The sequence below is a fragment of the Podarcis raffonei genome, chromosome 3 (assembly GCF_027172205.1).
Source record: "Podarcis raffonei isolate rPodRaf1 chromosome 3, rPodRaf1.pri, whole genome shotgun sequence".
Lineage (NCBI taxonomy): Eukaryota > Metazoa > Chordata > Lepidosauria > Squamata > Lacertidae > Podarcis > Podarcis raffonei.
In genome coordinates this window covers 96,207,632-96,279,720 of record NC_070604.1, presented here as the reverse complement: position 1 = coordinate 96,279,720, position 72,089 = coordinate 96,207,632, and the positions used below count along the sequence as shown (strand labels likewise).

General features: G+C 42.9%; 1 long non-coding RNA gene across 1 annotated transcript; it reads right to left on the bottom strand.

Annotated features, from left to right (window-relative positions):
• Nucleotides 1-30,058: 30,058 nt before the first annotated feature.
• LOC128411648 (uncharacterized) lies at nt 30,059-62,729 on the bottom strand. Its single transcript, XR_008329866.1, has 2 exons — nt 62,686-62,729; nt 30,059-30,284 (listed from the first exon to the last, which is right to left on the bottom strand). It is a non-coding gene; the product is annotated as an uncharacterized LOC128411648 (long non-coding RNA).
• Nucleotides 62,730-72,089: the final 9,360 nt, after the last annotated feature.

Here is a 72,089-nt window from a genome sequence, read left to right as displayed (position 1 = left end):
TCCAGGTATTTTGGACCACAGCTGCAGCTAGCATAGCTGGAACACTTTCCCAGGATCCCTGCATGGTGCCACCCTCCTCACTCCCTTCAAATTTCCCTTCAAAAACCTTTGCATCAACCCCTTTACTTCCATGCTCTAAATACAGTGGTACCTCGGGTTAAGAACTTAATTCGTTCTGGAGGTCTGTTCTTAACCTGAAACTGTTCTTAACCGGAAGCACCACTTTAGCTAATGGGGCCTCCTGCTGCCGCTGCGCCACTGCTGCACGATTTCTGTTCTCATCCTGAAGCAAAGTTCTTAACCTGAGGTAATATATGAAGCGTAATGCAACCTGAAGCGTATGTAACCCGAGGTACCACTGTAGCAACATTTGGCTTGACACAGCACACTGTACATCCTGTTCCTGTTTTTGCTGCCTTCCCTTGGGAAAGTGAAATTGGTAAACGTTTGGGATTTTAGAAGTCAGGTTCAAATCCTAAAGGCTTGCCAGTGTTTGAAATTTGTGTGGAATTTGTGTTCCTTCCAAATGTACTAAACGTAGCTTAGGAATCACACAGCAGTGAAACTCCAAGAGCACCACAATCTTGAAACTTTGTGAGGCACTTTTGATGTGCTGGCCAACACCCAAAACTCTGATGCAGGACACCCACTCCACATATGTACTGGTGATCTCAGTGTGATAGATTGCAGTGGCCATGTGGCAAATTGCATTTATCATGCAATTTTGGCTGTCTCCTTTGCCCTCTGCCCACTAATTTATCACCACTGGGAGTACTTCTAAGATTCACAACATCTGAGCACCATCAATGAAACACCATTACCTTTAAATCCAACTGCCAGCGTACATAAAGCAGTTTTTGCTAATTGTAGCAAACCCTGGAGACACCACCACCCATTTCTTAATACGCTCCATGCGATTTTTAATTGCACATATTGCCAAAACATTAAAGCAACATAACGACTGGTTTTTTAAAACTGATCTGATTGCACGAGAATAATCAGCTGAGATTTCTCCATTCAGTGTATGCTGACAAATGATAAAAATGTATATTGACAAATAAACACTGAGATGTATCAATTCAAACTGTAAGAAAATATGAAGTATTCAAATGGTAATTCAAACAGATGCATGGATTAGCAGTTGAAATAGAGTTACAGCCCAGGCCTATGTGTGTTTACTCAGAAGAAAGCCTCATATTTATTATTCTGTTGGATTTCATCCAAAGTTTAAGATTGTAGCCTTTGGACAATAACGAGGCCTAAATGGGGCGCAGTCCAACATTTCCCCAACAAAAAATTATGTGCATTGTTGTTAGTTAAGGATTGCTGGGAATCATAACTTTATGAGGCATGAACCACAATACCTAGAATTATTATTATTATTGGAGGGGGTGTGCTTTTAAAGGTAGTGTGCATGGAACCACATAAACTGAATCAGAGCATTGGTCAACCTGAAATCTACATACAGTATTGAGATCCTGAAGCAAGCCTTCACAGATTAGCTAACAGAGCTACCCATATGCTGAAACAAACCACTTTCTGCTACACTTCCCATTGTCTGATATTGTTGCCACTTAGAGCAATTTGGAAGCATCTGAGATCCCTCCACTGTGCCCAGTGGCTCCTCTCCAGAGAAAGACATGTTATGAGTGCACTGTGCATACAGAATATATAGCACATGCCTGATGATCGGGTGTGGTGCATTTGTTTTATTCAACATATCCAAATATTTAGTAGTCATTGCCATCTATGGAAAATATTTAGCGTCTAGTATAAGCATTTGTGGGATGGCAGAAAGTGAGGAGGAATTAAAGAACCTTTTATTGAGGGTGAAAGAGGAGAGCGCAAAATATGGTCTGAAGCTCAACATAAAAAAAACGAAGATCATGGCCACTGGTCCCATCACCTCCTGGCAAATAGAAGGGGAAGAAATGGAGGCAGTAAGAGATTTTACTTTCTTGGGCTCCATGATCACTGCAGATGGTGACAGCAGTCACGAAATTAAAAGACGCCTGCTTCTTGGGAGAAAAGCAATGACAAACCTAGACAGCATCTTAAAAAGTAGAGACATCACCTTGCCAACAAAGGTCCGTATAGTAAAAGCTATGGTTTTCCCAGTAGTGATGTATGGAAGTGTGAGCTGGACCATAAAGAAGGCTGATCACCGAAGAATTGATGCTTTTGAATTATGGTGCTGGAGGAGACTCTTGAGAGTCCCATGGACTGCAAGAAGATCAAACGCATCCATTCTTAAGGAAATCAGCCCTGAGTGCTCACTGGAAGGACAGATCGTGAAGCTGAGGCTCCAATACTTTGGCCACCTCATGAGAAGAGAAGACTCCCTGGAAAAGACCATGATGTTGGGAAAGATTGAGGGCACATGGAGAAGGGGATGACAGAGGATGAGATGGTTGGATGGTGTTCTCGAAGCTACCTGCATGAGTTGGACCAAACTGCTGGAGGCAGTGCAAGACAGGAGTGCCTGGCGTGCTCTGGTACATGGGGTCACGAAGAGTCGGACACGACTAAACGACTAAACAACAACATTAGTCCATCTAATGGTTGGATGGTGTTCTTGAAGCTACCAGCATGAGTTTGATCAAACTGCGGGAGGCAGTGGAGGACAGAAGTGCCTGGCGTGCACTGGCTGGCAGCAGCTCTCCAGGATTTGAGGCACCTCTCTTGCAGTCCTGCCTGGAGATTCTGGGGGTTGAATGCGAGACCTTGGGCATGCAAGGCAGATGCTCCACCACTGAGCTACAGATGGGATCCTAACCCTTTTACACCATTCTTGGAAAGAGAGCTGCGGTCATGGAAAGAGTTCTTCAGTAAGATGAAGGCAGGACCCCTTCCAAAAGTACAACCCCCATGAGCCGGCAAGCTTTCCATTTACTAAACAAAAAGTTACTGTCTGAAGCACAGTCAGTGAATGAGCAGGAACACTAAGGGCCGATGCAGTTCCCAGCCTACTGTTTCACACACTGCAGTTGCTGAGGCGTATTTTGGATTATCATTAACCAACTACAGGACAACTGTGCTGTCTAGCTTTGTTGTTGTTTAGTCATTTAGTCGTGTCCGACTCTTCTTGACCCCATGGACCAGAGCACGCCAGGCACTCCTGTCTTCCACTGCCTCCCGCAGTTTGGTCAAACTCATGCTGGTGGCTTCAAGAACACTATCCAACCATTTCGTCCTCTGTCGTCCCCTTCTCCTTGTGCCCTCCATCTTTCCCAGCATCAGGGTCTTTTCCAGGGAGTCTTCTCTTCTCATGAGGTGGCCAAAGTATAGGAGCCTCAGCTTTCACAATATCTTTAAGCATGCACACAGGCACATACCCTCCTGGCTTTTAAATCGGTGGAAGGCAAACAACTGCAGCGTAAATGTATGCAACATTAGAAAGTATTGCAGAGCCCTTAGAGGTGAATCCTAGTGTATGTCGTGAGGGTAGGATTGGGGCAGTGATCTTTGGAATGAGAACCAGAGCGTTCCAAACATGCCCCTGTTTTCAGCTGTGTAATGTTGGAAGGCAAGTACATGGCCCCCAGGGTCTGTGAGAAATTTTAATCATCCTTTGGCAAAGGCAGAATAGCGCTGCGCAGCAGGAAATATTGTTTTCTGTTCATTTGGTTGGCAATCCTGTTCTCTCCCCCCCCCCCCATCGTTTTCTTCTTCTCCTCACAGTGCCGACATCTAAAGAAAGTTACAGCGCTGTAAACTGGGCCAAAAGACCTCTGAGCATTCAGCGAGGCTGGGAGGATTAGAACACAAATGTCTCACTGAGAGGAGATTGGATAGCAAAACAGTCCAGTTTGTCTGGGAGGCCAAGGGAAATAATACAAATTAGACAAGTAATCAATAGCATTCAGACTTCTAAGTGAATGCCACAGAACAGAAACCTCAAGTTCGTTTAAATTGTGTCTCTGGAAAGTTTCCCTCTGCTGCAAACTATAATAACACTTGTTACAGTTTTGTTAAGTGATATTCCCATTTTGATGGAGATTGTTTATCCAAACAAGGGAGAGAAAGCAGCTGTGTTAATTCTTCTTCCAAGCAGGCTTTTTATGCATGAAGTAGCTTATTATGAAAGAATTGAGAAATTTCAAGATTCAATATTTCATTGTGAGACTGATTAATTACACTTCATTAAACTAAAGATTAAAAGGAGTAAAAGGCATATAGCTGTAGCTAAACAGCAAATGAAGGATGGATAGGATAATCATTAATTGTTTAGTGGAATTGTTTAGGGTCATCTGGCGGAATATAACAAGAGCTAATGTAATGAAAAGCAACAAAGGGGAATTTAGGCCAAATGTGTTAGACAAAATTTCCTAAAGGACAAGGTCTCCTGCTGTTCCAGAGAAGTCTCCGTGGAAGGGTGTCTTTTGAATTTTTTTTTAATGTTAGATTAGGCCAGGGAAGGGAAATTTGCTCAGCACCGAGGTTCCCCCTGTTATAATTTCGTAGTCAAGAGCACCTTGGGTAATGGGTCTTTAGACAAGCCGCACACACAGATCCTGTGTCTTTGTATGGAAGAGAACACGGCAACACATATTGAAACACTCTCAGCACTACCTTGAAAGTTAAAGTAAAATAATTCAATTTTTTAAAAGAACTAACTAATGAATTTGAATTCCTAGAGCCAAACTAGCCATTAGAAACCATGCTTATGTTTGGTTCTTTAAAAATGCACGGCAGGCAAGGTTGAGTGGTCCAACCATAGTGTGTGGAGGGGGGAAGTTTAAACCTTTTTTTCCTAGCATGTTTCAAACTAAAATTGTCTCCTTTTAGCCCAAGAAGCGAACCCTCCAATGGGAGCTTCCCTTCCTGGGTGACCCCTGCTTTTTTATATTTGGTTTGGCCATTTTGGGATCTAACATGTTTGCTGGAGACTCAGGTGACCTCCATGGCTAAGCATGCCTAATTTGGGTAATGGCTGCTTCACCAGTTACTGCTCCTTTTGGACAGAGATGACTTCTTTCATATTGAATTATTGCATATCTGAAGCCAGGGTTTCCATCTCTTGAAATAAGAAATTATGTATCCAGGCAAGGCCTGGGGATGAAGCCAGAGAACAGACTCCAGCAGTGTGTGTTGGAGGTAAGCAGCCTAGCAATTCTGGGAGCTTCTAGGGCAGGTGCAGCCAATGCAGTACCATCTACATGTTGTTGGACTACAACTCCCATCATCCCTTTCCATTGTTCACACTGGCTGGGACTGATGGGACTTGTAATTCAGCAAGTATCTGGTGGGCAACCATGTCGGCTACTCTTTGTTTTAGGGTACAACCCAATGCATTTGGGGTGATGGGGGAGTCCAGTTTAAAAGCTGCCTGTTCAGTTGCTTTCAGAACTGCTATTCTAGTTGCTTTCACCTGCACTTGCTGGGGACTGAACAATGGAATTTCTGCATGCATGTAATCTTACAGAGGAACATAGGAAGCTGCCTTATAGGCATGGCCAGACTTGGCCCTCCAGCTGTTTTGGGACTACAACTCCCATCATCCCTAGCTAACAGGGCCAGTGGTCAGGGATGATGGGAATTGTAGTCCCAAAACAGCTGGAGGGCCAAGTTTGGCCATGCCTGACATTGGTCCAACTAGCTCAGTGTTACCTTATACTGATTGGCAGCAACACTCCAGGGTTTCAGACAGGACTTTTCCAGCACTATTTGGGGATTGAACCTGGAATCTTCTGCATGCAAATTAGATACTTAGCTATAGTCTAAGGTTACCAGACATCCCCATTTCCTGGGGACAGTCCCCGGATTTACAAATCAGTCCCCTGACAAAATCCTATCATTCCTACTGAAGTTGAAAAGTGTCCCCGGATTCATTGAAAAAATTTGGAACCTTACTATAGTCCTTCCATTGAGATGTTGTTCCCCCACCCCATATCTCTGCACATGTATTTGCAACCATGAGATCTAAAGGTTTATCAGCTGCAAGGAATTTCAGGATTTTAACAATATCATTTTCTTTTAGTACGATGTTTTGTGACCCCTGCTTTAAAGGAATGCAGCACGTATTAGAAATGAAACTTGTTAACATACTCTCATCAGCCATGCTCTTACTATGGCATGGAGGAATAAAGCCTACAACTAGAAATTATAATAATAAATTGATAGGATCTTGCCCCTTCAATGTTTACTTTGATTCCTGTGCAAATTTGCCGGTATGAAAAAATTAGATCTTTATGGGTTTTTTTAAAAAAACAAAAAAACAGGGGGGAAAGCACATTGAGACTTTTTTTTGAATTAAAATATTTCTTCTGATGAAAGGGATTAGTTGAAGTTTGCTCACTTGGTGTAATTAGTGCATATGGTCCAGCTGTGAAGAAGTAGCTGAGGACTTCTAACTTATTATTAATTAGGCTCATTAAAATGCAAGTAAGAGAACGATGCCTAGGTAAACAATACCTTATGTCATAAAGTCATTACTTGACAAAAGCTAGTCTTGCTAACAGAAGCTATTCCTGATATTTTGTAGGATTTTTTTTTGTGTTAATTATTATTTTTTAAAAAAATAATAATGGAAAAGGCTCTGTGGGTGCTAGTTAGCTACTCCTGACTGACATCAAGGACAGGCAGCACAAAGCTTGAAAGAGCCAGCACTATGGTGCTGATATTTCTTTTCAAATCATTTCATAATATGTCTGGGTGAGGTCAGAGGTTGACAGGCAAATGACAGGCCTTCTTCAATTGCTGTGGTGTCACAGCGGGTGTGTGTCAAGGAAATTTTTCCTGGGCCCCTCTGTGACTTTTTTTTTTAATGTTCACATTTCTTTCCCTTGTCTTGTGTAAAATGGACCAGGATTGGCAGATTTGTAATTAAAACCTCAACAGGGGAAGTTTAGAGACCAAACCTAGGTTAGCAAATAGCAGGAAGCGCTGTTCATAATTATAAGGGCCTTACACACTGAACAGATAATGGAACGCTTTATGAATAGGCGCTGATTTCAGAAGAGGACTCTGCGATAACAAGGACTTTTCATTGTTAATGAGTGATGCCCAGTTTCCTATAAGTCGAACAGATCCTAAATTACAACATCACAAATGAAGCGTTCTAATCAAGTCCTATAATCCCAACAAATAAGACAGTCCACTGTAGGATCCCTCTCCCCCCCGTATTTTTTTTATAAGTGTTGTCCTTTCTTTAAAGTCTATGCACGCTCACTTATAAATCACTCTAGTGATGCAGCCTCCAGTATAAATGGATCAAAAGATGCTATTGACAGATGCTGAAATGAGTGTCTACCTTTAACACAGGGTCAATTGATAAGTGTCTGACCTAGACTTTTGACTGACATGAAGTGCTGCCAAGCAGGTCTCTTTGTTGCGACTGATAGTTAAACAGAGGTGCCATTGCTTTTTTAAAAAAACAAAAACAAAAAACCCACTCAGTTGTATGTTTTGAAACAATAATTTGAGGTGGAAGAGGGGGGCAAAAAGGCAACGTAAGAAACGTTGAGCTAAGAAATAGTACGGTTTGGGGATTTGCAAAATGAGCGTTGGATTCAATAAAGCTTTCCCAGTGTCAGTTTATCTCTATCATTCCTTTTAATCATCCATCTGAAAGTGGATATAGGAAATTCTTTATCATTGATGTTTAAAACTCCTATGGGAAATGAGCAATGGACTGAAGAGCTACTACCAGAGCCACAAACAGCTACACTGTTGAAAAAGGCAATTTCATTGGAAGTATCTAGAGCCCAGAACTGGGTATTAACCAACATGCAGAGGTGGCCTCCATGGGCATCTGTGAGGGGCGGGGAGGGGGGAGGAGGCAGTGTTCCAGATGCTTTGCAAACACTATCTTGGTAGCCAAGATAATCCCACAAATTAACTGGTAATTGTTGTAGCAATGAGTTCATATACAGTGGTACCTCGGGTTAAGAACTTAATTCGTTCCGGAGGTCCATTCTTAACCTGAAACTGTTCTTAACCTGAGGTACCACTTTAGCTAATGGGGCCTCCCGCTGCCGCTGCGCCACTGGTGCACGATTTCTGTTCTCATCCTGAAGCAAAGAGAGCCAGTGTGGTGGTGTGGTTAAGAGCGGTGGACTCGTAATCTGGTGAACCGGGTTCGCTTCCCCACTCCTCCACATGCAGCTGCTGGGTGACCTTGGGCTAGTCACGCTTCTCTGAAGTCTCTCAGCCTCACTCACCTCACAGAGTGTTTGTTGTGGGGGAGGAAGGGAAAGGAGATTATTAGCTGCTTTGAGACTCCTTAGGGTAGTGATAAAGCGGGATATCAAACCCAAACTCCTCTTCTTCTTCTTAACCTGAGGTACTATTTCTGGGTTAGCGGAGTCTGTAACCTGAAGCATCTGTAACCTGAAGCATCTGTAACCCAAGATATCACTGTATGTTATATTCACACACTTTGATATAAGCTAATCGGCTTGCTTTGTTGTTATCCTTATATGTATGTGTTCTTGGGGTGCTGGGCTCTGAGCCCAGAGAAAAGAAACTATAAGTTTTGGGTGTTTGCCACCTATGCCCTCATCTGGTCAGGTGAATTGGTGTATACTGCTTTGTGTATAAAGAATGTATAAACATTTGCTTGGAGGCAGACAAGCTATCACTCTGCTGCAGTATCCGTTCCGCATCTGTAAAGCCTGGGCTGGGAGACAGGGCAGGCTGCTTTGCTGTTAGTCTACACCTTCTCTGGAAAAGCACTGATGTTTTTGACATGCTTCTTTGGTATCCCTGCATCCAACCACTCCCACAAGCCCTTCTTTGGGTCTGCAGTTCAGAACAGGGGGGCAGTTGTCCCTCCTGGGTGAACCATAATCCCAACTTTTTATTTGTTTCTAAGAGTACATTTCTAGCATTTGTAGAACCCAATCTATGAGGTAAAATGTACAAGTACTATTTTTCTGATTTGTTCTGTGAGAAATTCGCCTTCTTCCGCCTTTCTGTGGTTTTGGCCAATGAATGAAATCATAGCAATGACTGACATTCAGGAAAGCCAATTAGACAATGTTAAGACTAGAGTGAAACACACATTATCCCTACTTTTTTTTTTTAAGAGAAAAGCTTTTTCTGCTGGTCTTCCCTGGTGGAGAAGTGACTGCTGTCCCACAGAAAACAACTTAGGTATCTAGGAGGATAATGTGCTCCAGAGCTCAGGAAGATCAAGGTTCCCCTGGTACAGGAAGCACTTTTATACTCTTCCCTCCCTGGAAGAAGTTAATGGCCAGACCGTGTTGGCAGAGTCAGCCTATCATTGAGAAGCCAGCTTCTGCAGTTTGGTGGTTCACCCTTCCAGGGGAGCAACACATGGATCCAGCAGCTCCTGATGGATCTCTCACACTGCAGGCAGAGGTTCAAGCAGACATCATAAACCTCCACACTCCTGCTATAGGTTTTTTGCATATGCTGACAGTGGAAGCATCCATGAACTTTGCAGCACCCGCATGTCAAGTTGTGACATGCATTATACCTGTGGTGCTGAGGAGATCTTGTTGGCAGCCTGACTCAACAGCCTCATTCATTTTATATGGACAAAGCCCCTATTTTCAAGCCCCAGTGTCCTCAACGGAGCACAAAAGAAATTTGTATTTAAAGCACAGCTTCTATGATCACTGATAATGAAAACCCACCAAGGCAACCACAAAAGATGAATAAAATAAGTAAAACAGCTACAGATTATTTTTTTTAAAAGTCATTTAGCCATCCCAAAGGCTTCATCAGGCAAACTGTAGACAGGGCTATAGCATTGGCTTGATAGGTACAGTTCAGTCTGAATCCAATGGAAAACCCCACTAGCAAGTTTTGCTGCTCAAGGCCAGCTGTCCATTAACAACAACAACAATAACAACTAGTTGCTTGTTACCAAGGTTTCCAAGCGAGGAACATTTTAAAACATAAATACTGTACCATTACAATTCATCTAAAACATTAACCTCCTCACACAAACACCAGCAATTCATATGCACACAGATACATGGGGAGGAGGGAGTTAAGACAGAAGCCCAACTACCATAATAGCCAGAGGAAGCTTTGGCAGCACAGCGATGGCAGAATATAATCAGCTCTGTCCATCAAAAGCCCTGGGGAAATGGCAAGGTAAGTCTACATGGAGTGGAAAGGACATCAGTGAAAGTGTGAGGCAGGCCTCGCTTGGGACGGCATTGTACACATGGAGAGGTACAACTGAAAATGCCCTTTCCATATGTAGGAAAGGAGTAACAGTTCCTGTGCATTAACTGTACTCCTGTAAAGCTCCCATTTCTTTCAGTGGCCCTTGTGTAGAACACCTCCAGTTGGATGCTGCCCCAAGTCTCTTAGCTGAAGCGGTTTGCAGAGTGCCGCCACAAAAGCAAAGGGAAGAAAAACCCCCAGCTGTTATTTCAGGTTAAAATAGTTTGCGGTGGAAAATTTGGATTTACGAGACATAAATCGTACGAATTTATCAGCAGAAAGAGAAAGCGAAGCATGTGTTTATCCCTCCACACCGAGGAAATAAAATATACAGCACAGCAATCGGAGATCTGTGTTGCTGCATAACAAATTCGTTAATGTCTTCTCCCTTGACTAGGAGTAAAAATGGTGAACATTATGTACCACAGGAGGGAGATACTGGAATCTGGCTAGGAAACCTCATTAGAGACTAATGTAGCAGTTGGTCACCTACAAATTATGGTAAATTGCTGTGTAGAATTATGAGACTGGGGTTATCAGCTGGTGCTTGAGTATTACCTACCAGTAGTCAAAGGGCTCATGCATTCTGTCTTTTCGACTGCCATGGGCTTCGGGTTTCAAATAACAACCACCCAAACCTGACTTCTAATAGCATTGTCTTTGTGCGGACCTATAAAAGTTCCTTGTTTTTCCACTAGCGTGTGTTTACACTGCTGTTAAACTTCTTGGCAGTTAAAAGGTTCTTGCATCTCACTCCTCACAGTACAGAAATCCTATGTATGCTACCTTAGATGCTTAATACCACGGGCAGCTTCCAAACGCCTCAGTGACCTTCCCCTTCCCCTCCCTTCCCATCACATGCTGACACATCCAGCCTAAATTTGTGTCTTGCATCACCTCAGGATACTCATGGCTAATTTCATTATTTTGGAGAGAAAATGCAAATGAGGCCAGACAGCTGGTGCTTTCCTTGTGGCTAGGAGTGATGGAGAGGCCTGAGGCCTACCTCATCAGAGGCTCTAATACCCTTTTGCTTAGACAGGCCCTGGTGAGAAGAGAGGAGGGAGGCTGCTTGAGCAGCAGGAACAGATGGCAAGGAAGGGGAGAAGATGGGGGAAGGAAGGCGAGCAGTAGCTATTCGGAGGAAGTTGTAGTGTCAGTTATCTGGGCAGACTGATACGGCATATTGCAAGAAGGGGGGAAAGAACGGCATCTTTCGGATTCCTGGGCTTTTCAGGTTCATAACCTGACGAAGAATTTATAGTCAGGAACTTGTTTAAAAATGCATACAGTTCTGAAATGCAGTTTATTTGACGCAGCCAGTGCTAGTCAGAATCAATAAAGGCGCACCCAGCACAACTTAGCTGTCTGTTAGCTCAAGTACATTGAATGGCTATCCCCCTTTTTATAAAGATGCTGCTTTTCAAGAAACATAAAAGGACTGTTCATTTTTTATATATAAGATGCTTTTTTAAAGGTTACCTTTGCTGATTATATATATATAGAGAGAGAGAGCTCACACACACACACACACACACAGCTTTTTTCTGTGGTTTGCAGAGGCAAAGCTCAGCTACAGATCTCCATATACCCAGAGAAAACTAACATGTGAAGGGATAAACGTCTCGCCATCACCAGTCAGAACCAGCCATGCTGCAATTCATTTTAGTACATGGATCTAATTACAGGTGTGACCTGTGTGCTATTTCTTTGTATGTCAGGTATCATCTGGAAGGCGTACCATGAACTTCCATAGCTGCAAAGCTGAAAAGAGGATTGTGCATCGCATCAGCCTTGTGAAGCTTCCTGTCAAGGAAACTATAAAAGAGGCTTTACAAGGAATGAAGTCTGAGGATATATTCTGCTGCAGCTATCTAAAAGTGCAGCTCAAGTCCGTTTCAACATAACAAGGGCAGCACTTAGGCCCAGACTAAAGTGACCAGGTCTCCTTACTTTACAGATGTTCAACGACCTGTTAGAGAAGACTTCTCATACCCTACTTTACAGAGGATATTGATGGACCCCGGTTTCCATCATCCCTGACTGTTGGCCTGTGGCTGAAGGGAGTTGGGGCCCAAGAATATCTGACTCCTCCCTCAGCAGCCATCTAGCACAGGCTATTCCAGAGAGGGAGACGGCACTGCATGGCTTCTCCATTGACTCTGCAGAAAGGCTGAAATAATAATAATAATTATTATTATAAGGCAGTATCTTTTGACTCCTCTCCAAATCATTCTAATCCAGCCAATCATTACAAGAATTTTGCAACTAAAATCTAGTGCCTGAGCTTGCTTCCCCGCTCCTCCATTTTCCTTTTGTTTTAAGGCTTCTAGGACTCAGCTAGATTGGTAAAGAAAAAGGTTTATATGCATTGTATATGCAATATAACGCTGTGCCACCATATGGCGCTGTGGAGTCTTGTCTTTCCCAACTGGATTTCCCTGTATGAGTTTACAACAAGTTTAACTGAAACACTTCTTTGATGTGTCTAGATCCAGCCCTAGACTGTAAGTCTGAGGGCAGGGGTTGTTTTATCAGTACTATTTTTAAGCCACATGTTTTTTTGATGAATAGTGGGATACAAAAGTGTTGAATGAATGAACATCTGGAGGGCTGCAGGTTCCATACCCCTGCTATAAATACTTGTATCCAAACCACTTGCCCAATGAACATTCGTGCAGTAAGACTTTCCTTCTCCTCCACCACCACGCTTTATCTCCTGGTTGCCTTGAAAGCGTCTCCTGAGAATTAGAGGACCCCCATGAAAGGCCTGGGATGTGCCATGGGGAGCTACAGTGGGAGGAAGGAGTTGCCTAAAATTGGGTGCCGCCGTCTTGTGCAAGTGGGGAGTTGAACCACCTGACTGCAAGTCATTTGTGAGCCATTTTTAGGGGTGCAGGGGAGTAATGAGCTCTGCTTCAGACTTTGGAGAGCCCTGGAAGTCAGAGTAAACAGTACTGGTCTTGTTAGACAAAATGAATATGAGACAGCCTCTTACATCCTTGCATTTACAGTGATACCTCGGGTTAAGTACTTAATTCGTTCCGGAGGTCCGTTCTTAACCTGAAACTGTTCTTAACCTGAAGCACCACTTTAGCTAATGGGGCCTCCCGCTGCCGCCGCACCACCGGAACACGATTTCTGTTCTCATCCTGAAGCAAAGTTCTTAACCCGAGGTACTATTTCTGGGTTAGTGGAGTCTGTAACTGGAAGCGTCTGTAACCTGAAGCGTATGTAACCCGAGGTACCACTGTATACAGTAGGCACCTGCTTTTGTATGTGTGTGTCCAATAGCCAGTGAACACTTGGCTTTCTATCAACAGGCAACCAAAGATAGCCGGGCAAAGTTCTGTTGTATTCCTTTGAGGTGCCTTATGCCTTAGTGCCACAGAGTTAAGGTCATGGATGCCACGCACTTGATCTATCTGGGCTCTGAGGCCCATCTATTTTCTAAAATATGAATAGCAAATGTCTGCCAAACTAGAGAACACAACATGCTCTCAGTGATTGCCCTTTGAACAGAGGCATTTGCTACATATTTAGAAGTGGAGAGGAGCTGACAGTGGCTCCTGGGGAGGTCATTAGTTTACCAAGCCTGACCTTTGCTCTCCACAGCATTTGCTACAGGCCTGATCCTGACCCCAATGAAAGCAGAAAGATCATACACACACCCTACTTATTTAACCAAACGAGACATTCTGTGTGAAAACTGCAATGCAATGAACAAGGAGAGGATGAGGCCTGAACAAGGAGAGGACAAGAGATGGGGAATCAACATGAAGCACAAGGCACTCTGTGAGCATTTGAAAGTCAGAATTACGTAAGAAGGTTGCCAGTAAAGATACAGGAGACTTATTTTAGTCTGAACTTGTATGTAGCCTTCCACTTTTTAACCCGATTCTACAAATAGTTTTCTGAGCTAGGGGCTGAGCCTTATTTATTTAATTAAAATGTTTTAGAACTTACATTTCCATGAAGCATACCCAAGAGGGCACCCTGTGTATTTACCATTACAATTCCCTTAAATAAAACGTTTAAGTCAATGTATTTTCAGTGCATATGTTGCTCCTAAAGCAAAAACTATGTGTGGTACATGACACCCATGATCAAGGATCTCACGGAATTAAAAATAAAACAAAACCAGTAGCAGCCATATGGGCCACATGAATCTGATAGGGTGATCATTCATGCATCTCCCCAAAAGAGGAAATGTGCCATCCAAAAGAAGCCCAAAGAGGACACAGGTGTGCATAAATGTTGAAGCCGCTAATTTACATGCAGATTTAGAAATAATTGACACAATTAACATGTAGTCCACCTCATCATAGTGGCAGAGACTGTGACCAGGTGACTGTTGTGCTTGCTCAGTTTGCTGTCCAGGTGATAAGTGCTGATGGGCAAATTCATGTCTGCTGCTTGATCTTCTTCTTTAAGTGGGACTTGGACCCAACAACCCTTCAGACTAGAGGGCTGCTCCAAATAAAGGACCATTCTCAAGTGCTTCAAATAAAGTACAGTGGTACCTCGGGTTAAGTACTTAATTCGTTCCGGAGGTCCGTACTTAACCTGAAACTTTTCTTAACCTGAAGCACCACTTTAGCTAATGGGGCCTCCTGCTGCCGCCGCGCCGCTGGAGCATGATTTCTGTTCTTATCCTGAAGCAAAGTTCTTAACCCGAGGTACTATTTCTGAGTTAGCAGAGTCTGTAACCTGAAGCATATGTAGCCTGAAGTGTATGTAACCCGAGGTACCACTGTACATAGGAACACAGGAAGCCAAGCCATCGGTCCATCAAGTTCAGTACTGCCTACCCTGACTGGCAGTGGCTTTCCATGATTTCAGGCAGGGTACTCTACCAGCTCTACCTACAGATGTCGTGGACTGAACCCGAGACCTTCTGTATGCAAAGCAGAGGTTGAACCCTGGTGCTGAAGCTCTTCCCCATAGTCACTATAGAAACTGCTCAGGACTGCATTTGCTGGAGGAAGATCTAATGCAGCCACTCTTTCTATGCTATTTTCCCCCGTTTTAAAAGACCTGGAAGTTGAAAGGACTATCCACACATTAGTACTCCTAACGCCCTTCACATTTCTCTTTGCTCCAAACCTTGCCCAGTTCCTAAATCGTAAGGAAGGGTAAACAACGCTTTGCTATTTGCTGTTTTCCCCCCTTTGTTCTTTGCTCTTCAGCAAGTGCGACCTTGCCCCGCTCCCTGTTATACACTAATCTGTTGATACAAGAATACCTGAGGATGCCAGGATAGAAAGGCACAGTGCAGGTAAACAATATATTAAAGCAAAATGTCAACCAGACGCCTCCTGCTCTGTAAGGAAGATTTCCCTCCCCCTCTTCAAATGTGGAAGATGGTAGTTGGAGACAAAAGTGTGGTCCTTCTAGAATCTGCCGCTTCAAACAAGTTCATGGTGAGAACTAAGGTAATTGATCTACCTTTGATCAACTAATCTTTGAGTTATATTGAACTCCCAGTAAACCTATTGACATTTTTGGCCATGACTAACTTAGGTCCATTAATTTCAGTGGGTCTACTCCGAATAAGAGTTAATGGAGTACAGCCCTTTGCTTTCCACAGCACCTGCTACAGCAGCCTTCCTCAACCTGGTGCCCTCCAGGTGTTTTGGACTGCTACAGCCATCAGCCCAGACTGGCATGCCCAATGGCCAGGAATGATGGAGTTTTAGGGTACCAGGTTGGCAAATGCTGTGCTACAGAATCAATCCTAATCCAAATATACTTTATCAGGTAAGGCATGGTCTTGGCCTGAAGAGCTCGTTGCCTAATGTTGGCAATAGAATTAAACAAAAAGGTTCATCTAAGGGAGCTCCATTGATCTAGCCAAGATGGTCAAGGTATATAGATGCAGTACAGCTCTCGTGATAAAGGCTGCTAGTAATCTCACTTCTCCGAGTGCCAGTCCTGACATAACCACAATGGGACATTTACAGACCAGAAAGAGGTATCAGTAGGCTTGGGGAAACCCCTAGGTTTGCAGAACAAACAAACAAACAAACAAACAAGCAAACAAAGAAACAAACAAGAAAGAAAGAAAGAAAGAAAGAAAGAAAGAAAGAAATCCTAAGGGAGGACACCTCCCCCTGCAATGAAAACTAAGCCAGGCTTTGCCAGCTATGTTGCTGCATTAATCAACAATTTTCTGATTTATTTGTATCTTCCTATGCAGAGGAACACCTAGATGTTGAATCCAGATTTTCTCAAGCTAAGTGTGGTTTCCTTATATAACCACGCAAAATGATCTTGAACATATGGGGGCATTTAAAGGACAATATAAAGTACCCTCAAGAAAAGCAGTTTGTGTGGAGGGGAGGGAGAATGCCAATCTTAGATTTTGCAGAAATGCAATTTATTTGGAAATTCAACATTTATGAAGAAAAGCAATCTTTCTTTCTTTCTTTCTTTCTTTCTTTCTTTCTTTCTTTCTTTCTTTCTTTCTTTCTGCACAAGAATTACAAATGATAGAGTGAGCACAAGGGGAGATGTCTTATTAAGCAGGTGTTCTGGCTGCAGACATGTGATAAATTGCACTGTTACAGTTTAGGTGGTACGTTTATTTATCATGTAGCTTGCAAACTATCATGTGGGTATTCCTTTCACATATCTGCTGTACAAATGTAGTGTTAATGTATCTACACTGTAAACAAAGAAGGATCTTTTCTGTGTGTGGGCCCAGAAAGGCAGTGCAAGGCCTTTTCGAAGAATCATAATTTTGGAAAGGCACAGTCCACGGAAAAGTACTCTACTGTGCATTCCAACAGGGTGTGTGCAGGAAAACCTTCCAGACAGCTGTATTTTAAAGGGCCTTGCATTCAAATTCCATATGGAATGCAGGACTACTCAGACACCCAACCTCAGAGTTTAATCTAGGGATGATAGCCAATGTTTAGTCAAGCTTGGAGTAGACCCACTGAAATTAGCCCAAAGTCCATTGGACAATTAGCCCTAAGTCCATTGATTTTACTGGGTCTACTTGGATACCACACTATGTATTTAAATAGGGCCAACTTACTAGGACTTCTATGAAGTTCTGCCCTCAGACATCAGACTACAAATTCCTCTATATTTTTCTGACATGTCTGTAGAATACCTGGGTGGGATCCAATACCATGGCTGGACTTTTTGCTTGTTTTGTTCCATTTCCATAAAAATAATCACAGCTCTTCTATAGGGCTTCAGAGAGTGTTCCTTTACAGCTGCCTTTGAGAGCGGATTCATGCCATTTCAAAAGGAGATCGTTTCCATTGTACAGGGGGCTTTTCATAATCCTTATGTCATTGATACAATTGACTGTGTGTCACACATTCTCATCGTTTCTATGTTACAGCTAAGAAACTTCAGCTCAGAAATAACAATCTGTCCATGTTAACACAGTTGCCCCAGCTGAGCTGTGGCTTAATTAATAATATGACAATATTTATTAAGCATTAAGCTCCTGTAATATATGGCCCAGCCCCAAAACATGCAAACTAATCCATGTGCAAATGTGAATGCCTAAACTCTGGTGAACATTGGGGATCCCAGATCTATTTTAACAATGTCCAAAATAAAAATAAAAATCAAGCAGTCCTGTGTTGGGTGCTGACCCTTATCTTAATGTCAGCATATGATATTGTGCCTAACATACTTAGAATATTGCTTATGTTGTTGTTTAGTTGTTTAGTCGTGTCCGACTCTTCGTGACCCCATGGACCAGAGCACGCCAGGCACTTATGGACAGGCACAAATATTTTTACCTGATTGAAAAACCCATTGGAATGCAACATTTGAAGCCAAACCATTTCTTTTAGGGATAAAGCTTGGCAAATTATAACATTTCTTAATACATATTTTCAGGGGTAGCATATGTGGGCAGTATAACCTGATAAAATTGTCTTGGCGATTAAATTCCAGTGCTGTTTCCCACTAAATTGGAGGTTGCATATATTCTTCATTATTTTTACCCTCTTTGGTGACCACTGGTACACCACAGCATTGCTTGATATCTCATTCAGATCGCACAAGCAGACGGATCCTGTTTAGCACACAGCTTTTTTGCTCTCTCTCTCTTTTTCTTTTTTCTTTTTTTCTTTTAAAGAGGCCTCTCATTTGACCATGAACTTTAGACAGTCTAGTTAGCGTTACTGTCAAGCATCCCGCGGTCTTTTTGAAAAGCAGGACTTGTCCGTGCTGCCCTCTGGCCAACTTCAGTGGGACTAAAGCACTGTCGAGAGCCATCAAACTGCCTGACAGCTTGTCACCAGTGTGGCTCCATTAATTTACACACATTTTCCACTGTTTGGCATTTACTATGATAACTCTTTTCTTTCCAACCGGCTCCCCGTTTGCATTTAACACTTGGGTTAATTTTCATCAGAGTTTAAATTTAGCCATCAGTTATTTCAGGGGAGCTGTCAGCTAACATATGGAGGAAGGGGGAAAAAATCCTTCTGAATTCATAATAAAGTTGAATCTGTTGAATGTGAAACAAAACAAAACAAAACAAAAAGCCACCGCAATATACCGCAAGGCCCCATTGGGGCAAGCAGGGTCAAGAAAGAATAGCAGAGTGGATTAGTTGTTCTATTCGCCAGAGTGGCATCTGAGCACCTCAGGAGCGTCTTGATATATCAAAAAATGATGGAAAGACACAGTTCAATTTGTCCCCCTTTTATAAAGGATAATTAACCTGTCAGTCTTGCTACTTTAACAACTTCATTAAATTGGAGCTGATATGGGTGCAGGGAACCCATGCTGGTTTTTCGAAAAGAACACAGAGCACTTGAAATAATTCAGAAGGGTGTCCGGGTGGCAAATCCAAGATCAGGATTATTTGGGGCTTGCTAAAAATAAAATAAAATATTTTTTTAAAGCAATTGGAACATGCTCTTTTAAATTATGTAACCCAGCTGACTTTTATATGACCCTTGAGCGGTAATTTACTTAACTATGAAAGGTGTGCAGGGGGGGTGAGGGGGGTGGAGGGTAGCAGACCATCGAGGAAATAAAGCAGCATAGTTGAAAGATTGAGGTGATAAGGTTGCAAATGCTGTTGAACTGTTAAACAAGCAGCATGATGCCTTCTAGAGGTGAACTACCTTTTCCAAGGAGCATGCCGTGAAGGGGGGGGGGGGAACTAATCAGAACCGAATGCAACATTAAGATTTATGCACTGCCCTGTCTGCACAATGATGCAGATACTCAAGCAGCAGCTTTTGGCAGGATGGAGATGTTGGGAGAAGGATATAGGACATACTTTGCAGGTCCCATGTTCAGTCCATAGCATCTCTTTAAAAAAGCACCAGACAGTAGGTGATGTGAAAGGCCTCTGCCACAGACCCTGGAGTCTTGCAGCCGCTCAATGCTGGGCTAGGTGGGTAAATAGCCTGACTTTTCATAAGGCTGCTTTTAGGTCCGTATTGAAAAGTTCAAGTGAAACCTACTGCTTTCTGTGCTCAGATATGCAGTCCGCCTTTCCAACTTGTGAATATGTTGCATATGACCGGGGGACGGGGGGACGGGGAGAGATGTGGAGGCTTCACTTCAGCAACTACAAAGGACTGTGCAAAATCTACCCTGGATAGCTCAGTTGGGTTAGCGTGTGGTGTAGCATTGCAAGGATCCTCAAAGTCCCTTCCAACTCTACAATTTGATGGTTCTATGCAATGGGAAGGGACGCGGGTGGCGCTGTGGGTTAAACCACAAAGCCTAGGACTTGCCGATCAGAAGGTTGGTGGTTTGAATCCCCGCGACAGAGTGAGCTCCCGTTGCTCAGTCCCTGCTCCTGCCCACCTAGCAGTTCGAAAGCATGTCAAAGTGCAAGTAGATAAATAGATACCGCTCCAGCAGGAAGGTAAACGGCGTTTCCGTGCGCTGCTCTGGTTTGCCAGAGGCAGCTTAGTCATGCTGGCCACATGACCCGGCTCCCTCGGCCAGTAAAGCGAGATGAGTGCCGCAACCCCAGAGTCGTCCGCGACTGGACCTAATGGTCAGGGGTCCCTTTACCTTTTATGAAATGGGAAGTAGGAGACAATGTGCTTCTTGCTCCCCCATAATGCACAAAGTTCTTCTGTAAAAGCAAACACAAAAGCTACCCAAATTCCTGGGACTTGGGTCTTTCAAATTTCAGCGGCACCCTGTGTGAGTCCAAAATGTGGTGCCTTCTGTTCTTCTCAGTTCACTACATAATAGTTGTGAGGTCTCCCAGGCTCAGCACCCAGTGTGGCAGAACTGGTCACGCTGCCCTAAAATCCGCCTCCGAGTTCTTTATGATAAAGACATCTGTGCATAAAAGGAATGTGTGCATGAATGGGCTACCTGCACTGGAAGAAATGGGGGGTGGGGGAATCCCTTGCAAATGAAGATCTCTGTATGACAGCACAGACAAGAACACCTACAAAGGATCTCCCGGTGCACAAGAGAAAAGAGGCAAATCTTGATATCTGCCTTAAGCATGCCAAGACTGGCACAGATCTCCCTGTTTGTATTTAATCAGACCAACAAGCTGGGACGCACTCAAGATCCATTGGGTTAAACTTTCTTTCTAGGAGCTAGGGGCACTGTACACAGAGTTTTCCTCTTTTATCTTCACAGCAGCCCTGTGAGGTAGGTCAGGCAGACACATTATGAATGATTAATGACTTTGCAGTTGGCTTTGTTTATTTATTACAACAACAACAACAACAACAACAACTTATTATTTATACTCCGCCCATCTGGCTGGGTTTTCCCAGCCACTCTGGGCAGCTTCCAAATTCCAAATAATTACATGCTGCTTTCATTCAGTGAAAACCAAAGTGGTTAAGAGCAATCGAGACAGCAACAATGTAATCATAACAACTTCCAGGAAAATTTTCAATAAATATTAGCAGACACCACCATCTGAAGATACTGAAGAAATAGTTAAAGGCTGGGGAACGCCTGAGCAAAGATTTACAGCTGACCAAAGATTTATACTTGTCTCCCCAATTGCTAAGCTGTAGTCTGTGTTCTAAATGCAGAAAAAGAGCAAACTTCTGTACCTTAATTTTTTTAATTAAAAAGAAGTCCACATGTGGCAGCTTCATTTATCAGACAAGAATTCATTTACCAGGTGATGCAATAAACAATATGACAGAGTTTGCCTGATTCCCATTTTTGAGATCTGTCTGCTTGCATTTGTAAATACAGATTAAAATCTTGATTATCTTTCATGCAGGGCTATTGTGTGAGAAGAAATACAATTCAAAATGGCAACTGCTCTTGCCAGTGGTGGTTTCCCAGCTTGAGCACTGCCTCAAAAATTTGGGCAGTAGATGTGGAATGTCAGTGTTTCACCATCTCACTGATGTCTAACTTCTTTATAGAGTTTGTCATGCTTGTTAGCTGTTTTCTTCTTCTTTTCAGGCTCGAGGGCCATTGCCAGTTGTGGATTTGTGCTTTGCATTAAACTCTCAAGCAAGCCGAACCACAGTTTGAAGCACGATGAGCATAAACAGAAATGACTTCTGAGCAACTTGGGTAAAAGGTTTGATTGTTATAATGGCTACCACCACCATCATATGTATATCTGCTTAGATGGAAGTCCTGTTCAGTTCAAGAGGCTTACTCCCAGGTAAGCTGGTTCAGGAGTACAGCCTCAATAAAGTAAGGATCTTCAACTGGCAGCCCCTGGGCCAAATTCAGCACATTAAGGGGGCATCAACCGGCCCTGGTTCTAGAAGCAAAGAGTGGGGGGAGGATGTAAAGGAACAACAATAGGAAGCAGCATTGTATCGAGTCAGAACGTTGGTCCATCTAGCTCAGTATTGTCTTCACTGACTGGCAGCAGCTCTCTGGCATTTCAGGCTGGGGCTGTTCCAAGTCTCCAGCATCTTCAGGTAATGGGAAATCCCAAGTGATATGTCAGTTGGTAGCTTAGCCAGTAGAGCACGATACTTTTAATCTCAGGGTCATATGTTCAAGCCCTAGGTTGGGCAAAAAAATGCTTACATTGCAAGGAATTGGCTAGATGGCCCTAGCGGTCCTTTCCAACTCTACAAATCTAGGAATCAAATCTTCTGCAGGTTTGGTGTCCTTTTTTGTATGAAAGAAGCTGAAGACTTATGGTTCTTTTAACTGATTATTATCAATATACAGATGGAGGGGCTGTGCAGCAAGTAGGAACAAAAACAAGGCAATGCTCACTCCAAAACAACATCAGTGCTCTAAAGCCTTGAGATTTTTCTTTCAAAACATGGCTCATACTAAATCACAAAAAAATGTTTAGCAATTAAAAAAATCAATAATAATGAATTAGATCACTATATTTGCACGAGTCAGTCATTGCACAATCCCTATTGGAGGATTTGTAGCACAGCATTGTTGCTGGCATCTGTCTGTCTCAAGAGACAATGGAGTGCACTTCCGTGGGTGAAGCTGAACTGCTGTGTTAGCAGCACCAAAGTGACCTCCCCAGGGTCAACCTGGGCAGTGTGTATGGAGGTCCTGGGCTGTCCAGACCACAAGACCCCCTCCCGGCTTCGCTGGTGTGGTTCAAAGGAAAGCAGAGCAATATGTTTGGCACCAGCTTGTCTGCAGGAATTGCTGGAAGCAGGTGTACAAGGCGCCCATCTTAGGGACTTCACTTCAGATTTATATAGAGTTTACTCCTTAGCCTTTTCTTCTGAAGACATCCTGCAAGGCAGAGGAGGTTTAGGATAGGTGTTTACTTCTCCTAGATGGGCTACTTTCCCAGCATCACATCCCTGGATTTGCATGAAGTCAGGGGAGCAAAAGAGAAGACAGGTTGCACAACTGCTCCCGTTCATTGCAACTGGTCCTTTGCAAGAGAACTTCCTAGTGGATTGTGTCTACCTGTCTGGATGCAAATTGGCAGGGACTAGATACACAGCTTGTAAAACCAGATCCATCTATTTGGAGTGGTTCAGGTGAAATCATAGCCTTTTATTGACACATTAACTCTTGAGTACAATGCAAATAAAACCTTCCGCCGGAATGATTTTACATGACAATATTTTACTGTAGGTGCTGTTTGCAGCCATGATTTATAGTATGTGTTAAAATGAAAGGGGGAAAATGCAACTATATACTTATATGGGGAGGGGGTGCTTATTCCCTAAGCAGCTGTAGAACCTCATTCAGCATCACATTTAGTAGCTGCCACACACAATGAAGAATGAGCTCATAAAAATAGATGAGGACGGGCAGATAAAACATTTTTAAAAATCAGGGAGGGCTTCTTTTCTTTTGTCTTTTTAAATGTATTGACATGTGCTTATCCTGCCAGTATAAAAAACTGAGTCAGTGGACAGCGATAACATGTATGTGCCCATAGGGCAGCTTTTGTTAACCTGATGGGAGTTGTAGTCCAAAACACGTGAAGGGCACCAGGTCACTGAAGGCTGCCATAATGTGACCAGAGGCAGAAGTGATTGCCTTCGCTCATAATGCATATGCCCACTCAACTGCTTCAATCACCAGAGCTGGCATTGTTACAGGTACCCCATAATACTGTACTTGTTTGGCGTTTGTAAGAAGTCAATATTTTAGTATGGTCACAATTACACTGTGGAACTCCTTGCCTGTTGATACCAGGCAGCTGCCTTCACTTGTATTCTTTTTGGCACCTGCTAAAAACACGTTGGTTTAGACAAGCCTACCCAGATATTGAGAATGTTGACGTTTCTTTTAAGGTTTTTGTTTATCATGGATTTTAATATTTTTTTTTGAATGTTTTAAATTGTTGTTTTTTTAACCAATAATTTTATAGTTTTATTCTTTTGTAAGTTACCTAGAGGTGGGTTTTGTTTTTGTTTTCTGCAATCAAGTAGTATGTAAAATTTTAAAGGTAAAGGGACCCCTGACCGTTAGGTCCAGTCGCAGACGACTCTGGGGTTGTGGCGCTCATCTCGCTTTACTGACCGAGGGAGCCGGCGTACAGCTTCTGGGTCATGTGGCCAGCATGACTAAGCCGCTTCTGGAGAACCAGAGCAGTGCATGGAAATGCCGTTTACTTTCTCACCGGAGCGGTACCTATTTATCTACTTGCACTTCGTGCTTTCGAACTGCTAGGTTGGCAGGAGCTGGTACAGAGCAACGGGAGCTCACCCCATTGCGGGGATTCGAACTGCCGACCTTCTGATCAGCAAGCCCTAGGCTCTGTGGTTTAACCCACAGCGCCACCTGCGTCCCAGTATATAATTTTTTATAAAATAAATAAATAAATACAAGAAGCTGGTGGCTTCCATTTCTTCAGTTTTCACATGGCACCTGCCAAAATCCCACTAGTAAATAGGCTGATGCCCCATTCTCTGTTGCATCTGGCCACTCTGCATGTGCACTTGGTAAGTGCTGAAAAGCGCTTGGAAATAAATAGGATGACCAGGTTTCCTGTATGCCTGCCCAGTCTGCTGTCAAAGTGCTAACTGCTGATGGACAACTTTTGCACATAGTCCTGTCTACATCCAAATGAGGAAGCAATAAAACCTCCAGAGAGGTATAGATGATAAGGTATGGAATCAATGGGATTTCTGTATAGCTTCCCCCTTAAGCATAAAAACTGGAGCCACAAGCGACTCATTTACCTGCTCTTGTTTCAGAATGATGTCTGGAACCACTCTGTGTATAGCTCCTGCAGCGGAAAACAAAGACCTATAATAAAAGATGTGACTGCTCTGTCCTTTCTTGAGTGCATAATCAGCATTTCTGCCAGAGTGGGAGAACAGTCACCTTCTGCGGAGTTCCCCCCGCTTTGCTGTGAGGTAGAGCAACGCCAATGCCTTGATATTAGCAGGCTGACAAATGGCTGGTATAGTGACATATCTTCCATCAGTCAATAGTGAAAATGTGTTTATAGAGTTCTATGTTTCACTCACTTCAGAGTAAATAATTGGTGTGGCCACTCTATGTCTTAATCGCTTCCATTCAGCCGCTCCAATCGTTGGCCGTGCTCCTATTTCTGTAGTTCTTTCTGGTAGCTCCATTTATTAATTGGTAAAAGCAGCAGCTACTAAGAGTCTTGTGCCACCTTGAAGGCTAACAAACATTGTGACATGAGCTTTTATGGGCCACATTTCACTTCATCCACTGTTGTTTTTGGAGCAACATGGTTCTGCCTCTGGAAACACGTTAATTGGCAGTTTCATATGGCAAAGTGCTTGTGTGGCAGTGGCTGCTTATAATTTCAGCATGTGCGACCTGTGGCCCTGTGGTAAGCTGCCCCTTGCACTAAGTAACTGTGTGTCTGCAACTGCAAGGGAAAGGGTAGCAGATTCTTGGGAAACACCAACTTCTCTGTGTAGCTGGTTCATACAGAATTATCAACTCCCCATGTGGATGCTTCACTTCAACAGTGGCTGCTAGATAAAGTTTCATGCTGATGACAGGAAGTGGAGGAAGTGGTCCTATAGCAGGTGTGGTGAACCTGTGACACTTCAGGTTGTTGGACTTGAACTCTCATCATCCCCAGGAAGATGGGGAAGGGGCTTAGCTCAGTGGCAGAACATTTGTTTTGTGGCCAAAAGGTTCAACCTTGGCATCTCTAGGTAAGGCTGTAACCTCTGTCGCAAACAGTGCAGAGCCCTTGCTAGTCAAGACATACCGGGGGTGGGGTGGGGGACTGGATCTGGCAAGAGGGCCAGACCGTTATCTCCCCCACCTGCTGTGGACCAAATCTGAATGGTGATGTCAAGGTGGGAGTCGGGTCTGCAGTACAAAATAGCTCAGGCCTAGTGATCACAGCAACTCTTCCCAATTTGTCTTGCCCCAATGAAGCACTTGCAAGGACTGATGGTCTGTACCTTCCACTGTTCTCTATGGCTCATCCTCCCTTAGGTCCTTCCCCAGCAACCTGAGGCTCATTTGTCTTGTCTCTCTTTGCTCTGCCCTCTTCTTTCCTCTTCATGTTCTGGGAGACCAGGGAGAAGGGGAGCTGATCATGGAAGAAGGGGGAGACTCTCTGGTTACTTCAGCAGCCTGCCTCATCTCTGCCTCTTGGCCCCCCTCCTCTCTGGCTTCTGTCACTGATTCTGGACTGCTCTCTGTCACAGCCTCTTCCTGCTCACTAAACCCTGTTACCTCTTCAGCTTCCGGCAACACCTCCTCCCAGTCTTCTCTGCCTTCTACTTATGACCGCTCATCATCACTCCACCACCAATCTCCTAGCTCTGGGACTTCTTTCCTTGGGGGTCCCCCAACCGGTGCCTCACACCACTTTTCTGCATCCAGCCAGTCCATGACAGGTGAGCAGCTCAAATCACCTAATATCACAACGACATCATGAAACTCTCTCTTTTTTTGCCCACATGAATTGAAAACAGATCAAGAGGACAAAGCTGCACCCTGCAATCAATTTTCACAGGACCCAACAACCACCTGATTGCAGAGCCCTTGTGCAGAGCCCACTGGAAAATGCTGCACAAGACTGGGCCATCAGCTGATGGCCAGGTCTTGTGCTTTGTAAGGAGATTCTAATAGTTTGGTGCTGCAGAGAGCTTTGCAGGAAATGCCGACCTGCTGATCTGAAGTGTGTGTAAGGCCTCTTCAGCTAAACCAGGTCTTTGCTTGCTTTGCATCTGATGTCTTATATGATGTTAGGTGCAGGGCAGGTGAGTGCTGCTTGGCCAAAATGAACTGGGGGTCAAATGAGGGTCAGCCTGGTGAGCTGAACTGATGGAAACAGTACTGAGCTAGTCTGACACAGCTTCCTGTACTCTCAGCCATAATGACCAATGGTTAAGGATAGTGGAAATTGTAATCCAGTAATATTGGGGGCGGTCACAGTTCCCTACCCTTGTCCTATAGATTACAGGGAGATGTAGAGGCAAGGAAGCAGCACTCCTGTTTCTCTGTAACATTTACTTCCATCTTCAGCCTTAACACCCTAATCCTAAGCCCACTTCACATTGCTCCCCCCTTCTCTCAAACAGATAATAAAACACATTGCAAACCGTGTGTGTGTGTGTGCATGTTTCGAGTCAACACATACTAAATGCACTGGATCTAGCCACCTTTTCCTGAATAAAAGTCCGCTACCAACTCTGTGCACATGGCAGTCTCCAAAAAAAAGGCACCTGTGGTGAAGAATGAATATTCCGACGTTTTCGAACCTTTTGGTGAAGGTGAAGGGGGCTTGTTGAGAACATTGCTGTGAGCAGATGGACCCCTGAAACCATCTGCTATCCAAGCAACTAAATGTTCAATGATGCATTACGAAATTATTTAGCTCTCAAAGAGCCTGAAAGTAGTTAGCAATGATGGCATCTGTACTGAGAGCAAACAACCTATTTATATATGATCTATCACTTCATAAACTGCTTGGAGACCATCTTTTTATTTTTTTTAAATTCTCTCCCCCCCTTCCCCACCCCCAAGATGCAGTAGTCATATTGACTCCTGATGTATAAAACTGCAGAACAATACAGACATCAGCCATTGGGTCTTTAGCATATTCAGATCTTTCCCCCTCTACAAATAAAATAAAATAAAATAAAAATCAAGAATATATTTTAATACATTGAGCATTTTCTTTCTTCAGTGTCCCTGTCGGTTTGATTACCACATTTTCTCTTGGCTGTTCCTTCGCTATAATTAGAAAAGCCGGGTGTTTTTGGAGGAGGGGGGTGAGGTGGCCCAGGTCTTTGTGCTGTGCTTGAGCTTTCTTGTTCTTTTCCTTTACTTTTTAAAAACTGTTGTTATTTTTTGCTTACAAAGTGGCTAGGTACATTGCCCCTTAATTTGCCCAGAGGCATCTATGCATATTGATTGGCATATGCAAATTTGTGTCATGGGCCTAGCAATCCTCCGGGCTATAATCGTATTAGGGTACCTTCTCCCATCCCGTTCCTCCCCCCCCCCCCAGAACCATGATCTGGGAGAGCTGTTTGTCAGTGATACGTCAATATATACTGGTTCTTAAATTCAAGCCATAACTCTTCTTTTTAATTTCCTTTTCCCTCACTGCATTTCTCTCAATCCCATCCCATCTCTCATCTTACCTCCAGCGTACTTCAAACAGAGGCCTTGATGCACGAGGAGCAAAAAATACAAAGGGAGAGACTGGGGGAAAGCCCCCACGGAAAATGCTCCCTATATATAAGACTGAAACAATACATGCAGCATGATTGAAACAAAAGGCTCCCGTGGGCAGCTGACTCATAGCGCCCATCGCTTCCCTTTCTTGAATACCTGTCAATCAATCACCAGTCAATCACAGGAAGGCCCAATCAGCCACTTAATGACAGCCAGATGGCATCTACTCCCTATGAACTGTACTCCTGAAGTCACACACTTGCTGCCGATAACTAGCAGCGTTGCCTGTCCTGCAAAGTAATGAGATGTTTTTTGTATTCAGGCTAAGTTGTAGTGCCTCGCACCTCTGACAGGACAGCCCCGCGAACAGAATACAAGGCCCTTATTGGGCTGGCATTGTTTGGCCTTTCGTGACAGAATCAATGGTGGCTTTATAAACATTGATGCCCTTCCCATCATCCACCTTGCATAGACATCAGTCAGCTTCACTGGAGAGTAAATATGACTTGTAAATAACGTGGAGATAGATAGATATATAGGCATTTGTAATTAAACTACACAGACCAGACAGAACCAGGGTACCTACACAGAGTCTGACGTGATGTCTTTCATGTTGGTTTACCAACGATTTCAACCTTGACCTGAAGGGAACACTTTTTCTTCAACTGATCGGTAATTTAGCCTCTTTGCTTAGTTCTGGGGCTCTCTTGTAGTGAATTATGTATGGTGCTTCTGTGGTGCAGGCCTCTGTCCACAGAGAACACAGCTGAGGCTGTTAAATAGCTCCTGGAGACCTTAGTTAAATACAATTCCAAACGATTCCCTTCAGCCCTTGTTTGTATCTTTCCAGCTCTGCGGGGGCTTTGGCTGTGTACACATTAGCGGCTTAAAAAGCAGTTCTTTATCTCAATTTGGATAGAAGCTGGTTTGGAGGGAAATGCATAAAAATGCAGTATTTCATAAGAAACAACAGGAGAGGTACCGGATATGGACTGTGGCTAATGTCATTTGTATCCTACTTCCCAAACCAGTGATGGGAGAGCACTGGATGCCGAGGAAATGGGAGTGCGTACACAGCCTTTTTCAAAGAAACAAACAAAAAACACTGTACTTTAAAGTCATTACTTGCCCCTTTGAACCCCGATGGTGAATTTCTGGGAAGGTCCTAAGGGGGAAGATTTCCTTTTACAAGAAGAAAATGCATAAAAGAGCCTTCCTGAGCCACAGCGCAACATCCTCCTTTTGGTAGCAATCAACTCATAGATGAGTAGGATTGAACAATGTGTGATACATCAAGCCAGCTGCAAGTCTTCAGCAGTCGAGCCTCATATGATATCTCTTCACAAGCTCAATAAACCTATTGCTTTAGCAGTCTCCCCAGGACCAGCAGATCACAAGGCTGTAGTTAACTTGGTGGGTTACAATTTTGTGCAAGACTCCTGCAGAGGAAGTCCATAGGAACCCAGAGAGCATTTTCTGTTGTTCACCCTTGGTACCTTCAGCCACCAATGGGAAAAGGAGGAGCCCAATGGCAGGCTCTGGTGCTGAGGGAAGAAGTCTTGGTGATGTTGCTCCCTCTGATGAATCCAGGGACAATGCCATTTCCCTTCAGCTTTGCCATGTCCAGTTTTGCTTTGCAGTTCACACAAGCACAGGATGTTTTCTCCCACCTGAGGCTGTCTTTTGGGGAGGGAGAGAGGGATGGTCCCTTGTCACTCAAGGGCAGGCAGGTTTGCATCCATTAAGGGTGGAATGTAAATGGAGGCAGGTCCCCTGTGTGAGAAGCGGAAGCCCTCCCTACGCTCTCAGCACTGGCTGCTGGAATGCAGGCCAGGGAATCTCATTAGGAACCTAATACAAAAAGGGCACATAGATCCTGGGTTTGCAGGGGGAGAAATCAGATTAACTTCATTACTTTATTCTGCACCTCACAGCGCTTCTGCCAGTGGACAATTACATTAGATCAGAAAGGAGATCAAAAGGCAAAATCTTCCTGGAACGCCGCTTTTCATTGTCTTATTGGTAGTGAGGTGTGGAGGTGGGGATAATTCATGCAGATGGAGGCCACATCCACCATTGCTAACAAACAGGTTTGGGATAAGCCATTATTTTAGAAAGAGGGTCTGTAAGAAAGAAAGGAAAGAACGTTACTGCTTCATCTGCTCAAACTGAGAATCTCATGGAGGTGTTAGCCTTCACAGCAATACATTCCCTCAAAATTTGGCCACATAGCTTTATTAACTCATTGTGCATTTTTGTAGGTGTGTAAATTAGCATTACCTCTCCTGGTTTTCAATGAAATAAAAAAATTATCTCCTGCCCCAAATGAAAATAGGCCTATCTTGTCAGCTGTGGTACTGGTCTTACCAAGAAGAGAAAGACACATGGCCCACAATACACAATGGTTTGTACTACAGAGTACAGCTGGAAACCCGTGACCAAATAATTGTGGGACTTAATTCTGACTAGATTACAAAAATAATCTAAATTTATAACCCATTGGCTTCGTAGACACAGTGCTCTGATGCTTCTAGCTGGGAGCCATATCATAGTCAGAGCAAATTCCAAGGCCTTACTTGGAAAATAAATACAACCCAGATGGTTAAGAAAGCCCAACAGAGACTCCATTTCCTCAGATTATTGCTGAAGAACGATGTCAATCAACATTTGATGATCTCCTTCTACAGGTCAACAATAGACAGTGTCCTTTCATACTGCATCACGGTGTGGTGCACTGGTTTGACATCAACTGATAGGAAGTGCCTACAGAGGGTGGTGAATACAGCACAAGATATTATGGGCTGTCCCGTGAATCCACTGGATGAAATAGTGGAAGAACGTTGCCTCAGGAGAGTGAGGAAAATTCTCAGGGATGATTCACACCCTGGCTGGCACTTTCTTGATCTCCTGCCCTCAGGCAGAAGATATAGAAGCATGATTAGTTGCACCAACAGGGTAAAGAACAGCTTCTATCTGTGGGCTGGTAGGCTGCTGAATGAAAAGATAACAACAGGGCAACTGACTTTCAGGTTTGGTGGGTGTGCGTCAGTAAACGAGGGGAATTAAGGCTAAGAGAGCTGAGTGGGGGGTACTCGTGTAATTTCACTGTATACAAGTGACAATAAAGTATTTTTTTAAAAAAATTAAATCCAATTCAATAAATAAATGACATTAGTATCCCATGTCTAGTATGAGAAGTGACTACTCATGGGAAAAACACGACAAGCTTTGTGTGGAAAAATGCTGCCTTGTGAGGTTGTTATTTAGTCTTTGGCTATTTGGTAAATGTATAGCCTTTCCACCACATGCTGCTCAAAGTGGCTAGCTGCAATAAAATACAAACGCAAAAAAAACCACCTCACAAAAACCCCCAAAAGAACAGATGAGGTAAAATACATTAATAAGACTATTTTTTTTAAAAAAAGCTTTCCTTTAAAAAGGAATGGCCACAATCAATGAGATTGTGACGATGACTTCATTTATGAATCTCTTCCTATGAGGCATTTCAAAACATATCATATGGGGCCAAAGTTCTATCTCAATAAAAATGCCTATGGAAGATCGCCAGGGAGAGAGAGGGTCAGGCAGCAGTTCCAAAGCCTAGCAGAAGAAGGTGCTTCAGACAGAAGAGCCTCTCTGATGGGTCTTAAAACACACTGGCCGGTTCATATGAGAGAGTAGCATATTTCAAACCTTAATTGTAATACCCAACACTTAGAATCATGCCTGAAAACTGTCAGGCAGGCAGCGAAGTCACATGCTGGCTTCAGTCAATTGTCTGGTTGCAGCATTCTGAAGCAACTGGAGTTTCTAAACACTCTTCAAAGGCAGCCCCATGCAAAGCATGTTGCAGTAGTCCAAACAAGTTATAAACTAAAGCATGTCATTGTGGCCAGATCTGGTAGGGACAGGTGTAGTTTATGTACTGTCCTTAGCTATGCAAAAACACTCCTGGCCATTGCCACACCCTGGGGTTCAAATTGCAGGCCTAAATTGAGGCATATATCCTAAACCATTTGCACCCCATCCAAAGATCTGCCTTTCTACTGAACGAGAACATGTCTATCTTGTTCATATTAATCGTCAGTTTGTTTGACTTCATTGATTGCTGTGTGGGAGCGTGGAGGGAATTTAACCAGCAAGTTCTCTTAGATAGGATGAAAACCAAACCAGCCTCAGAAACCCTTAAAAAGGAGGGAGATGAAATCGGTGAGGAGGAAGCAGAACAACAAAACAAAGACAAGACAGCTCAAGGCAGTCAATAGCACAAATAATTCAAGAAGAATAAGGAACCATTTTTTCCCTCTTCTCCACCGACACACACAAAAATCTATATTGTAAAATATTACTGACAAGAACGTCTGTTTTACAGTCTATCAAATCATTTCAAAAAGCCTTTAAAGGGCGAGATCTCTCTAGTAATTTCAAGGGACATCAATATCTGCAGATTTTATGCTGTGTCTGATAAACCCACTTGAGCTGAGAGGGATGCCTGAGTGCCAGATTCCTTCCTCTACATTCAGGGCTTTTGAACCTACTGCCTGACAGATGCATTCTTGTGGCCGAATTTAAGGCGAGTATCAGGGAAAGATCAAAGGGAGAGAAGAGTGAAAGGGGGGGGGGACAGAGATAAAAGTCGAAAGAGTGGTCCTCACCCCTCTTCCCCCAGAAGCCTATTGGGCAGGTAGGAAGTGGAATAGGGAGGTAGGGGGCTGTCAGAAATGGGGAGAGAGAGAAGGTGGCATAAGAAAGAAAGAAAGAAAGAAAGAAAGAAAGAAAGAAAGAAAGAAAGAGTCTCCATCTGTACATTTTAAGCAAAAGGATACTACTTTAAAAGTAATGGCTTCCACCAAAAAAATCCTTAGAATTTGTAATTTGTTAAAGATGTTGAGAATTTTTAGGAGACCCCTATTCCCCCTAACAGAGTTACAATTTCCAGAATGCCCTGGGAAGAAGTACTGATTGTTAAACCATCCTGGGAATTGTAACTCTGTATGGGGTCTATGCCTGTTGTCTTTGTCCATGGAGTTTTCTTGGCAGGGATACTGGAGGAGACTCTTGAGAGTCCCATGGACTGCAAGAAGATCAAACCTCTCCGTTCTTAAGGAAATCAGCCCTGAGTGCTCACTGGAAGGACACATCCTGAAGCTGAGGCTCCAATACTTTGGCCACCTCATGAGAAGACAAGACTCCCTGGAAAAGACCCTGATGTTGGGAAAGATTGAGGGCACAAGGAGAAGGGGATGACAGAGGATGAGATGGTTGGATAATGTTCTCGAAGCTACCAGCATGAGTTTGACCAAACTGCGGGAGGCAGTGGAAGACAGGAGTGCCTGGCGTGCTCTGGTCCATGGGGTCATGAAGAGTCGGACACAACTAAATGACTAAACAACAACAACAGTGGGGTCTATTAAAAGCTCTGAGCACTCCTAACAAGTTCCAGTTCTCAGGATACTTTGTGGAACGCCATAACTGTTTAAAGTGGTATAATAGAGCTTTAAATGTACAGTGCAGATGAGGCCAAAGGCAGTCTTGTGGTCACAAGGTTGTGTCCCTGGCAGATTACTCCCAAGAGAACACAGCTCCTGACATAGAAGAGGTTCCCCACCACCCCTGATCTAGAAATTCCCCTCACGTGCCCATCCTTTCCTGTTTCAGAAAAGGAGCCCATTGCAAATCCCTTCCGTTTCCTTGCCTGTTAACTTCTGAGCTGACAGAATATGAAACAGGGTTTAAAGGCGAGATGTTCTGACAAGGAGAATTCCTTGTTTAAGAGCTCTAGTCATGAGGCACCCTTAATTAAAAATTGTATTGATTTCTCTCTTCCCTCCCTACTTCCTACTCCTAATGACAGGCACTGCTCTGGAAGTCCCATTGTTAGTCCGGTTGACAGTTTAAGTAGTGAAACAAAGGGCATTTACACAGCACTTAGTGCAAAATTATTACTGATTAAAAAGTGATTTATCATGGTAATGGTATCTGCTTAGACTTTGGTGTATATAACACACACACACACACACACACACACACACACACGCACACACAAATGGAAGTGAAGAACAACAAAAGAGTGCCCCATTCACTTGATTCCGGATCCTTAGCCGGATGCAGTTGTTGATGATAGAGATTGCTCACTAGATTTCAGAACAGTCTCTGAGAGCCAAGGTGATACTGTAAGGTACATACTAGGTACTCCCCTGCAAGCATATGCAGCAGTAGCCAAGCACAGCCCTACCACTGGGCAGAGTGAGGCAAGTACCTCCAGTGGCAGAGGCTAGGGAGTGATAGCGAGGTGATGGAGGGTAGAGCTGTGTGTGTCGTGCCCCCTGCCCCCTTAAGCTAGCCTCCTCAGAACAGGTTCAACTGCTAGTCTGTACATCAACAATACTGAGATGGACCAGTGGTCTGCGTAGGCATAAGACAGCTTCCTATACTCCTATTACCAAATACTCCTATTACCAAATAATGGAGGCGTATAATTTGGATAAAAAAATTGGCTTCCAGGTGGAAAAATCAAAATTGGAAACAGAACTGTTAGATCCCAAAACTAAGAACTTGCTGTTGAAATGGAACACTCAGGATGAAACGGTGAAATCAACTATGATTAAATGGGCACAAGATGTAGGACATAATATTATGATGGCTGACTGGGAACAGTTATGGACCACAGGTATGAAGTTCACGGCATGTAATGCCTTAAGAGAGAATATAATGAAAATGATTTACAGGTGGTACATGACACCAGTCAAGCTCGCAAAAATTTATCACTTGCCCGATAATAAATGTTGGAAATGTAAAGAGACTGAAGGTACATTTTTTCACCTTTGGTGGATGTGCCCAAGGATTAAGACATTCTGGGAGATGATTTATAATGAAATGAAAAAGGTATTTAAATATACCTTCCTGAAGAAACCAGAGGTCTTTCTCCTGGGCATGGTTGGCCAATTGGTGCCAAAGAAGGATAGAAGAAGGATAGAACTTTCTTTATGTATGCCACAACAGCAGCAAGAATACTTATTGCAAAGTATTGGAAGACACAAGATCTACCCACCCGGGAAGAATGGCAGATGAAGGTGATGGACTACATGGAACTGGCGGAAATGACTGGCAGAATCCAGACCAGGGAGAAGAGTCGGTGGAAGTAGATTGGAAGAAATTTAAAGTTTATTTACAGAAACATTGTAAAATTAAGGAATGTTAGAAGGATGTTGGAATGAAGTAATGTGGTTTTAGCAGAAATGTTATAAAGGATTAAGAAAAAACAGATTGTTAATTGGTGAAAGGAGGGAAAGTAAAGTTACATTATATTAAGATAAATTATAGGACAAAAACTGGAAAAGATGGAAAGGACTTGCTGAAATAGCTAACTGAACTAGAATACAAAAAAGGGAGGTGTGAGGAGGTCAAGGAAACAAGCAAGTGAGAGATAAGTTATGGAAGGTTCATTGTGTTTTTTTTAACTGTTTTTATTTTTTTGTTTTTCTTTTCTTACTTCCCCCCTTTTTTCTTTTTCTCTTTTTCTTTATTGTGATGTGTTGTTTTGTTTTTGCTTAATATGGTGTTTTCTATTTTTCCTTTTTGTAACCTTCAAAACTTTAATAAATATTTTTTTTTTTTAAAAAAAGACAGCTTCCTATACTCATATTTTGCATTCCAATGCTAAGTCCTGGCTCAGCCCAGCCTTTCTACCTGTTTTCTACTACTTCTTACATTGGGAGGCCAACACAACAGCCTCTTTGATACCAAAGAGGAAAAAGGGAATGGGATCAAAACTGATACATGAATTAAACCATCATGGCTTTCTCTTTTTGCCACATTCTTTTTATTCTACTGTATGCCAAGGATGGGAACCCTGTAGCACTCTGGACGATGTTAGGCTCCAACTCCAGTTGGCTTCAGCCAACAATGTCCAGCAATCAGGGATGATGGACGTTGTAGTCAAACAACATCTGGAGAGCCACAGCTTTCCCATCCCAGACATGTGAAAACAATTGCCTCACTTTGCTTAAAGAAGCAACAATCCACACAGCTTGATGCAGATAATTTATCACGCATATAGGATTTGGGTTCATTCAGTTGACTGGGCTTAGTACTTCTCTTGCTAAGGTGGCCGACATGTGACATATATCCTACTTCACAGGCTCTGGCCCAAGACAGGAGGACTATCCATGCCAAGTCTGGTTTAAAGATAAATAACAATAAAAGGAAGAGCCAGAGCTCTGAAGTTGCCCACTGACCATTAGCACCTGCCTTGCAGACTTAGCAGGTATGCAGGTCACCTGATCACAGTATTTCCCACTATGCTGAGATGTACCATATTTTTCGCCCCATAAGGCGCACCGGCCCATAGGACGCACCTAGTTTTTTGGGGGGGAAATAAAGAAAAAAAATCCCCCCAGGCGCGGGGCTGGGGCGGGAAGCTGTCCCCCGAGCTTGTGGGGCTGGCGGCGGGGAGAAGCAGGCTTCTCCCACCGCCAGCCTTCAAACCAGGTCAGGGGACAGCGGGAAAGGCGCGCTACGCCTCTCCCTCTATCCCCCGAGTTTGCGGGGCTGGCGGCGGGGAGAAGCAGGCTTCTCCCACCGCCAGCCTTCTAACCAAGTCGGGGGACAGCCGGAAAGATGCGCTGTGCCTCTCCCACTATCCCCCGAGTTTGCGGGGCTGGCGACGGGGAGGAGCAGGCTTCTCCCCGCCGCCAGCCTCCAAACCAGGTCAGGGGACAGCGGGATGGCGGCGTTCCGCCTCCCCGCTGTCCCCCGAGCTTGTGGGGCTGGCGGTGGGGCTCTCCAGGCTTCAGCGAAAGCCTGCATTCGCCCCATAGGACGCATACACATTTCCCCTTCATTTTTGGAGGGGAAAAAGTGTGTCCTATAGGGCGAAAAATACAGTATTTCATCCCCTTCTTTGGTGATGCATTCCCCCACCCCACTCTTCCTAGGACGGATCCACTAGTAGCACACTGTAATTATGTACATTTTGTATGTGCTGAAGTAAGTAGCTGTATAAATGACAGCTAATTATGAAGAACTCTTCTGGGCATTAGTATCATTCTACCTGACTACTTTTAATGCTGTATACCTAGGCAGCCATCGCAGCAGTTCATTTCACAAGAGAATTATACTGCTGACCCTTCAGAATTAATTTACAGAAAAGCATAGCAATCCTCAGTGTAATGGAACAACCACCCATTATTTCAAAAATAAACTGGGGCACAATCCAGCCACCTGTAAGTTGCTTTGAGTCCCCTGGAGATCAATGGGAAGAGATGAGTGCTTGACTTATAGTTATTTTTCCTTTGTATTATCTCCATTTATCCAGGAAACTTTCAAGTGATGTTACAGATATCCACTGTGAACCAGCAAACATAGGTTTGGGATTGATTGATTAATTGATTTACAATATCTATGCTGGGGTCACTAACATGGGTGTCAAGTGAGCCTGCTAGTATCTGTTTTCATATTATTGTGTGTTGGTGGCGAGGGTCAGTCTGTATGATGTCCCTTCTATTTCCTGGGATCCTGGATCCAGCAAAGGTTAAAATCTAGAGGAGGATTCCGTTGTTGCACTAGTCAGGCAAGTTTCGTTGTGAGTTGACATATGTCCGGAATATCCCGAACATACTCAGATTACTGTAGCCCCCCCTCCAAAAATAGCTTAACAACTTTCCCAAAATAAAGCAAAAGCTCAACAACTTTTCTGTCCGGATTTTCACTTTTTGAAACATGGCAACCCTAGAGTTAGGTATCATCATTAGAACAACAAAAGAAGTTGCTCTGTGCCAGAGGGCAAATGGATGGGCTCCACCCTCACCTGGTTGGGGGTGAGAAGAGGAAAGCCAGAATGTGTGTGAGTTGAGAGCTAGAAGCTGATAGCTAGAGAGACTGAACCATTCTTGATTTCTGCTGGAATCCAAAGCTATGGGGGAAGCAAGACTTCAAATAAGAGCAGATTTTTTTTTATTTTATTTTTTAAAAAACATGAACATTAAGATTAAAATACAGAGACAAAGCAAATCAGATCAGCACAGTAGGCCAAATAACTGTTTCAATAAAGTAGAAGTTTCAACAGCATAATATTACGACAAACGTTACGGTAAGTAAAATGCAATAAAGCAATCTAGTTATTTTTGCACTGTTTTAAAAACTATTTTAGACACCCTTATATGTTTGCAAATCATATTGGCATGCATGTAAAATGCATAGATTTGTTGCTGTTGTTAGCAGTAGTGGTATTTCTGAAGCAGGAGGAAAAGTCATGCCTTTTTAAATACAAAAACCTACTCCTTTCCCTGTGACTTAGCAATGTACAACAGTGAATCAAATAGTGCAAAAATCTACGGTCCAGGCATGCCCTCCAAGTGAATCTATGCGATCTGTTTTGACATAGCTGAAATCCAATTTATATTACCAAAGGATCTGGCAAAGTCCTTTAAATTTGGCATCAAGATACTAAACAACCAAATTGTTCATAGTGGCAATAAAACCTGCACATTCATCTTGAGTTTCAGGACAAAACAAATGTGCCATAAAAGGACCAAAGACAACAATAAAAAGGAACAAAAAGAAGCATCAATTAAATATAATAGTGTTTTTTTAATAAAGAAAAACTAAAATAGCAAGCACCGCAATGCCTCCCAGCAGTAGGAACGAGAGTGCAGGTGAGATCTTTGCCAGAGTCAAAGCCCTGCTGCCTGTGCTGTGATCTTTCAGACTAATTTTCTTAGCAGTCTGCATCTTTTTCCTCCCTTCCTCGTTGACAGACTGCGGCTGTGCTAGTGAAGTGGCATTTATTGCATAAGCAGGTGTCCTAGTGGAGATGCAGGTGTTCTCTCCTCATTCTGGCATAATCTAGTCCTATGGGGATAAATAAAGTTGCTTCTCTGTAGAAAATATTTTCTACGTGCCCTTGAAGACAATGCTTGAAATTCTAAGCGCCTGATTATGCAATGGCATCTGAATGGAGCTTGGCCACCTGAGTGCTGATTTCAAGCAAAGGGAGCCGTGAATTCGCAAAGTGTTAGCCAAAGGCTAAAGTTGCAGTCCAGCACTGTAAAGCGCAATTAACCAGTGCAATCCAATGTGCACGGAATGACGTCTTACAGTATACAGTGGTACCTTGGGTTAAGTACTTAATTCTTTCCGGAGGTCCGTTCTTAACCTGAAACTGTTCTTAACCTGAAGCACCACTTTAGCTAATGGGGCCTCCAGCTGCTGCCGTGCCGCCAGAGCACGATTTCTGTTCTCATCCTGAAGCAAAGTTCTTAACCTGAGGTAATATTTCTGGGTTAGCGGAGTCTGTAACCTGAAGTGTATGTAACCTGAAGTGTATGTAACCTGAGGTACCTCTGTACACTGGTGTTTATTCTCAAGCGTCCATATGGTTGCATCCTGAAGCAACAAGCCTATGTAGACTGCATGATTAATGTAATATTTAATTTGGCTCTGGACTTGGACTATAACTTCCCTAGTTGTTGATGGCTGAGTAAGAGTACCCATTTCTCTCTGCAATCATGGGGAGTGGTAATTGCAGCCTCCTTGGCCATGGAAAGTATGCACTTCGTCCTCCTGGTCTTGGCATGAAAGGAGGGGTCACTTCCTGCTCCTCTGGTTGCACTAACAGCTGGGAATCACTTGCAAGGCTCAATAGCCAATCGTAGGTGCTGAGGAGGCGCAGCTTTAGAGCAGACCTTAGAAAGAACTTCCTGTCTCTGGTCTGATCCCTGTTCTGGGGTGCAAGTGCCCTCGGTGGCATGTAGGGCCTTCCACGAGCTTCAGCTGGTAACCCAGCTCTGACGTCATCTGGGTACAGTCTGGCTTTAGTCGTTTATGCTCTGGTAACTTCCAGGTTAGACTATTGCCATGCATTGCACATGGGTCTGCCTTTGAAGATGGTCCCAATATGGAGAACTGTTCATGTTTACACAGCACAGAAGTTAAGGCAACATCCTTTGGTGTATGTGTATTGTTCTATGAAGCTGAAAGGCTTTTGTTTTTTGGTCTTGGAATATTTTACAGCATGACCTGAAGTGGCACTTTATTATCTTTTAGTAGCGAGTAGGTAACAAGCAATGAGTCTTAGGATCTGACAACATTTAATAGACAAAATGCAGCGGTAATTAGTATTTGAAAGCTGAGAGCTTGTGAAGTTTTGTATCTGGAACCTGGCAAAAGAAAAACAACGGAGAAATATTAACATGTCAGAAGCATTTAAATCTGGAAAGCGGAACGAAAGGGGTCACATTCAAACTACGAATGTGAGTTCAGGATTCAAAATTCGGAATTCAGAATTTGAACAGTGGGAATAGAAAATTTGGAAACATACATCTCAGCCTTCAGCACTGAGATGTAACTTACATAAAAGGCTTTCCACATGCTGCTAGATCTCCATAAAAGCCAATTGTTAACAACATGAACCCAATTCCCCATTCTGCCCACCTTAAGTGTCCTTTCCCATTCTTGCTAAAAACAAGGATGACATTCTTTTCCATCCAAGAAAAGTCCCCCCCCCCATTCATCCTCATATCCTACACTTTGGCTCTTTGGTTTATTATAGGGAAAGTTGGGATTTGTCCATAGGAAGAGAAGGAGGCAGATATACTTTTGCCTAATGTGGTCTTCCCTGTATCTCATGAGTTCCCATGTGACCAGCTGGAGGTAATGAAAGGTAGGAGAGAAGCGGCTTGATAGGATTACCTAGGAATTAAACCCGTTCTTCTTTACCTTGCTTCCCCGGCCCCCCCTTCTATGGGTTTTTTTCCTAATAGGCTTTTGAGCGAGAAGACAGAAGGAAGGAGTAGAGGGCAACTTGCATTGTGGCAGATTGGAGCAAAAGTAAAAAACTGCCCAGGCTGGGGGCAGGAAGGAGAAAGCCTTCTTTCCGATGGTTGCTAATGGCCTGCGGAGGAGCTGCACAGCAGTCATTTCACAGATAGTATGGCAGGTCACCGCGACAGATGTTCCCAGCATATGTGGAGAATTAATTACCCACTAGTAAACAAAATCTGTGATGCGGAGAGTCATTTTATCCAAATTTCTTTCGATTTTGCTGTTATTAGGAGCTTAATTTTTCTTGATCAGCCAGGCTCTCTTGAATTAAAGCGTTCCTTAATGGGCTGCGCTGAACGTTTTCTGAAGTAAAGTGTGGAGCGAAAGTGGTAAGGAGGAGGGGGCTGGGGCGAGAGAGATGAGTTTAACTGGAGATGAGTTGATTGGGATGCCACAGTGAGCGATTAGGAAATTATTTGATTAAAAGGCTGGGTACTGTTCATATAGGATTTTTTAAAAAAAGTATTCTTACAGCCAACCTGTATCCAATAGCATTTTCACTCCATTTGCTGCGTATTATGAAACAGCTGGAGCCCAGGGGGTACATTATAATGTTTCAAGAGGAAGGGCTTTGGAAGGGAAAATGGCTGTGTTTTCATTCGCTGTCAATATTCGGATGTGTTAATGTCGGGGGACCATATTGTGCCATTGAATTTTAAGCAAAACTCTATTTAAATCCACGATGAAATTGGGTTAAAAAAAAATCAATGGCTGTAATAAAGGCCTTGCAACATTAGAATACTATTCATATGTTCATGACCCAGATAGTGGAGCAGCAAGGCCAGGAACCACATGCTATTTCTCACACACTTCCAACCCACTCCTTATGGTGAAGTAAAGCATGGATAGAAGCAGATTGTCAACGGACAATGGGAACTGAATGTTCTGAGGCAAAGGTCGTTTTACAAGTGTGAGTCTCCTTCGTTCTATGGAAAGGATGCAGTTGTGTTCTCAGTCCTCTAAGCAAATTTGCACATGATCTTTCCATTCATGTGCTGAACTTCTGTTTCCCCAAGAACATGATTCTTCTTCTGAATTGCTGTGTTGTCCATGTTTACTCTTGTTTGGCACTACCATGTAATGCTTGGTGAGTGCTTGACACAAAACAACGTGCCAAATCTCCACAAAATGGATGTGGGTAGTTGGCCATATTTGACTTTGAAGGTGATTATGGAGTTGAAATCTGTGGCTCTTATCAGTGCTATCTCTGCATATTCTAAGGTATTCATTTTTATTACCAACACTTGTTTGATACATTCTTTGGTGTTAAATACCATCTTATAGTAAGTGTCTTTCAAGCCGTAATGTGCTGTAAATCTCATATCTGTTTTCCAAAGCTTTTCCCAGGCAGCAATATCTATCTTGTGTCCAACCTCTTTTGCCCATCATTGTTGTTTTAACCATTTCATCCTTCGTTTCCCATGCTAGTAACAGTTTATACGTTTTGGAAATTAATTTTTCATCGTTTTCACGCAAACTAACTTCAAAGTATGACCGTTGCTCAGAAATCCATTCTTTAAATCCCTTTTATAAATTTCATTTAATTGGCGATATTGAAACCAGTTGCTCACTAGGTTTCGTATTTCATTAAATTTTCAAAGCTTACATTCATTTTCATGGTTACGACGGCAGCTCTGATCCAGCTGCTGTAAGCAGAGCCTGCAATTTTGTGCCTACTATTCTACTTGCTTCCTCCCCGTTACCACTTGTGTCAAGTTAGCCAGAGGGCCTGATTACCTTCCTTCCATCAGAAGGAAAAGGAAAAAAACAAAACACATTGGTTGTGTGCGCTCACACAAAGGGGCAATGAATCCACTACTGACTGATGGGGGGAACAAGTTAACTTGGGAAGGGAAGTGTGGTACTCCTGCAGTGCTCTTAGGTAACTGTAAAGCTTTTTAGGGTTTCTCACTGGTTAATCAACTGAAATGGTAGTTGACTAATCTACCTAATAAACCTTATTTAACAAGCTAGCAATTCTATACCAACAGAAGTGAAGGACAGTGAATTTTCATCCAGTATTTTAACACTCCTTTGGCTGAAAGATCACCCAGAAGAGATAGAGAGACCCAGCAGCATGAAGGCTGGTACAAATCATAAGACACTTAGTTACAGCAGTGATGAAGAGAGGAAACAGCATGCCTGAAACCAAGGATACTTTTTATTTTATTTCTTGCTCTACTTATTGATTTCCTGTCTCTGTTTTTACAGGCTTGACCCATCGCAGGAAATACAAAATTCCTTGAATAAAAAGGGATTTGATATATAACACCAGCTTGGGTTATATTTCTACTGCTAGAGTCCACATATTTATACGGGCAAAAGCTTATTGCACCTGCTTCCTCCGGCATGCTCATTTTAGGGGGTTACAAAGAATCCATCACCCTATCTCTCAGTATAGAATCGTCAAAGGCAATTTAGATGTTCATGATGAAATTCTAGCTTACTGGTTTCAAGAAGCCAATGAGAACGTTGCTGTTGGTGGCATTGGGTGAGGATTACTATTTAGTTCAGTGTAGCCTAGGAAGCTGCTTTATAAGGAGTCAAACTATTGGTCCATCTAGCTCAGTATTGCCTGCACCGATTGGCAGCAGTTCTCCAGGATTTTTGACAGGGGTCTTTCCCAGCCCTACCTGAGGATTCAATCTGGGATCTTCTGCAAGCCAAGCAGATGCTCTTGTGGCACAGGCAGAGTTAGGGAAGCACAACTGGTTTGCCCACACTGAGTGCCAAGCCAAGAGGGCATCACAGCAGTCACAACAAGAATGACTTAGAACAAAAAGTGAAAGCTGGGGAGCACCGAATTTTGGCATCGCAGGAGACACAGATGAAATGTAAAAACACAAGGCTTCTGGTTCCGCTCTGCCTTAATGGAGGCAGCCCAGGCAGGAGATCGTAGGTGAAGGAAAAACAAGGATGATTGAGGGTAAATCATCCTTGCAAATCCCCCCCAGGGACAGGGAGAAAGCAGTGTGTCTTGGTACCTGGCTCTCGCTCCAGCATGCAATGTGTGGGGCAGGGAGGTGCTAGGTGCAAAAACACTTCGCCTGGTGAAAACCCTCCAACTCTGTCATTAAGAAGCAGAGGTTCTCCTGTTAATTAGAGCTTAATTGGACTAAAGGACATGCATGTGCGAGAAGAGATGAGATCACAAACTGTGGAACAAACCAGCTGCAAGACTTTAAGGTTTGAATTTGAGATAAGACTTCAATCGGTGCAAAAGACGTGGGCGGGGAGGGGAGCTTGTGGTATCTTTATTTAAAGTTTACTTCTTTACATTTATGATTCGCCAACCCTCCTCTGAATGTTAGTTCAAATTATATTTGTACAAGTGAGGGTGGACGCAATTGGATTATAAATATGGAGTATAACATCAAATGGAACTGTGTGTGTAAAAAAATAGGGAAAAGGGAGCAAATCTCTATTTTGCAAAAGGTTTACTTAAAGCTGACTCTTCCCCATCCTTTATTATCTTACAAAGTGAACTGAATAACGCTAAGAGAACTTGGAATTTAATTTAATTGGAAGGATAACCAGCTGGAAGGAAGGATGAAAGGAGTCTGTGAGCTGCCAAGGAACTGATAAGGTTATTTACTGAGTCATCTACAGTTCAACAGATCGCTCTTCTTCCCAGGCTGAGAGAAAAAATGGTGACAACAGTTTATTTACTGGGACAGAGTGACTTTTGCAGCTGTTATTAAAGTTCTCAGTGCAAAACAACGAAGCATGGGATGGAGTTACGGAGAAATTTCTGGAACAGAAATGGGATATCAGCTTCGCCCAAGGCATGATGGATAACAGCAAATCAGGCGAAAGAAAGACATAACATCTTAGAAGGACAGGAAGAAACACCATGGACAGAATAATTGCTACACACAGGAAGAACAAGGATATAGTTTGAGATCCTCACTTGAAATTTTATAACTTATTTAATGTATCAACACGAATAGAAGTTATTAATATTGCAGTTGTTGTATAAGGGATAATTATTATGACCGGAATGTAATTGAAGCTAATCAGATTTTGGAACACAGAAATAAAGAAAACCGTCAAATCATCAAATCTAGCATGCAGATGACCACTTTAACCAAATTGTATAATTCGATACTTGAATGATTGGTATTAATAATTATATTATAAATTGGTATTGTTATAATGAGGCTATTATTGGACTGTAATTGAAAACTAATACAAAATTATTCAAAGAAAAGAAATGAAATGAAATTTGAAAACACAAAGTCTGCTTCTGGAAGATTGCCTGGAAGAGAATGTGCCCCTAGGGCTAAAAAAAATTTCCCACCCCTGTTCTAGTGGGGACATGGAAATATTTAGAAGAGCAAATGATCTTCACAATAGTCCTGTGGGCTTTTCCTTCCTGCTCTCCTCCTCTGTAGCACGGAAGCATCTCAGTGCACGGGAAAGAGACTTTGAAGTTGGCTAAGATGTAAATTTGAAGTGATTTGGAGGAGGACAAGCACCTCCTCCAGGTCTGCCAAAATGACGAAATGATGGTTGCCCTGCAAAAGTAATATAAATGATTAGGTGTAAGTCAGATGGTAGAAAAATGCCATGCCAGCAAGTTAAGGAGAGAGCAATGTAAACCAAACAGTCTACTAACACTCAGCGGTCATTAACTGCCCCCCCCACAGGTAAGGTAGGCTGTCCCCTGGATTCTCTTAAGTGCTGCTTATGCCCAGAAAATGCTTAGTTCAAGAAGCATCTTGTATGGATTTCATCTGCTCTCATTTATTATTCCCAGCAATAGATGATTAGACCAATTCTCTGATTAATCAAAGGCTCACTTTGTCACCAGCTGTGTGAGACCAGAATTTTAAATCAAACGCCAAAGGCTGGAGCAGAACAATCCCGAAAAAAAATTAATTTTTTGCAAGAAATATTTAGCAAACAAAGTCTAATTTTATTTTCCACTCAAAGTTCGTTTCACAGCCAGGCGTCATTTATCCCATAATTGTCCACTTCAGTTCCTGACACACAACCCCCTCCCCGCTTGCTTCTTCAGAAACACTTCATATTGCTAACTGCTGGAAAGAGCATGCCTGCGTATCCTATGTGTGCAATTTTCATGTGGGCCTCAGTTCTTTTCGTCTAAAAACATTTTGCAAAGTCTCTTTTCTCTTTCTTTCTTTCCTTCTTCTCCTTCCATATCTCCACCCTGTGGGTCCATCTTTGCCTCTCCCAATCTTTCCTTCTTTCTTCCAGTGTGGACTTTGTCTACAACAGGTTTTTGGTTGTTGCTGATGTTGTTTACATTTGGATTGGGGATGACGACATAGAATGGATATATTAATATACTTGTTAGTCACTTGTTACCTGAAGGGCTCCAAGCAACTTACTACATATTTAATACATTAATATTAAGACATCATGCCACAAAAATGAATATGAAAATGGAACTACCCCCCGTAACATCCAGTTTGGCAGTTCACTAATAACAAAGCAAGGGCCTGAGGAAAAGAAGATAAGTCTTTTCCTGGAGCCAAAAAGAAGGCACCAGGGAGACCCTGTTGGGGAAAGCATTCCACAGATGGGGAGCAACAACTGAACAGGCCCTCTCCCTTGTCACCATCCTCTCAGCTCCCCTATGACAGAGTGCCTGGACTTATTAAATAATTGTAAGAATCATACTGGGGTGACAATCACAAATATAGTGATTTGGTTCATACCAGGATGTGCAGGGCATCTGAACACTTATTTACAATAATTTTTATACCTCCTGCCAAGGCAAAAGTCTGCTCAAAGGTGATGAACTGAACTGATCTTTTGATTATGATTATTATGATTATCATCATCAATATTTTGTCTGCCTGCAATGCATCCTTGAAGTCTAATAATGCCTCTTGCTTGTCTGGATGAGGAACACAAGAGTGTGCGTAGATAGAAACTAGCCTACAGCAGAAAGGTAACAATTGCATCCATTGCTCTGCCTGCTTTTGCCTTTGGCCCTGTTCACCATTCACCATTGGCATGTGGCCCTCAGAAAACTGTGCAGGGAAGAATGCGGCCCTCGGTCTGAAAAAGGTTCCCTGTTCCTGGACTACTCTGATGGGCAGCAGCTCTCCAGGCTTTCAGGTTGAGGCCTTCCCCATAATCAGGTAATTACATCTTTTAACTGGAGAAACTGGAGATTGAACACAGAAGTTTCTGTATGCAAAGAAGGTGCATTAGCCCTGGGCTTCAATAACTCAATAACTCCAATAAGCAATTCCTGAGCTAGCTGAACATTTTTTTCAGTCAGGTAATACTTCTAGCTGTTCCTCTGCTTTTTCCTTTGAACTCTCCAGAATCCTATAGCTCTCTTTCTCTTTGGCGATCACTCATAGCCGAGTAAGATTGTCTTCCATAAACACGGTTTTAACAATGAATCCATAAGTTACTGTGGAGGCCAATTGTGGATCCACATGTCCTTCCACAGTGGGGACATTGGTTTCTGGGTGGGAGTTGATCACGGTGTGGATTTGCCAAGCGTGCCTTCCTCTTAGTACATTTCTCCCTTGCGTCCTGAGTTTGAGTGACTTCAAAGCCCATGACACCTTTGGTAAAGGCTGTTCTCCAATTGGAGTGCTGGCAGGCAAGTGTTTCCTAATTGTTGCTGTTTATACTACATTTTTAAAAACTTGCCTTGAGACAGTCTTTATACCTCTTTTGTTGACCACCAGCATTATGCTTTCCATTTTTAAGTTCGGAATAGATAGTTGCTTTGGAAGACGATAATCAGGCATCCACTCAACATGACCAGTCCAAAGAAATTGATGTTGAAGAATCATTGATTCAGCACTGGTGATCTTTGCTTCTTACAGTACACTGGTATTGGTTCGCCTATCTTCCCAAGATCACTGACTAATACGCTCCTATAGCATGAATCACTGAATGAAAGCTTTATTGGAGAAACTATACTCATTTGCCTTCGTAGTTTTCTCCTTAAACAAGCAATGCAAGCTTACTTCATGCCCGTGGGTTTTCCCCTCTACTTTTTGATGTTGTGATCATTTATACACACATATTTACCAGAGAGGTAGTGTTGGTCCTGAACTTACATTCATAACTCCATCCATAGGAATAACAAGTGGTAGGCGGGTTACTTAAAGGATGAAATTATTTCCATTAACAAGTTACCTAATGGCACTACACATTTCTAATTAGTCACAGGTTCAAATGATACTGTTATTGGTTTATGCTTCAGGGCATGAACAACCTTGAATTAACAGAATAAACTTATTATAAACTGGTAATTAAAGGTAATTATAAAGTAGGTATAAGAATTCAAGTGATACAACTGGCTTATAAGAGAATACAGAGGGTTGAGATTAATATTGTGCGACATAATTTTGGGCCTTGAAACTAAATTAATGTATATAATATTTAAATGCATTTTGTAAGAAAATTTTGTAATTGCGGGAAGACATTAAGGGATCATTCATGGCTTGTTGCATTGATGGTAATATTAATTCATGCTCGATATACCTCTTGATTATCATCAATATACAGCTAGACATGAATTAATTCACCTTGGTTCACACACTGTCATATTTGGGCTTCATTACTCTCAACTTTGCTTCGTATCCACTGACTTGGTTAGAAGGATCCTAAAATATCATGTTCCATATGTAAACAGGTACGTTAGAGCATTAATTCCCCTAAAAAACACTGGGGGAGATGAGCATAATTTGAAAAAAGGGCCTTTAAAGCTTTTTCTAAAAAACATGAGAGATGGGACCTGCATAATATCCATAGAAATTGCGTACTATAATAGAGGCACCACTGCCAGAAGGCCCTGTTTTGCATGTTGACCAGCCTAGTCACCTTTACAGGCATGAGTTACAGCTGGTTCTCTGAGCTAGATGTCAAGATATGGGTACAACTATTTGGGTGCAAGTGGTCCTTTAGGTAACCTGGTCCCAAGCCCTTCAGGGCTTGAAAGGCAATAACCTGCATTTTGATCTGGGCCCAGAAACACACTTGCAACCAGTACAACTGATACATAATGGGTGTTACATGTTATGGCTGCCTTGTCCCTACCAGTAATACAGTGGACCCTCTGGATACAAATTTAATTTGTTCCGAGGGTCTGTGCGCACCCAAAGAATCCATATCCAGAGGTGCTACTTCTGCGCGCATGCGTGGCGCAATAGAGCACTTCTGCGCATGCACGAGTGGCAAAACCCGGAAACAATACTTCCGAGTTTGCCACTTTCGCAACCCAAAGTTTACGTTACTCAAGAGTAACATAACCCAAGAGTCTACTGTAACAGGGTGACTGCATTTTGTACCAGAGCCATTCCCAAAGGCATGCACTGGATGTGACAGTGCATGGTCAACTGAGTTGTGATCTGACTTCTCTACATAGGGTTGTGGTTGGTGTACTAGTCTAAGCTCCTACAAGGCACTCCTGGTCATGATCTGAGCTTTCCCAGTGAGCGATAAGTCTAGCAGTACCTACAACCTGCAAACTTGTTCCTCCAGAGTGAGTGCAACCTCATGAAGGACAAGCTGAACACCTTTCTCTGGGGTTTACCAGTTTCCCCACTTGCAACATGTCCAACATCCCCACCTCTGTATTAAGCTTCAGATTGCACCTTCCCATACATCTGAAAATGGCCTCCAAACACTGGTTTAGGAGCCTCTCTGAGATGAGTTGGTGGGAAACAGAGGTAGAATTGAGTAATGTCTGCATACCAATGGCACTTCAGCCCAAGCTTCCAGATTATGCCTCCCAGTAGCTCCACATAGATATTAAATAACATGAGTTTCAGAATTGAATTTGAACACCCCACAGACCAATGGTCACTGGGTGGAGAAAGGCTGCTCTCTCATGATGACGTCTCAGGAAGGATCAGAGATGCTGTATATCACCATGACTCCTAAGCCCAGCCCAGATAACTGGCCCAAGAAAATGCCATGATTGGTGGCTGAAAATGCTGCTAAGAGGTCTAGGAGAACTCACTGGGTTGTAGTCTTCTACTTACTGTATTCCCTGATGCAACCAACAGAGCAACCAAGGCTGTTTCTGTTCCATAACTGTATTGAAATGCAACCAAATAATCCATATCATCCAACACTGCCTGCAGTCAGGCCACTAAATATTGACATTAAACTAGAATATTACTACTTAAGATCCTAAATATGTGTCCTCCGAAGTCCTACTTATTTTGATAGAGTTAGCCATCCTACAGGCACCTTTAATATTGCATCTTTATTTTAATTTTCAGTTTATGAGTCCTAATTTGCACGTGAATAGTGCCTTTCTCTCAAGTTATCAAGTTCTGAGTGTCCAGAAATTGGTGGTGGTATGGGGCAGGAGCAGAATCAGTGGCCTGAGTCAGTCAGTATTCTGGCAGCTTCCTACGTCATATGTTCACCACGGATGAATGCAGGTAAAATTTCAAACTTTGATTCAGTTCACTTCTAAGATTGATATGACAGCTTTGTACAGCCCATAACCTTGGAGAGTTTATAACAAACTCTGGTGAAAAAGGAAGGAAAGATGCTGAGTAATAGCCTATATAAAGAAGGCCGAGAGTCATTAATAATTTGCACAATAGCAAATCTGGATTTGCCACCAAGTATCGGTGTGCATGATATACATGCTAGTGCCATCACACTATGCCTCTTAAAGTGTACACTCAAAATATCTTAGCAGTAAAATTGTAATGTGTGAATTGGCTGCAGAGATGCCTCTTTACCAAGTACACTACCACCCTGCCAGCAATGATTGAACTTAATGCAATATTCTCAAGGACCATTTGAAAATATGAATGCATTTTGTGCCAAACTTGGGTTGGATCCAGACGAAGCTATTGAATTTAGGTTGCATTGATATTAATGGAACAATTTATTAATGACTTCCGTAGTATTGGGGTACTTATATTCCATTGATGATGATGATGATGATTTACTAAATTTGTATACAACCATTGAAAGATCACAAGCCAGTTTAGAAAATAAAAATACAAAATGAGAACACAAAAGACACAACAGAAAACAACAACAAACCAATAACCCACCTCCCACAAGCACAATTAAAAGGTCATAGATTGTTTAATTAGCCAAAGGCCTGGGAGAAAAGGAATATTTTTGGCCTGGTGCCTAAAGATATGTAATGAAGGCACCAGGTGACGCTCCTTGGGGAGCATTCCACAAACAGGGAGCCACCACAGAAAAGGCCCATTCTTGAGTTGCTAGAGAGAGAACTAAATTCAGCCAGCTTTATCTTGATCTGACCCCATTTCCAAACCTTAATAAGAGAAAGAGATGAAAATAAGAAAGCATTCATTAAGTTGTGGAGAAGCTAACACTGGGAATAACAAATGGCACAGCTAAAGCAGCAGATTTTATTCTTAAAACAGGGGTTAGCCAACATGGTGCCTTTGTTGTGTTGTGGACTACAAATCCCATCAGCCCCAGCCACCATAGTCAATGGTCAGGAATGATGGGAGCAGTATTACCGGATATCTGGGGACCCCCACATTGTCTACCCCTGCTCGAAAGAAATCTATCATATGGAGGCATAGCTATGGAAGCTTTAGTTCTGCATTGTGTGTGTGTTTGTGTTTGGGGGAAAAAGAGAGAGAAACAGTGCTTGAGAATGTAGGTCAGAGCATTAATATAAATTTGATCACTTTCTTTTTATTCTTCAACATTCCCTATAATAAATCAGCTCACCTCCTCACCCCTACCCCCCTCATACATTTCACCCTTTCCGTCCTGATTTCGGATCACCGAATGTAAATCTGTGACAAGGGTATCTATATATAATATTAATGGGGCTGAGGTGGGTTGGTGTGAAATGTGAGTGCTTGCCAAATAAGGAGCGATCAGAGCTGAGCTGTTCATTCTCTGTAGCATGCTCTACATCATCTGCAGGACAAATGTAACATCATTAGGCAAAAAACCTAGCCATTCTGCACGGAAATGGCTAAGCTGGAGGTACCAATCAATCTAGCCGAGCCAGGTCCCCTCTGATACTGTCAGAGGCAACAGACAAAACAGATTGCCGTCTTGATCACAGAGCTTCCCGAAGCAGAGCAAAAACAACCCTGCTCTTATCTATGAGATGCCCGTGTAACCAGTTGTTGCATTCTCAGAATAGATTTAGCCGGATGGACCGAACTTGTATGCTTCATTTGGAAATAAAGGAACATTTACATCCAGCCCAGCAGTTCAAATACTGAGGTTGTGTGCTTATACAGTTGTCCAGAATCTGAACCTGACCAGGCAATGATCTGTCCAGGACAAGGGGAAACATATCAACTTCCAACACTCTCAGATCATCTTTTCCCTATCCAGAAAAACAAACAAGGCCCAGCTTATGGGAACAGGTCCTATTTCATTCATTCATTTATTTGAAAGCATTTGTAAAGGGTTCAAAAAACTAAAAATCATTTGGGACAGGCCCATGGCTATGAAAACCCGAATTGTTCCAACCAGGTATGAACATGATATGATCATTGAAATCATCCAAGACAATAAGCCTTGTGAATTCTAATGCAAATGTGGAGACCACCCTGGTCAGCTTGGGTAGAGAGACTTTAGGCTATGGAATGGGTGCTAAACCAACACTAAATGCAAACGATCAGTTTCAGAAGGTTTTGGCATAGGGTATGTTTACTTTGGCAGGGCATGTTGACATGAGAGACTTGCACGTTCATTTCAAAGTAAGTTCCACTGAGTCAAATACACTGGTTGCAGATCTTAAAAATAGTTCACTGCAGGCAATTTCTGAGGACTGGCACCAGTAGTGAGCATCATCAGGCAATAGACAAGGCCGTGCCCCACCAGGGCCCTCCACTTCTATTAGCTGGCGCCTTCTAGCCCTGTTGCTGCTGCTCCTTGCTGCTGCTGAGCAAGTGAGCAGTGGAAGGAGCAAGAAGGCGTTGCATCTTCTACTCACCTAGTTCTCTTCATCTGTCTGGGTGTGTAGATTGGGCCTATAGGAAGAGGGCATACCCTTCTAGTGTCCCAGTTTTACTGGGACATTCCTGTAATTACAGCCTGGCTTCTGATATGATCCCAGAATGTCCTGTTTCCTCCCTCCAGCACTGCCACCACCAAGCTCAGGGAGGAGGATGAGTTGGTGCTTGCAGCCGGCAGTTGTGTTTGCAACGAAACCCTCAGGAAGGAGGAGGAGGAGGAGTTTGGATTTGATGTCCCGCTTTATCACTACCCGAAGGAGTCTCAAAGCGGCTAACATTCTCCTTTCCCTTCCTCCCCCACAACAAACACTCTGTGAGGTGAGTGGGGCTGAGAGACTTCAGAGAAGTGTGACTAGCCCAAGGTCACCCAGCAGCTGCATGTGGAGGAGCGGGGAATCGAACCCAGTTCACCAGATTACCAGATTACCACTCTTAACCACTACATCACACTGGCTCTCCAGTGGAACCCTGCCAGAGCGGAGGCAGTCAATAACTTCCCCCACCCTGGCCAATGCTTTGCAATTCTCTCTTTATATATATTGATATCACTGATTCGGGGTTCTCTACTGAATTTCTAGGCACTGATGACACCCTGGAATTTTATTTTGAGAAATGTGACCTGGGGCCTCCATGAGAATTGAATTCCCAAGGGGAAGGATAGTGTCTCATGTTGCAAATACAGTGGTACCTTGGTTGTCGAACTTAATTCGTTCCAGGAGTCCGTCGACTCCTGGAACCTTTAGAAAACAAAGGCAGAGCTTCCGATTTGCTGCAGGAGCTTCCTGTACTCAATTGGAAGCTGCGGAAGCCACGTCAGATGTTCGGCTTCCAAAAAACGTTCGGCTTCACAAACAGGAACACTTACTTCTGGGTGTGCGGTGTTTGGGAGCCGATTTGTTTGGGAGCCAAGCCGTTCGACAACGAAGGTACCACTAGATTCAGAAGTGATCATGATAAAACATTACAACAGGGACATAGGACATTCTTGTGGTGGGGTGTTAACTTTTTTTTTTTAATGAGCTAATTCATATATTAAAAACCCTTGGTGTCAGGTGGGAAAGAAATCTTAATTTAGTACAATCACAAAAAGGTGGCTATGTTTCTTCCAGAAAAATTAATAGCTCTACCTGAATAGTTTAGAGTTTACAAGAATGTATCACACACACAAGTTTTTCTCTCTCTCTGATACAGTAGTACCTCAGGTTACATATGCTTCAGGTTACATACGCTTCAGGTTACAGAATCCGCTAACCCAGAAATAGTGCTTCAGGTTAAGAACTTTGCTTCAGGATAAGAACAGAAATCGTGCTCTGGCGGTGCAGTGGCAGCAGGAGGCCCCATTGGCTAAAGTGGTGCTTCAGGTTAAGAACAGTTTCAGGTTAAGTACGGACCTCCAGAACGAATTAAGTACTTAACCTGAGGTACCACTGTATATCATGCAGAAAAAAGGAATCTGCAAGGTTCCAAAATAGTGCTGGAGAATCAGCTGATCATAGCACTCTCTTTCCTCACCAAAATCTCACTTTTTGATCTAGCAGTAACATTTAACTCACTGATAATTCTATTATTTAAAAACTTGCTCGTGTCCCCCCCCGAATCTATTTTTAGCACCCAGAAAGGGTTAAATATACCATAGGTTATTCTGTATCTCTGTCAAGGTCACAAGGTGCAGGGAGCCCAGTTCATCGTTTGCAGGACTAATAAATCTCTCCAAAGGTCAGCATCTGCACTCATTATCAGCCAATCAGTTTTAATTCCAGTTTTAATACATAAACCGCTTGGAAATACACAGAAAACATTTTGTGGGTACCTGCATCCTATTTTATTCCCTTCTCTTTTTTTAAAAAAGAGACTGTTTGAGTCAGTTTATTAATAGTTTAAATAAAGGAAATCAATAGATGCATTAGAGGTATTTATCTTTAAAAGCATTTCTGTTTCTAAAAAATATTAACTATAACAACAATTAACAGACAAATATGTCTCCAACCAAGCTTTTCATTATATCTGATGCTTCATTTACAGAACTGGGACTTGTGAAGGCTGTTTCCCTGCTACATATGTTGTGCATCTATTTCTTCCAAAAGAAATCTAATTCACAGATGAGTAATCAGCGATGAGTTTCATATTTTACTCACTATTTCAAATTTGGGTTCTAAAACCATAACCAGTGCAGCCTAGTGATAAGAGAGTTGGGTCTGAAATATATCTGTCAAACATGGCTGTGACGATGCCATGAGCAAACCACAGTTCCATGTTACACCCAAACATAGGGAACTGAGGCTTGTTCTAACCGAAGTCACTCATTAAACCAAATTCAGAAATTATTCCAAATAAGAATGTCTAGTAGTAGTATAAAAGGAAGAAGAAAACAGAAGTAGGGCATTCTCTCAGAAGGGAAAGTGATGGAACACTGTAACTGGGAATGTTAGAAGTTTGGGAAACCTCTGAGGAGGTTCTCCTTGCTATGAGAATATAGCAGAAGCTGATATTGAGGAGCACTTCTAGCCTAGTTCACTTTATATTGTAAATGGCCCTGTTATCCTCACAATGAAGGGGAGTACAGAAATTGAATAAATAAGTAATTAATAAGGGGAAAGCACAAAATTGTATCCAGTGCTGCAAAAGCATCAACTGCCATTTACGAAGCAACCCAAAACCAGTAATGGCATCTCAAGTAGCAGAAACCAGCAAGTTAGATATGGACTGCAAATCCATTTACAGCTTTTCATTTTTATAAGTGTGCTTCCACTTGGCAAAAAGGAGCCCTGCATTCTGTTGGGCACAGCTCATGGGTGGTAAAACTCCATATAACATTTCAGTGTAAAAGCATCCACACTCTCTCTTTGGAAAGTCTTCTATCATGTCAGAAGCAACTCAGAGGCACAAGTATGTGAGATGTTTCTGCTTGAAACAAATAGTTCCTTTCCTATTATCTTGCTTCTCTTCTACCACAAGGAGGAGCACTGCTAAGAGGGACTGTAGCTCAGTGGTAGAACACCTGCTTTGATTGTAGAGGGTTCGAGTTTCCATCCTTGACATCTCTAGGCAGAGCCTGAAACTCTGGAGGGATTGCTACCAATGTAGACAAAACTGAACTAGATGGACTTACAGGCTGATGGTACTAGACAGCTTCCTAAGTTGCAATGAATTTTTATTGTAATACTTATGTATTAATTTCCAAATTGCCTTCTCTATGTGGGTCAAGGCAATTTACAAAACAAAACAAAAATCCTGAAAATAGATTTTAAAACAATACAACATCTATGGCAAAGGCCTTTTCATCCATCTGGAAGAGTCTCACCTCTTGGTGTCCTTTCCCTGTATAAATTGTCCATGCAAACTCACCATGGAAACCCTTTATAATGCAGTCCTGATTCGTTGTGTTTTAAACAGAAACTTCCAGGCATCTGTATGTGACACTCCAAGTTGCACCTGGATAACTGCAGCTATGTAATCATAGAAGCCCTTGAAAATAAATCCTACATTATGTATAGAGTTTGCCTTATCGCCTACCGTACCCTTTGAGGGGAGATAATAAATCTAATTGATTCTCTCGTGCGTTATCTTAATGCCAAAGAGTCCAACACAAAATTGTACAGCAATATTGAAATGACCACCACACAAAGTCAACATGATGCCAAGGAAAAGAATAGAACAATATTCTTAATTCTGAAAAACTGTATTGATAATCAATTGAAATGCAGCCACCATTGAAGAGCTGTCCAATTTTCAACTGCAGTATAAGTTGGGAAACAATTTGAAAATAATGGCTCATACAAAGAGGGTGGGTTGCTGGGTAGGTTTTTTTTTAGACAGTCAATATGGACTTCATCTGAAGGACAAATAAGATTTTGGCAGCCTTTGTGCTTTAGACATTATCTGCAGTACACGCCAAAGTGGCCCAACTCCTCTCAGCGTGTGAAATCCTTGTGCTTGACTTTAGTGAACCTGCATTTAATGGGATACTCATCCTCCACAGCTATTTCCAAACAGTGATCATTAACACAACCACCAATGCCACTATTATTAGTATACAATCACTGTAAGTGTGGGTGTGTCGACTCACTCCACATATGTGGCTTGCTGAACTGATTCTCATTTGAAATGTTTAATTACTTTGTAATACTTCCTCTTATCACGTTGGGCTGCATGGTTTCTGGGAATAAAACAGTTGCAAGTTGTAGCTCACCTCTGCAAAAGAAAGTTAGTAATTTTCTTGCCCATTGGACAACACAGTTTTCAGTGAAATTCATTATTTCTGCTCCTTTGATTGAAGGACACGAGCCTCTTTATCCAGGTTTGATTGCCCATCTGCTTTAGGAGGCAAGGCCTTGCCTCTGAAAAGTCTTTAAAGAACTGGTATCATACACACATTTCGGTGGAATTATTATGGATTTGTGAGTAGGTATGAATGGCAGCATGCAATAAATGGTTGTTGGGAACAAGATGGGAGAGTCGGAAGCCATTATGAGCAGTAGGGAAAGGTCCAGGAATAAACAAAATGGAACGTGAGGAGGGTACGAAACAGAGCGAAGAAAGTGCCTCAGGCAACATATGCTAGAGTAGAGGGAGGGTCATTCCTCTGGAGCACCCCCGTGACGTTCTAATCTCTTGGAGGACAAAATTGCAAGTGCCATAGCTGGTTGCCATCAGGAAACTGACCCTTCACTGGTGTTGAAGTAAGAAGCAACTGAGAGTCTGATCAGCAAGGAAGCAGTACCATGGACAGCTCCAAAAGAAGCAAAGAGAAATCCACAGGCAAAGTTCAGATTGGGTCATACCTACAACCAGCAGAAGTTCGGAGTAAACTGAGAGTTTACATAGCCCCTGTTATCTTTTTGGTGTCCTTGCCTCAGAGGGAACTGCTAGTGCTTACAGGGAAGAGATGGCGAGCATGTGGATCCCCAGAAGTTGTTGGACTACAACTCCCATCATTCCTGGCTATTGACCATGCTGGCTGGGGTTGGTGGGAATTTTATACATACATACATACATACATACATACATTTGTAGTCCACCTTTCCATTATTGAAACCAGGCTCAATGGATGCTCTGCCTTTGGAACTCTAGCTGAGATTCCTGATGGGTGCTTCTGTCTGAGATCTTGGGAAAAGAACACGTTCCATCGAGGGATCTGAGGAGCCAACTGTTATTCACCTGCCCTTGCTCTCTTCGTTGTTCTCTTCAGCTGTCTGTCGATGGTTCAAAATGCTCCTCTGAGAAAAGTATTCAGCCATTTAAGGTGCTCTATCTTTTCCAGGCAGAGCTAACTACACATGGTTAGGAGATTGCTTATGACATAATTAGTCGGCAATCTGGCACCAGGTGGTGATCGGTGAATCTTGCAACACATGGAAAGGTTAACAAAATGAGGTTCGTACCTCCGAAACAACCATGGGAAACCTTTTAAAACTTATTATTAAAAAGGAAGACCCTCCTGTAATGTTAATCGATTCAATGTAATCGGTTTAATTTGTAACACCATCTAGGGGGAAAGCATTAACAATTTAATTGCTGCTTGGTTTTGAAAGAACACAATCCCTATCGTTCCCCCTTCCTTTCAAAAGCGCTGCCGTTCAACACAAGCAGCGCCTCTTCTGTTGTATAAGCGTAGGGAAAAGCTATAGGCTCGCAACCCAGGAATGTTTTCTTGCCGGGGAGAGCTGGTACTTAAAATTCTTTGCACAGATAATTGCATCATGTCTAAAAGAGTAAAGTGTTGCAACCTTCCTCTGATATTTTTAGCTCAACTTATTTCATCTTTGCGCAAGCCAAAAAAATTTGATACCAGTAGCAAATCAATATTATAACAGAGAAAGAGAGGGCGGAAGCTCTCGGAAAGCAGCCAGATTCCCAAGCTGAGTTGCTAAGCAGATAGGAACAACTTCATCACCGTCCCTTCGAAGTAGCCTGAAATGACCATCTTTTGTGGCTTGTTTATGACACTTGGAGCAGTGGGGTGTGTGTGTGTGCAGATTTCTCCAATGCACTGCGCACTTGCTGCCATCTCATGTTCCCTTTTTGCAGTTTGCTCTTCCTTTTCCCCTCCGTTTGGGCAGCGGGGAGGAGACAGTTTGAAGAACATGTTAGTCCGCAGCTGCCTATCTGTCGAGGACAGTGGGCTTGATTAAAGGGGAGCTCCCTCCTGAATTTCACACATCACATCAATCATATTGATCAGCCCCCAGAAAGGCAACATATTGTCTGGGAATAAGCCAAGAAGGGATATCAATTTCACAATAGCACTTATGTCTTTCAGCCAAGAACTGGTTTATTTTTGGCCACTGAAAGCCGAGACTTGCTGTGGAGTTGTCTCCCACCGCACCCCTGCCGCTCCTTTCAGGTTTATATTTTGCCTTTATGTTGACAGTGGCAATTTTGCTGTCACAAAAAATCTTAAAATCAAGGCTTGAACAGCTTTTAATATTATTATTTTTTTAAAAAAAACCTCCTAGATCACTCAAGGATGCTATGTGCAGCCTTGCTACATTTGATACTTTCATTCCCGGGAACACAGATTCAACCTTCTTGTAAACATATTGTTCGAAAACAGCAACTCTGTCACACACAAAAGACAACATCTCTCAGCCACACATTTATGTAAAACAGATTTCCACACAAGAGGATGCATGTACAGCTCACTCTGGAGCCATGCTCCCTCCTATCACACATATTTTTTTAAAATAAGAAATACATTTGCCAAAATGATTTAATAACTTAGACACATCATATACTTAAAGACATAAAATGCACAATTAGAAGTTCCACGAATCACCTAATAAATCACGTGTGGGAAATCTTTGACCTTCCAGATGTTGATAAACTACAACTTCCATTATCCTTGGTAATTGGCTGTGCTTGCTGTGGCTGATGGGAGTTGTAGTTCAGCAACATCTGGGGGGGGGGCAAAGGTTCCCCACACATGTAATAAATAGAGCACCAATCCATGGTGAAAACATGACAAAACACAGAACATACCTCTGGTAGGGAGCAGGCCAGCTAGGACTAAGCTGGTTTCACACATGTGTTTTGTTCATCCACAGTCAAACTGTAGAATTTGATGCTAACTGGGAAGCCAGCACAGACTGTAGTTTGAATGATACATTTTGAAGTATATAAAATAGATGTAGGTAAAAATCAGGGCTGGGGAACCTGTGGCCCACCAGATGTTTTGAATGACAGCTCCCAGCATCCCTTACCATTGGTCGTGCTGGCTGGGCTGATGGGAATTGGTCCCCAACATCTGGAGGGCTACAGGTCCCCCACCTCTGGTATAAATGAGTAGACAAATTTTTAATGCCTAATTACCAGAGCCCCCTCTAACCTGCAAGGGTTAAGTTAGCATGTAAAGGGTGTTAGTGAGCTTGCTCTGCCCCTTCATCACCATTCTTGCGACATGAGTTGGAGGGTGACCTTGTGGACTGACTGAAGAGTCTTCAGGTCTTGTGGAAGCTCCCCATACTCCCTCCCCATACGCCCCATAGTTGGGGAGGCTTTAAAATGTATAGTGATCCTCTGCAAACAAAGGAGATTCATTGCTTGAGGAGATCACGCTCTATGTTTGAGGCTAATGAGAATGATGAAGAGGGGTGGGACCCTCTTCAGATATTACCTATAAGCCACCATTGCCCCTCCTTCCCAAATGGTGGCTTAACCCTTCTAGAGGAGGGAGGAATGGGACTGGCATGTGGTACTTGCCTGGATTCAATCTCCTGTTTGCTTGGTGCTGAATACAGAAAATTATTCCTTGTGCTACACCCTCCTGCACTTGTGGAAATAGCCCTGATGGATGACCCATGTGTAGGCAATAGGTTTTTTTATGCACAGCTAGACCTCTGTGTATTAGGGATTCTGCTTTCAAATCAAACAGATTATATCCAGTTGTGCCCCTCCACTTACAGAAAGTTCTGACATCCAGTGGATGCTTCTGTGAGCAGTGCATCGGGGAGACAGCTCCCCATGGCCCCCAAGACCTGGTCCAGACAGTTGGTGTGACTTTTGGTAGTGGTGTTGGAGGAATATGGAAAGCTGCTGAGTCAGACCACTGATCCGTCTCGCTCAGTGTTGTTTACGTCGACTGGCTGCCGCTCTCCAGGATTTCTAATGGTGAACATTCTCAGTGCTCACTGGAGACGCAAGGTGTGGCATTCGTACAGAGCCCCCAGTCGTCTCACGGACTATTGACCCATACACCACTAATCTACTACCACCAACCAGGTAAAATCACTTCAATCTCAGTCAGATTCTCAAGTTAATAAAGAAGAGGGTATTTTACTTCAGACACAAACAAACAAATGTTGTTACTCTTTACTTTCTTAGTCTTATTTTCCTCTCTCTATCTCTTCTACCTCCCCTCACTCAAGAACCCACTGCCCTAACTGTCTCTCTATTTCCAACTGCCTGCCAACTGCTTCTCCAATTGCCTTTCTCAACCAGCCAACCCACTACAACCAACCAACTACCCACCAACAACTCAAACAAACCTCAGGCTAAGCCCTTTTATACACATCTAGGCTCCGCCCTCCAGCTTTCCTATTGCTCTACATTTTTAACCCTTTCTTTTCCCCTGTACAGACAGGCTCTAAACGAATGGGCAAACGCCACACAAGGGATTGAACCTTCAGCATGCAAAGTGGATCCAGTCTACCTCTTGAGCTACCGCCCTTCCCCTACAAGACAGCGCACAGGGCTGCAGACAAAAGGGGGACTTTGCAAAAACCGCTTGCCTCTTCTGTTTGCAAAAGCTTCCATTGTGAGGGGCACGCGGCACAGCACAACTCAGTGCAGAATTTGGAGCCCTCCTATAAACATGCTGCAGAGAACTCTTGCAACTGAACTTCAGAGTTCAGGGAAGTCCACCAACCCTCAAGAGGGGGTTACAGGAGGGGGTCACAGGAGGTATGAAGATTGACAAAAATAGGATGCTCTGCCTTGCATGATCAGAAGCGCTTTCTCCTAGCTCAGAAGTTTGATGACCCACGTGTGTTTAAAATGCTTCCCAATCACTGGCTTTTTTTTTTTAACTTCAGTAGCAAACAACAACTTTTCCAACCATTTATGTATTTTTGAAGCAAGATAGGAGATCATGCTACTTTCCTGCAAATTAAGTAGTTAATATTCATGTGCAATCCCTTCTAACAGTCTTATCTTAAAAAGTTACTATGCAGCTTGATTAATACAAGCCTTGATTTGCAATCCTATACACACCTACCTGGGAGTAACACCCATTGAACTCAGTTGGGTTTACTTCTGAGTAGACATGCACATGATTGCAGTGTTGCTGTCCTATATGTTTGATCAATACTGCAATCCTATACATGTCTACTCAGAGATACGTCTGACTGAGTTCAGTGAGGCTTGCTCCCCAGTAACTAAAGTGATTAAATATGTTATTATACATTAGTTACAAAACAATTTTTAATGCTGTTATAAAACTTTATTATAATTTTCCCCTATATCAACACCCCTTTCTCATATTTCTGCTTACTCAAGATCCCTGTGTTTACTGATTTTTGAGAAGTTTACATTTAATTTACTGGGATGATTAAATTTCATGACCATTTATTGAAAATCCCTTTTTTTTAAAAAAGTACCATTATTATTAGCATTAACAAACAGATTTATTGTTACCAACTGAACATGCAGTAAAGGGTAATTGAATGTTATTTTATTTTCTAAGCAAGCAGAAATAGCTATGTTTATCATTTAAAACAAAACATGAGAGAAATGTTGTGTTTAAAATTCCTTAATTAAAATGTTTCTTCCAACTTACAAATTTCGGTTTGATTGGCAGCATGTTTCAGAAAGCTCCATCTTTAAGAAAGGTTAGCAATAGGTTGTGTTAGATGACTGAGCTTGCAAGGGTATCCTATGCAGAATTCTGCTGATCGATAAAACTCAAAAGATACAGCAACAGAAATACTATTTGCATAAGTAAAGTACACACACATTGGGATGCAGTCGACAAGAATGCGTTTAAACACAGGGCTTTAAAAAACAGAGAGAAATAAAAATGTGCCGAAATAGATTTTTCAGGCTTCGATAATTTATCATCATTTCCACGGAGTTTCTTTACTGTTTTCATCTCAACCTTTCTAGTTATCTCTCGACCATTTCCATATGTAGCCCATATTATCATACGCCGAACTAAGTCAGCAGTTCTGACATCTTCATTTCGGTGTCCTTTCCTGTACCTTTAGCAATGTTAATGTTACAAATTACAGGAAGGCATATTAATAGCAGTACCAAAGAAGCAGAAAGAAATGAGCATGGGCTGGTTATTTTTTTATTTTAATTTTTTTTAAAATAAAAGGAACGGAAAGGAAAGGAAAGGGGGTGGGGGTAACCCTAAGTACTGACTTGGGATTTCCCGGGCCCATTGTCAAGTCAGCCGAACCCTCCGCCACTTCCATTGTGATGATAATGGATTCCGTGTTGTTGGCTCAAAGGTCACGAGGTCACCGTAAGCTCCTTAATGGACTGTGAAATAACTTTAACTGCATTAACCTCTCTGGATCACGTGGGGTCGCACCAACACCCCCTCCTGAAATCCTCATTCGCTTATAGAGACAATACCATTAGATTATTATTTTTTCTTCTCCTTTTTGGAATAGCAATAGCTGCTCAATGTAATTATGCACCTAAGCATTTCCATTAAGTGAATAAGACTTTAAAAAAGATTAACTGGGGTTTCTCCTGCATCCCAGGATAAAGGTAAACTTAAGGCAGTGGTTTTCAAACCCTTTAAAAAAAGAAAAACACCACCTCTGCTGGAGAGACAACACTGCTTTTAAAGCAGGAAGTCATTAACAGAAATGTAACACTCCCCCCCCCTTTTCGTACAATCATCTGAAGAAGAGTTTAGCTGGTCGGGTGCCCACATGGTGGGCATGGATTACTAATAGCTCTACAGAATGGCTGCACACAAACTGGGTGATTATTGGCAACATGGGAAAAAATCACTTATGCAGAAAACATCAGATGAAATGTGACAGCTTGTTACCCTTATAGTACTCTGTTGTCGGAAATCCCTGCCATTTGGACTCTCTGAAAAGACATTGTCTCCAAAATACATTTATGGAGATCGCCTCGGAATTCCAATCCTGACACCGGTTTGCCAACTACAACTTTTTAATTTATTTTAAACTTCACCAGTTTAATTAGCCACCGTTCGAAATACAAATGTTTTCCTTTGGTGACTCGCAACATTTAAAATGATTAAAGGCCATATAAAGTATAAAGCAACGTCGCCGCTATCATAAAAACAGCAGCAAAAACGTTGCAGATCATTCTGTATCATTAATTCCCTTAAATATATCACAGAAAGCTGTACCCGCATAATAGAGGGTGCTAACTAAAAGCCTGGTTGGCATCTATCTGTCTCCGGAGACAATGGAGGAATGTGCCTTTGGGGTTGAGGTCAAGCTGTCGGGAGGTTGCAGAGCCTGCTGTGGCTGTAGAGACCAATGCGGGAGAGACAAGTTTTGTTGCAGCTGGGGCAGATGAAGGCATCCAGTTGTGCTGTTGCAGATGCTCCATGGCGTTTCTTCTCTCTGCGCTCCTCCCAGCGGTCATTCCTCCTCATGCACAACCTGACTGCCTGTCTCCAAGCAGTGCGGTCCTCTGCAAGGGATTCCCACATGGCAGGATTGATGCTTCCAGCCTTCATGTCACAACTGCAGAAACCTTTGTATTATAGAGTTGGTCTGCCACTGGGCCTGGCACCTGAAGCCAGCTCCCCGTAGAGCACGTCCTTGGAGATACTGCCATCTTCCATTCTGTGGTCACGGCCAAGCCTGAAGAACAATGTGTTTACAGCCTGCCACAACAAGGCAAAGAAGACTAATATGCATGGGTTTTATCATTGGTTTTACAGTTGTAAACCACTTAGAAGCCATTCTGGCATATGAGTGGCATACAAATTAATAAAGAAAAAGTAAATGTCTGCAGTAGCAACTGGCCAGGGCTGCATTGGTGAGGCTGCCTGACTCTCCTGTGTTTCTAAAGTCACATGTCACTGCCCCTTACCGAGAGGGAGAGGTGCAACATTGGAGCTAATTTGATGCTCCTGGTGCTGCAGCCGCACCATGCCAGCCTTCTCACTGCCTTGCTCCTTCAGCTGTCCTACTTAGTAACTGGCAGGGATGTGTGGCATTGGAAAGACAGTAGAGCAACACAGCCCTGCCCATGCAACCCTGTTGGCGGCTACTGGCGAACTGTGTATCTTGGGAGATGAAGTTCCATAGATGCGGGGCCACGGCAGAAAAGGACCTGTTCTTTTGGATCTACCAGCTGGACCTTCTGGCAGGTGTATGAGCAGGATCTCTGTAACCTTTCACCTCCTCCATTGCTTAGGGTGTGAGATGCCGGGGCCAGTGCAAACAGACAGCTCAGGCCCAGCCCACAACAATAAGTTCCCATTTGCTTGCTCAGTCCAAAGAAACATCCCACTTGTCACGCCACCCCATTCCTTGATAATGGGAGCCCAGTATGTTTGTGTCTCACTTGCTGGATCAGCATCTTCGCTTGCGTAGGTACCTGGTGTGCCTTCAAGTCTTGTTCCTGCTTATGCCCTGGACTGATTTTAGCATTTAAGCTTTTGGCAGAAAACATACTCCAAGTCCACCATCCAGCGAAAACCAGGACACCTCTGGGGCCCCCGATGTTGAAGAGGGCCTTGTGTGCATGACCCAATGGCTTCTTTTTGTGTTCATCGTGCACACCTAAATGAGTCTTCTCTCTCGCTCTCGCTCTCCACTCCCATAAAAGTTAGCGCAGGCATCATTTCCATAGCATTACATCTTTGCTGAAATTAATAGAATGGACAGCTGATGTCTGTAACATCCTTTATTTCTGAAACTCTGATGTATCCGTTCTAGGGCACCAGCACTTATAACTGTCCATTAGGAGCTACATCGAGATGGTCACAATCACTCAGAAGCCCCTTTCCACTTCCTAAAAGCCCCAATTTAGAAAATGCACATTGGAAGTCAATGGGGATTTAAGACACGCTTAAAGTTAAACATGTGCATTAGTGCTTTGCCGGAGAGTAATGGATTTCAACATATGCTTAATGTTTAAGTGGCCCTCTTAAGTATCTTCCCAGAGCTGGCAAGCAAGAGCAAAACTCTGAAGCTCATCTTTCCAAATTGGAAATAAAAATGTTGGCATATAGATGCAATATGGAATGTATAAATACAAGGATATGCAATCGATTAAAAAAAGCAACCCTCCACTGTTTAAAAAAATATTTTGGATACATTACTAAGTATGTATAATTTGTTTCTAGGCCATTCACCTAATATGGTGAATCACTCAATTATTCCGTTATGTCCTTGAGAATACTCACAAGCTGCAAAATATTGGAGCTAAATATCCAGTATAATCTAGTAAACCCTGAGGCTCCCTTAGGCAAGATATCACACAAAAATCCCACCTCCCATATGCTATGCAATGGATCTTGGGATTCCTTTGCCTGCTGATAGTCCCACAGCTAAAATAACTCTCTCTCCTCCCTGTGGTTTAGTGCATTGACCCCAAGTCCTGATGGGCTGCTACTATCGCTGAACCACAGCGACTGAAGTCTAGCCCTGAGCTTGCAAAAGTCACCCACACCCCAGAGGAGTGCTCTTCATCCTTGGGTCCTCAGATATTGCTGGCCCACAGATCATTCCCAGGCAGCTTAGCTGATGGTCAGGCAAGATGGGAGTGGTAGTCCAACAACATATGGGGACCCGGGGCTGAAGAAAACCACCCTGCAGCTTTGCCGATGCATACCCTCCAACTGCCCCATTTTGAGGGACACTCTCAGATTCATAGACCTATTCCCAGATTCTGTTTGGATCCAGGAATTTCCTGCTTTCCCCTTCCAGCACTGCCGCTGCCAAGCTTGGAGTGGAGCATGAGCTGGCCGGCTGAACCTCCCCATGGTTGCCACTGCAGGCCTCCCTTCGGCAGCTTGTAACAGCGGCTGGAGAGCTGTGAAGATGCTCTCCCTGCAGGGGTTGTCCTCACCTCCCTTGCGTGCCCAGTGGAGGAGAAGAGTGGTGGTGGCTCTCCACTGCTTCCACCCCCATCTCAGGCATGACCCGGGAGTGGAGTTGTGGCCTGGTGGTATTGAAGAGCAAAGGAGAGGTGCAACACTGCTGCCACCGCTCCTTTTCCCTATTGCTTCTACCTCTGGTGTTCTGAGGCACATATTCATGACCCAGATCCAAAGGTAAAAATGTTGGAGGGTATGTTGATAAACCCTAGTTTCATTGCCACACGGTTGCTTGCTTCCCCGTAGAGGCTGGCAGCAAGGCTTCAGTTCCCTCTCCTTATTACACTTCTCAGGCGCCCCATTAGCAAAATCGCACTCACTAAACACAGCATAGAGAAAAGAGCAAGTTGCTTCCATTTACCGAAATAAGAAGTGGGCTGTTTTGGCTGCAAACAAACAATGAGGACAAAAGTTTAATGAATAAGTTGTCTGGAAGTTGCTACCTTGGCCTTTCCCCAACCTGGTGCCCCCCCCTGAAGTTTTGGAGTCTGTTGTGATTGATGACCTGGGAGAAGATTGTGAGCATAAGTGGGCAGAAAGAGAGTTTGGATCATTACATTTTATAAGTTCAGCAAGTATAGGTGTTCGAATGTGTCTACCTATTTATTCATCTGTCCATCTGTCAGATATTCCAATAAGTGGCTCTTGTCCAGGTTTGTTAATTGTCTTACTTTAAATGTTGTGAGGATCCTATGCCCTTTTAAAATGTGGTTTTGGGGTTTGTTGGGTTGTTGTATTTATTTTGATTATGTGGCTTTATATTTTTATTTTATTCTGCAAATCGCCCTGAGACCTATGGGTATATAAATTCAAATAATAATGATGATGATAATGATAATGATAGTAATAATAATAATAATAATAATAATAATAATAATAATAAATAATAATAATAAATATATATGCATTCTAGCACATAGACTGTAAGTTTCAAAGGAAAGCATGTACGTTGCAAATGTGGGTGTGAAATACATAAGGAGCACAGAGAGGCTGTAGCTAAAACAGAGGTACAAAACCTTGATGGCAAAGATGTCAAAGCAGGAGGGGGAGAGGGGTCCCAAGGGTGCTGCATTTCATCTTGTTCATCATTATGTCAGCCCCTGAGACCACGTAACTATATAGATAGATAGATAGATTGATGGTTCCTTGACCTTTGCTTTTTTCCACGGTTTTATCACTCTATGGCCACATCCCCAAATTTCTTAGTCTCTTTGCATCAAGCCTTGTGTCAAGCACCATCATTACTTTTAGTTCCACAGATGTTTTACATGTCCCAAATCATTTTTTCCAGGTGTTGTTTGCTGTGGATTGCCATCATAAATGAACCAATAAGTTTTTATTTATTTATATTATAGTATAAATAAATCTGGTCTCGGGTTTGCCTAGGCTTCTGCTTGCTATAGCCTTAACAAATTTAGGAGGTTGCATTTAGACTCCCCCATAAGCAAATACTGTCATAATTATAATGTGGTTTGTATTAATTCCAAAACATCCAGAAGTAGCCCAACAACGAATTCTTTCCAGCTATTCGTAGCCACAGTTTTTGCTATCACTCCTTCTTTGTGCACTTGTTGCTTGATTCAGCTGTAACTCTGCACATGCCCCAAGACTTTGTGTACATTGTGGTTTTGTTCTGAGCATGGGTGTAGCCAAGGGTGTGTCTGTGTGCCCTATTTATGTCCTATTCAAGGGTATTCCACAGAAAAGCTGAACAACTTTGCTTTTTGGCTCTGAGCAATCAGTATGATGCTCTTGCAAGCCATCAAAGGAAGTAATCCAAACTACGATATTCCCAATGGAGGAAGCGCAAGCAAAGCATCATTCCCATTAGGCAACCATTTGAGGTCCACATGCCAAATGTGGCTGGGACCAGATGCAAACACAGGCAGGGCAATGCACGTGAATTTTATGTTTGTACAATAGGTTAGCTTTTACACACACACACACACACACACACACACACACACACACACACACACCCTCTATCCTACATCCAGAAGGGCTGTGCATGAACTCCCAATTTTACCTGTGGCTCCAATCGGTGGCCCTCTGTGGGGTTTCTACAGAATATCTTCTGCTTTGTGGCTGCTGTACAGAGGAATTATCTCACAGTGACCAAATTCCTTGCAGTAATCATATATAATGCAAGGAAATGCCCTCAGTTAGTACTACTTAATTCTGGGAGCACCCTACAGCAAGCTGCTTAGCCTTCACATTTCCTAGGTGCTGACTCCTTTCCCAATGCAGAATGCTCCAAATAGCCAAGAAACTCCTTGCCACTGTCTGGTGGTTTGTGATTAACTAGAACACGTCTTCCTTTGTCAAGCGGTTGGAACTGCTAGCAACAGGGCTGGCCCAAGACATTTTGGCACCTGAGGCAGACCCCAAAATGGCTCCCCAGGGAAGAAGGGACAAGAGAATATCTACAGTAAGAACAAGGGAGGAAGAAAGATTGGTATCGTGATCTGCTGCCACCTGAGGCAGTTGCCTCATGATGCCTTATGGGTGGGCCGGCCCTGGCAAGCAAAACCGATAAGTGATGGAAGAAAATAGTGGCCTTGGAAATTGTAACTTAAATACTGATGATCAAATTGTAGACATTTCCATTGTTTCTGTTGTGATTTACGGTTTATTAATTCTCTTACCTTAATACCTCACCTTTCTGGAACTCATAGGTATGGCTCCCAGGCACTCACCCATCCAGGCACTGAACAGACCCCCGACTTGCTTAGCTTCAGCAAAGTGTTGGCCTCATGGGCCTTCAGAAATGAAATGCTGCTTGGAGCTACATGAGGCAAGGGGAAAAAAATTACGTTTGTACTTTTTGACACTGTGTCCATATTTGAGTTCCCCACCGACTCATTCAGTTCCAGAACACTGGTTAGATTTGTTTCAGGCCCTGATTGTCTCTAGTGAGTAACTTTTGACAGCACACTTGTCAGTTTCGAGGTTTATATTTGAAACTCTTTCTCTCTCCCTTTCTCCCCGCTACTCCTTACATACCTGATTGGGGTTTTCTCTCATGGCTAAAAATCAACCTGTTTTCGTTTAATCTATCTGACATTTCAGCCAATATTGCGGCCTCTCGTTTCTATGATTTTCAACATTTGTCACAGCTTGGGATGACTTGCTAACCAAGCAATGCTGTTTGCTTGCTACATCTTTCTTTTATTTCTTTGGCAGCTGAGGAATGTCAACTGGGTTTTTTTTTTTTGGCTTGCAGCCTGACACCGAGAGATACTAATCACCTGTAAGTCTCGCTGAACATTGGAAGAACATCTGAGGCCCAGGGCCTGAAGGAGTGAAATGTATTTCTGATTACGGGTCCTGCAAAAGCAACTGTTAAGAAGGCAGCTTCTTCTTTTTTAAAGGCATGTTGCTCTGGTCAATGAATTAAACACGGTTTGATTTACAAAATGTATTGGTTTTTGTCAACATCCAATTTGAAAATATAAGGAATCAACTGCAGAAGAAGAGAATAAGGTTCTGTGGAACAAAGTTTGATGGGGCACACAGGTAGTTTGCTTTGAGACATTTGAACTACATACTGCTCCATTTTGGGGGGGAGGTACTTTAACAGAGAGGAAATAACTTTTGAAGATGGTGCTGTATGTTTCAAGAAACACAGAGCTGCTATTAAACATAAGCATCTACCTATAAATTTATTTATATGAGTCTAAAGAGCAGCTGTGAATTAAAATTAAAAATTAAAAAAGCAAGTCCACACATTAAAACAGCAGCAGCATTTATTAAACCAGCATTCTTCAAGCTGGGCCCTTCCACGTGTTTTAGACTGCATTTCCCATCATCCCTGACAATTGACCATGCTGCCTGAGGCTGACAGGAGTTGAAGTCCAGCAACACCTGAGAAGCACCAGTTTGGAGAAAGGCTGTATTAAACCAATGGCGGTAACATAAAAGCGTGTATCAGCAGTATGTAAATGATCTGGTCATTTCCCCACAAGGCCCTTTTCTCAGGCCATCATCTGAGTTGGCAAGGAGACCCTCAGAAGAGTCTCTAATTCCTTTCCTTCCTCAATAAGGTGTCAAACATTTCTCATGTCTGGATGTCACAAACTGTGTTCAGGTGCAAACTGCACATTTAAATAACTATCACACTCCTTGAAAGAGTCACAGCTTTCCCCAAAGAATTGTAGTTTGCAGAGTTGAGAGCTGTTAGGGATGCTCTATTCCCTGCACAGAGCTACAATTCCCCAAGTTCCAAGGGAAGACTGACTGATTGTTAAATCACTATGAGGGAATGACTCTTAGTACCCTTAAAAAACTACAGTTCCCATGATTCTAGAGGGAAGCCATGACTATTTAAGGTGATAAGATAGTGCTTTGAATGTATAATGCAGATGGGCCCATGACTCACATTGGATACAACCCATAGGGCGGTATTCAGCTAAATCACTGGTCTTCAACCAGTGGGTTGAAACCTACTAGGGAGTCACAGCCTTATTCAAGGTGAATCACAAGCACTACCACTATGCAAATATATGGTTAAAATTGAGAAATGGGTCCTCAAACGCATGATTGGATTCAAAGTGGGTCCTGGGTTGGGAAAGGTTGAAGATACTTGAACAAAATAATTACACTAGCATCATGGAAATTTCCCCCTCTCCTTCTCTTCTTCCCATGTACTCTATGCATATTACCAACAGACTCCCACAAGGGCCTTAGGATCAGCATAGCAGAGCATCCTGGTCAGAAATAAGAGAACATGCTAAGCTAATGGCAGATTTTGTGTGCAGGGGAAAATTTCTGTGCGCATACAGAGACAAAGAACTTGATTAATCACCCAGGAAAATGTGTGTGTATATATATTCAGTGAACTCTGTCCCCGTGTAACTGTTCCATAGAAACTTTATATATTTTAGTTCTTAACATATAATATCATTTTCACATGTGGTGCATTTATTTTCATAAGTCATTTGCAACCTTGGATCAACCCCCATCCAAGAACACAAGCGATGGAAGCCTTACCCCGATGGGTCTTGCTCCCATTAGTTTCCCAATAGATGATGGATTTTTAATATGCAAAGGCATTTTTCATATATTGGAAGACAATTAAGAAAGGAGAGCTTTGCGAGCCCGGAGTTCCCCTATGTTCACCTCATGGTAGTCAAGGA